This window comes from Anabrus simplex, chromosome 2, assembly GCF_040414725.1.
Source record: "Anabrus simplex isolate iqAnaSimp1 chromosome 2, ASM4041472v1, whole genome shotgun sequence".
NCBI lineage: Eukaryota > Metazoa > Arthropoda > Insecta > Orthoptera > Tettigoniidae > Anabrus > Anabrus simplex.
In genome coordinates, this window is record NC_090266.1 from 919,918,656 (window position 1) to 919,990,744 (window position 72,089).

The window sequence follows — 72,089 nt, forward strand, 5'->3', positions numbered from 1 at the left end:
GCAGTTGCTCCTAAATCGTGACCTATCATTTCCTCAGTTGAACGTCTCCACCCTACGCACCATATTTAATGATTTGGAAAGACAAGAATCATGTCACACTTACCAATAAACTGTTCTATAAATTCCTACATACGAATAATTACACTACACATAGTTAATCTTAACTACACGGTTTATTGAACAATAATAAAGTTCATGAACAAGAAAAATTAGAATAATGTTTCATTTATTAACTCATAAAGTTCAAATAAATTACATGCGAGTGTTTCTATTTACAGCTCTGTTTTCCAATCATCATCACCTCTTGCTTGATATGAGCTAATCTTGTGTTATGACTTCTCATTCTGACAACTGAACCCTCTTCTTCCAAGTAATGTCCACAGACATGCTGATATCTGATGAAACAATCTTAATTACCATATTGTTCTCCTAACGTGGTTATTCATTCTGATTACCTTTTAATGATATGCTAAGTTTCTTAGTTTCCCATGCCAGGCAAAATTCTGGCATCTACTGGCCTAACTATACTGCATTTGGATATTTCAATCATATGTCATAACTTCTGAAAATGACCATCTATAACTGAATTCTAATTATAACCGTTCTTAATTAATTACAACTCTCATTTGAGAATACATGCTCTACTATCAATGTAATAATATTATCCTCTTGAATGCATTCTCTTATTTCGATTCATTGGACAGCTTAATTATAATTATAATTATAACTATGGATATCAATATTGATCATTTTAACATTATACTCCGCATATTACCTTGTGAAATACATCTATGGGATGTTTATTAAGGGTAATTCCTAACATAATAACTTTATTTGCAAACATATGGTTATAGTGTGATCAACTTGGCTTCACATTCACCCATCTTGGTTAGATGTGCCTACATTATATTTATTTACTCCCTCAATGAGATTTCTTTTCATGTCAGTCATTCCTGTACAAGATCCAGTCTTAAACTACATATATTTCACATTTATTCTATCTCTCCTATGCCTTATTCATATCAACTCCCTTCGACGATTTCTTATTTCTTTCAATATATATCACGTAGCTCATTTGATTCAACCGTAATACCTTCTTATCGTAGCCATTCCTCTTAAATATCATAATCTATTCTCTGAGATACATTTTCTACGACGTGTGGTATTCACATAAAACTATCTTCACTTCACTGTATCACATATTAATTCACCATGACGATATCTAACCTCCTCGCATACTATGATATTCCTTCCTGTTTCTGCATTGACAAGAAATACCACATGTCTGCTGCATATCTCTACCTAACCATATTTCCGGGCGAGTTGGCCGTTTTGTTATAGGCGCGCTGCTGTGAGCTTGCATCCGGGAGATAGTGGGTTCGAATCCCACTGTCGGCGGCCCTAAAGATGGTTTTCCGTGGTTTCCCATTTTCACACCAGGCAAATTCTGGGGCTGTACCTTAATTAAGGCCACGGCCGCTTCCTTCCAAATCCTAGGCCTTTCCTATCCCATCGTCGCCATATGACCTATCTGTGTCGGTGCGACGTAAAGCCACCAGCAAAACATTTTAACATGCACGTTAGGTTACTTGACCCATTCGCGATATCCACTTCTCAACATATGATCTTTCTCTACAGTAGTAAACTCTACTCATTCCTGATATCAATAGCAAGATTACCATAGTTATTGCATCATATTGCCGTTTATACACACTGTCGATTATTCCAATCAATGTATATCGATCCTAACATATCTTAATCATGACAGTTAGATTTTGAAGTTACACTTCACTGATTACATCAATATTATAAGTACATACCTCAGGCTATAATTCCCAAACATTATTCAGCATCAATTAAATTGAGAACTGTAATTTAGGAAAACTTAGCTTATCATTCTCCCGTTCGGGACGATTCCTCAGCCATCCAATCTAAGGGTGCTGCGCTCGGCCGATTGGAAACCATAGATCAGCTTGTCTCCCGTGCCACATCAATAGGCTGGATCCTCCGTGTCAAACTCATCTCCAAGACTGCCCACTGCAGATCTAGTTGCACATCATGTCGATCGTCATGCTTGAGCTTAGCTTAACAGAAAACAAATATGAGACGTGAGTGTTCATATCAATATTTCTAGTAATTTGGGTCTATAATTGCTCTTCATTCTCTTGATATCCAATAAGACTGTTTTCAGTTATACTGTATTAGCTTCAATACTGCTTCAGTCTCTATTCTGTTTATATGAAAGATGAATTCGGATAATCTGCTCGTTTTCTGCCGTTTTATTTTCTTCACTTTTCTCCCTTTCTGAAATTATCGTCAGAAATTCACTCGGCAATCTTGGTATCCTGCCGGTAATTGCTACTTTGGTCCTCGTTTGACAACTTGCTTCGTTTACTTAGTCTTTCTTTTCCTTTCACGCAAGAACACTGTTCCTTGATAATAAATATACTACGTTTTTCTGTGCTTTCTATTTCATTCTCTTGTTTGAAGAATATCTATATATATGTACTTTATTTCCTTGCGATTAGCTGCAATTAACGACCTTGTCCTCCACATATCTTTTTCGGCAGTCAGTTATGTTAATAATATATATTTGCTTTTTGTTTTTTAAACAATCTACCTAGTATTTTACGTTAGTTTCCCTCATTGCTTTAGCGATCATGCTCTATTTTTCAAAGTTCGGCCCCCTATCGACTTCCGAATCAATGTTCGCTGAAAAATAAATTTCGTTTCGCGTAATTTATTCCTTTAACTTGCCGACATTTTTAACGTGGCGGAAAATGCAATGGCACACTGTCATCGATGTGTACTCTAAGTTTGCGTTTGCACAACTTGTGCGTTCTAAGACAGCAGCTCAAGTCAAAGACGCATTTAAACATTTTGTTGAACAATCAAAACGCTGACCAAGGCTTCTTCAACCGATCAAGGTAAAGAGTTTTACAAGAAGGATTTTCTTCTTTCCTCAAGTTACTTGGCATTCATCACTACTCTACGTACAGAAATCTCAAGGCAATTGTTGTAGAACTCTTTAATCGTTCACACAAAACAATGATTTGGCGAGAATTTACAGCTCAAGTTTATTATCGTTGAACTGAACCGCTACCTTTACTCGTGTCTACCTACAACGATACACATCATCGCACTAATGGCACAAGGCCACGTCTTGTTACTAAGAATACACCACGCTTAAATGCTATTCATCTTGTAATCAAAACGGCTGATCCGCTCCGCCATCACTTTAAAAAGGTGATTTCGTTCGCATCAGCAAACACAAGTCTATCTCTGCAAAAAGATACACACCTAACTGGAGCACGGAAAATTTTCTAATCAGGGGTGTTAAGCTTACTAATCCAGTTACGTATTTACTGTACTTCGCGATCTCACAGGACAACCTATTCAATGATGATTCTACATTGATTAACTGCAGAAAACAATATATCCTCATCGCTATTTAATCGAACGTGTTATTCGTCGTTGTTCAGGTAAACTGTATGCCAAATGGCTTGGTTTTAATAACAACTTCATGGATTAATGAAGTGGATGTACTTTGAAACTTAAGTTTTTATTCTCTAACCTCTACCTCTCATTTCTTCTACTACATAAGACAAGTTTAAACTTGCACGTCAGAATTACTACTACTTGTTAATTTAGGACATGCCGTAGGTTAGGTTTAATATTAAAAAATCAAACAACACGTGTAATATGTTTCACAAATCGTATATATTTCAGTATATATACATTTTTCTTTCTTCGAGTAAATCTGTTCTGTCCTTTCTTACATAGATTATTTCTACTGTCTTCGCTGTTTAATGCCACCACCCAGTAATAGTTTTCCTTTCATTGCAGTGGCAAAGACAAGTGCTGCTATATTCTCAGCAACTGTAGCATTAGGTGACGACACACGCTGCATAGCTTTACGATACAGATTTTCATCAGCTACACGTCTTAGTTCAGGATTGTTTTGACGATAAACAATATCATGGTCTTTGCAGGCAGCATCTAACATATTAATACCAGGATCACCACGTGCCAAGCGGACGTCAAGTCGAGTTCCAGGCCCACAGTACTGGTAACTAGGGAGATGAAGCTCAAAGGGAAGAAGAGCAATCACCTTATTGGTGTGTCCATGCCCAACATGTTTCCTCACCTTTTTCCCAGCACGTTTCTTCACCTCTTCCTGCGACAGCTTGCTTACTCTTCTGCGAAGACAACTTGTAAGGTTTAGGTCCGTGGTACAGTTTAATGAGTTGACATGAACGGCACTGTCTCACGGAAGGTCTCCTAGCTAAACTCGCTGATTAATAATGCAAACTACACGTTTGAAGCTCTGACGAAACAGGATTTTGTGTCTACTCATGAGGCGCATTATCTCAGTTCTTCTCTACAGAATTGGTAGCTACATTGATCAAGAATGCCTTTGGTAATGCATTCATCTCTTCTTCAGTAAAAGTGTTTAGTTCCTTTTAGCAAGCATAAAACTTTACGATTGCCTTTTCAAGTGCGTTACACTTAGTATCAGATATAAATAACATGACGTCTTTACTCTACAAATGTTTCTTTCACAATGACGTCATTTAGACACTGCAATTTACATATGCTGTTCATCTCCCGGCATGCACTGCAATACAACCAATCAAAGAGTATGTACACATAGCGTGAAGACTGTTTAATTGTTTCTCCACTATGCTCCTTGGGAAGAGATTTAAAGGATGGATATCCTAATTCGTGCATGTCGATAATTTCACATGTTGATGGTAGATACTCACGCAACCAATCTTTTCTTTCACAGCCCTTTAAGAAAACAAGGTCTGCTCTTGACAAATGTGCGTTCATGATCATAGATAGAAAGCCATAAGGTATTCCTTTCTCTTCCCACTGCAGACCTAAATTCTTTCTATCCATTGTGTCTGCTTTTTGTTTTCATCTGTTTGCAAACGGTAAGGGAAAGGTGAAAATATACTAAACTGGTGAGTTTTGGTGCCCACAACACGGTGCAATCCAACACAAATTTGAACACAAATTGGTTGCCGTTCACTTTAAAGACTTGTACATCAACTACTAATGTTCTTGTCATAATGGAATAAAGCGCTCTACTCTCTATCGCAGTATCTCAGAAACTAAAGAAAATATTCACACTTATACCATCTACAAAGACTTAATTTTTCTAGAGAGTGACCTTGATAACGAAAAAGTCTAAACATGAATAACCATGTTGAAGTGACCGCTGCATGTTAAAATAGAATGACCTTAGTATGGCACGTGCTCAGTCCCGTCGGAGACAACTCTGGAACATGTGGACAACTAAGTAGAGATGCGTTTTAACATGGGGAGGAAGAGGAGGGTCGTGTATGAGGTGAAGCAAAATTTGCAAAGCGAAGGCCAGCGTCTCATCCGTCTGAGCCATTCATCCTGACAGGGTAAGGTAGGTAGTGGTATACAATTTCGAATTACTAGATTGGGTGCCCAAAAAAGCCTTCCAATCCTCTCCGCAGTAAGGGCATATAACGCTGTTGATGGTTATTTTTCCGTCGGATGGAGACGTAAAGCACCCCATGTCAATTAGGCCCCTAAAATGATGTCTGTGAAAATAGGCTTGCCCGCGCACACAAGGACATGACGTTATTTCGAGTACAATGGTTTAGAACATGCATTGGCTTACCATTCAGGTTAAAACGTACTTAGGCTTACTACTCGAGTTAAAACGTTCGTAACGTGACGCATGCACTTGAAGCTTCCTCAAGGCGAAGCTGTGGCACCTCCCCTGACAGCAATTTACGGCGACAGGCCAGCTAGCTTAGGTAAGGGGTGTTAGTTTTCATACTTGACTCTCGAAGTCTTCAGCGCCACACACTAGAGACTGCAAGAAAAAATATCAACATCTTAACAGTATAGCCCCTTGCACATCGTCTTGCTAATAAATTAAAACAGTATATCAATTGTAATATAGAAGAATATAGTTTAGTCTTGGCTTTCGGCATGAATACAGTTTTTTCGAGCAATTCATTGATGACACGTGTAGAGTATGTGTTCCGATAGCCGCAGGTTGCCCAGCATGAAGACAGAGTTAAGCGCGAATGGTTGTCTGTGACGGTGGAATGTAGTGAATTTTTGTAGTGTCCCTCTTGGATTATAGGTGAAGGTTTTGCGAGTTCTTTGGCATTATTCATGAATATAACGTGTGTTACACGTCGTTGTAAATATTTTCACTCGTTTATCGTTGATGCACGTACACTCAGTATGCGACGGTAAATACCAGTTAAATTTTGCTGATTAGTTTTGATTATGCATTTTAAGTAGAAAACAAATAGTTATTCCCAGTGTAGTTTTGTGAAAACCATGACTGTACTATCACGAAGCGTCACCGGATGAAACTGTATGTACGTTGTTTAAAATCTGCTATAGATTAAATTATGATGGTGTTGTCACTACCGTGAATATAAATTTGCCAGTATATGCGAGCGTGTGGTTGAAAATATTCTTAAAACATATTTCTCGGGTAGACCTTTGCACGAAAAATGCAGCCTTGTAAAATGGTAATGTTGACTCTAGAGAGTGTAGTGGGGCTACGATTGTTCATATTTTAAAAACATAATCACACTGTGCAGAAAAATACCCTCTGTGGTAGGACGGTAGAATAACACCCATGGTATCACCCGCCTTTCGCAAGCGGCCACTAAAAGGGGCACCAGTGGCTCTTAACTTGGGAGCCTGGGTTTGAGACCACGGGTCCTTAGTCGAATCCTGGCATTGCTTCCTGTTGTAATAGACTGCATTGACAATTTCTTGTACACTGTGGTGAGTTCAATTAATGTACTGATTTCAATAAATGTTATTAAATACTATACATATAGCCTACATTGGCATTTCCCTGCTCAGGTGGTGGTTGTGATTATTGTTTTAAGATGAAGTACAACTAGGCAACTGTCCTGTATTAATACTAATCAGAGATAAAAAATGGAAGGGCTCCGACACTTCAAAAATGAAGGTATCGGTCAAAGAAAGACAAGGGCGTGCCTAGGCTTCGCGAAAATAATACAGTCCCAGTTGAAAAAGAACAATAGTTGACAAAGGGAGGTCAGATACGATAGAGACCGAGCTGGGTAGCTGCAGTCTCTTAAGTGCGGCCACTATCCAGTATTCTGGAGATAGTGGGTTCGAACCCTATTATGGGCAGCTCTGAAGATGGATTTCCCTGGTTTCCCATTTTCAAACCAGGCAAATGCTGAGGCTGTAACTTAATTAAGGCCACGACGGGAGTCCAGTCTTCAATATATCATTCAAGAGGTCACTTCTGTGGAACGAGATGGAAAATAAAGTTGGGACTGGTGACAGGTTACATAAAAATAATTTGACTTGCGGATTGTACGAAGAATCCTTCTGCATTGTCAAATTTAGTTGGTGTCCATAGCAATGAATGAAACGCGCATTAGGGTAGTGTACTTCCAATTTCGCCTGCACACCCCCTGTCCTCCCGCTCATTACGCTGGCTCCGTCATAACTTTGACAAATAAGTTTATGTGGTGTGTCCCTTAATATGGGATTAATTTGCTCTAACAGACACTGACTCGATCCATCCACTGCCCTGTCGGTTGGATTCAGGAACCCCCAAAACCTTTCATGGACGTGACCCTCTAATGCATATCGAAACACAAGTACCACTTGGCATTTGTTTGAAACATCCGATGTTTCATCTGCTTCTATGGCAACGAGTTGGGATTCCCCAATTTCTGAACAAATTTGTTCCCTATACACATTCAACATACAGTCGAGAAGCTCGTTCTGAATGGTCTTTGACGTACCTTTAAATACAGAAGCTTTCACCAGGTGTTCTTTCATAGCAACGTCTATTTCAGCTGTAAAATAAATGAGACCTTTGAAAATTCCAGGATGTAGAGAATTTTCTGTCTCTTCATGGCTACCGAGTGCCTCTTCAAATATACCACAGAATTTTATGCACTGAATAATTCTGCGTAATATGTGCCTATTTTTCCTAACCTGATCATTGTGTTTGTTAATGGATTGGCAATAAGCAGATCCAGTTGAGTCACTATATTAACTTTCCCTAGAACAGCTAATTCCAAGCATGCATTGATATGTTGGTAGGAACTTTCGTGATTTGTAACTTTTTCTAGTGTTTGAGATCTGTTACTGCGGTTTTCGTCCACCTCAGGTCATGTCCGAATAACATGCACGGAAAACACAAAAATGCATTCCATGAATCACGGCCACACAACCACTCGTATTCTGTATACAGCCATGTCTGGAATCTACGTCGATATTCGCGCCCGATATATTGTCCAACTTGTTCTAGTTGTAAATGAGATATTGGTCCACCGAGTGTCCTTATCACCATCTTTTCCGTTAGGGGCAGTTGAGAAAAAGGTCTATTTAAAATATTACAGAATTCATTGTACGTAGACTACAGGTTAATTATACCTGTGTGATAGGCCTATACCTTACGCGACTCTTCATAGGGATTCTATATATCCGCATCACACTAAATATTACGAGATAGGATACTGACTAATTTTATTAGCCCACACAGCTCGTTTATCAGACCGCAGAGGACAGACTTGGAACACGAATTTGAAACGGATGTTCTGCTGGGCGCGATAAGCCTTCGCGCATTTTCGGAATCGTAGCGGGCGGGCTTCGGCAATGACCCATTCTCCCATTCAGTGCATGTTAAAAATGGTTACTTCTACGCATGCGCGAACGAAAATTACCTAAGAAAGAGTCAACAGCTAAGGGCACAGGGCCAGCATTACCAAGTATCACTTTCGCCCTCCACTCGCGTGGGCGCGCTGTTGTACATCACGTCACCCACCGTAAGCCTACTTGACGAATACGGCAGCTCCTATTGGTAGAAACATCTCCCGATTGCTATTGGTCGATTTGAGTTTGACAACTTGGACCACGTGGGACGACCACGTTTTTGACGTTTGTGACATTTTGCTTCACTTTGATTTGTATGCGATTATCTGTTATCTTCGTTTGCGTGTTTGAAGAAAAAGTACAAGATATTTGAGGTAAGCATCCTTACTGTTCTTGTTTTACTAATCTCCTGAGGCCAGAACATGAAAACATACCACACCAAGCCAAATGAATTTCGGATAATTTGAAACATAAGTGCGGCCAGTATCCAGTTTTCGGGAGATAGTAGGTTCGAACCCCACTATCGGCAGCCCTGAAGATGGTTTTCCGTGGTTTCCCATTTTCACACCAGGGAAATGCTGGGGCTGTACCTTAATTAAGGCCACGGCCGCTTCCTTCCCAGTCCTAGCCCTTTCCTGTCCCATCGTCGCCATAAGACACATCTGTGTCGGTGCAACGTAAAGCCAATAGCAAAAAAAATTGAAACATAATCGCCTAGTCCTAAATTTTCGGTTTATTTTATCGTATTGTTTGAATAATGTTTGCGGATATTCCATTCTATTTTTTAAAAAATAAAATCATATTAAAAGGATACTAGGCCGCAGGAGGTTAAGTAAGTTAATAAGTTAATGATTGATAGTTGCTATACCGGGCGAGTTGGCCGTGCGCGTAGAGGCGCGCGGCTGTGAGCTTGCATCCGGGAGATAGTAGGTTCGAATCCCACTATCGGCAGCCCTGAAAATGGTTTTCCGTTGTTTCCCATTTTCACACCAGGCAAATGCTGGGGCTGTACCTTAATTAAGGCCACGACCGCTTCCTTCCAACTCCTAGACCTTTCCTATCCCATCGTCGCCATAAGACCTATCTGTGTCGGTGCGACGTAAAGCCCCTAGCAAAAAAAAATGATTGATAGTTGCTATTATTTTTGGCTGTCACCTTTTTATTACCTACCTTTCTGCATGACCGGGCGAGTTGGCCGTCCGCGTAGAAGCGCGCGGCTGTGAGCTTGCATCCGGGAGATAGTAGGTTCGAATCCCACTATCGGCAGCGCTGAAAATGGTTTTCCGTGGTTTCCCATTTTCACACCGGGCAAATGCTGGGGCTGTACCTTAATTAAGGCCACGGCCGCTTCCTTCCAACTCCTAGGCCTTTCCTATCCCATCGTCGCCATAAGACCTATCTGTGTCGGTGCGACGTAAAGCCCCTAGCCTTTTTGCATGGTGGTTGATATGAGAGTTACATAAGCCTACTTGAAACAGACACCTTAAAATTCAGTTGATGTAATGTTTTATTAGGCCTATGTCTGATAGGCCACTATCGTTTTGATAGTATTGATATTAGCAGTAAAAATATAAACTGATTACAGTGTCCTTAATTATTTTCTTCTATTTCTTTTCATGTCTCAGACCATGCACGAAAAGTGTCAAATCTGTGGAATTTACACAGATAGCGAAGAAGGCCGGCAACAGGGAATCTTATACAGAGAGTAGTTGGACGTTGTGGGGGTCGAACGGTTGCGGCAGCTTCCTCCAAAGCAGCTGAGGAACCGCACTGTGTGTTCAAGGCACTTTCGTCACTCCAGCTATCCATGACCCCTATCAAGGAGGCTGTATAAAGATGCTGCCCACATGTCCACAGCAACCGACTGGGAGGCCTAAGTCCACTGTAACATGATTTGGAAGGAGCAATAGAACACTAGAAGTTCAACATACTCTGTTATAACTTGTTCGTGATAATAACATTCAAATAGTTCAATTGTGCAGTTAATATTTACCTGTCTGATCTATTGCTAACGCCCTGAGGGGAACGAATTGAAATTTATATTCATATTGAAGTTTTACGTAGTATTCGCCGCCTGGCTACTCATTCTTGCCACCCGCCTGACAAACATTTCTGGGGAGAACACTGGTGCTAATGTTATTAATGTTAATTTTACATTCAAATTAAACAATTTCAGTTTATGAATGCTAATGATTGTTTATCAATATATAATTGTATGATAATAATCAAATACTGAAGTGGAAGTGTCGTGTGATATTGTGTGAATGATTTGTGTAAAGAAGTCATAGTTTTGGTTAAGCATCCATTTCTACCAAAGGAGGTTTCACTGAAAATCTCGTATTTTGGAGAAAATTTCTCATCAGAACACAGGAAATATATTATGCCCTCTCCTCTCTTATTTGCAGTTTGTATGCACATCCTCTTACACAAAAGTATGTACTGGTATGTATGCAATGTCCAGGTAACTAAATTAATATTTGTGAATTTTGTGATGTTGGTAACCCATTCATTTGATGTGATGGTAACAGTTATACAAACTTTCCTTATCATAGTACTGGGCGAGTTGGCCGTGCGGTTAGGAGCGCACAGCTGTGAGCTCGCATCCGAAAGATAGTGGGTTCGAACCCCACTGTCGGCAGCCCTGAAAATGGTTTTCTGTGGTTTCCCATTTTCACACCACGCAAATGCTGGTGCTGTACCTTAATTAAGGCCACGGCTGCTTCCTTCCCATTCCTAGGCCTTTCCTGTCAAATCATCGCCATAAAACCTATCTGTGTCGGTGCAACGTAAAGCAACTAGCCTTATCATAGTTGTGCCCCTGTGGGTAGGGGCAGTAGAATAACAGCCACGGCATCCTCTGCCTGCTGTAAGAGACGACTAAAAGGGGTCCCATGTGGGCTCTGCACTTGGGAGCTTGGATAGGCGACCACGGAGCCCTTAATTGTATTTTGGCATTGCTTCCGCTTACTTGTGCCAGGCTCCCCACTTTCATCTATCCTATCTGATCTACCTCGATCACCACCTGTTCTTTTCTGCCCCCGATTGTATTATGTATGGAGGCCTAGGGAGTCTTATTTTCCCTCCATGGCCCTGGTCTTCCTTAGCTGATACCATCATTTTTCCTAGTGTCGGCCCCCTTCCATTTCTTCTCTCCGATTACTAATATATATAGGGAATGGTTGCCTAGTTGTACTTTCTCTTAAAACAATGACCTAGATGTTAGGCCCTTTTAATCAACAAGCATCATCATCTTAAGCAAGGAGATTTGTGGTGAGGGCAAGATGTTTGGTGGCCATGACATATACTAAGAACTGTCCCATCATTTGCCTTACTGCAGGCGAAAGAAAACCATTCTCAGGACAGCCAGTGGTAGGGGAACAGCCCGTTTCTGTGTCCCAAATGCAGAGGTGTAGAAACATGGTGGAACCATAGCCACCCTTCCTCTGCTTGGTTGGCCGGTTGGAGTGCATGCTGTCAGACCACAGATCAGCCTACTCTGCAACCACCAACATAGATTTCTGCCTTCGATATACAGTAGATACAAATGGCACTGTCTGAAGTGAGTTTCCACTGTCTTGAACTGGCATTTCATCTAGGTCACAGCAAAGTCCCTTGCACACCGTAATGTTGTGGAAGTAGCAGCATCTTGTTCATAATACTGTACTAAATTAGCAAAAATTCCTTGGACATAGCTCTTAATAGGTGGAGCTATGTTGTGACTTGGCATGGGAATGTTTTGTGCTGGATCAGCTGCCATATCATTGTATGTAGATCCTGATGCTACATATTTCTGTCAAATTATTGGAACTCCTCTCCTGCGGATGGACTGAAAGGAAGCATTATTTGTACCTCCTGCATGTTGTAAGAGGGAACAATCACAGAATCTGTAAGCGCTCTCTTGTCTTTTAAACCCTCAAATATATTCATGATTCCATCCTTTTCCATGTAGCAGAAAAATTTAGATATATCCTACTGTCACATAAAATAGAACATTTTTTATTGTAAATAGTGTAGATCAATGAATACAAAGGATGCATACAATTTTGAAGCTTGACATTGTTTATCATCTAAATGCAGATGAGTGATTGAATGATATGTTGTGTTTTTCGGTGCAGTATGTAGGAACAGAGTATGTGCTATCATGTCTTGGTTTCTTCAAACACTACTCTGCCAGAGATTTGCCATCCTCTAGTAGATGCAAAAGAAGTACAAATCTCAATATTTCTCAGTGTGTGGCCCTAGGTGCCTCTCTTGACAGACTGAAAGATGTATCATATAGTAAGTTCCTTGGGAAAATAAAAATGGTGTTGCTGAAAACTTTTGCAATGTCAGTGCAACGTTAGACTGCAATAAGAGAGAAAAGTATTATGTTGTACCTTGTCAGTTCCAGTCTTTCTTTCATAAATGAATGATTTTGTATTTGTGTTGTATAGTTTTCTGGCTGATGAATATTAATTGATGATTAACACTGCTGAATGTAATGTCATGAGATTATGATATACTATGATCACTAAAACTTTTGTGCAAATTTCTACACAATTTTATACCTGTAACACTATGGATAGTGGGTAGAATATATAGTAATCGCCACGTAAGGTAATACCCCAGAAAGTAAATATCGCCGCCCGATGCTCTTCTTTTCTCTTTTTTGTAATGGCTGATCACTGCTGCCAACCTTCCTGGTTACATATTAAAATCACCAGACATAACCATAACAAACTAACCTCAATGTAAACACCGATAATGAATGTTTCCCTACCCTAGTAAATGATAAAAGTTAAGATAAAATAAATCAAGATATTCATAATTAAGTCGATTTCCACGCTCAATGAGCTCAATTAAGGAAATAAACACTCTTGCACACTCAGATTAATGTCACATATATCTGTCTTTATTTTGATATACAGTAGGCGAACTTTAACCATATTCTTGAAAAGAGGGGCGTGTTAAACGATGTAATTTATTTAATAAGTCTTTGCAGTGTGATTTTCGAAAGTTCCAGACATCCAATGACTTGCCTTTCTTTTGCGCGAACATTTCCTTCTCTCTTCAATACGGTACCGGTAACCAGTAAGGAGAGAGATTATTGGGCATATTTTCAGCCTGCAGGCTGGTTATATCTTCAAGCTTATCAGGAAACATATAGGTATACTAATGTGCCAAGCTCCGTAAACGGAAATTAGGTCAGCTTTCAAGTTCACTGCGGATTTGAAAATAATAATGTTATAAGTTCTACTGCCAAAATTTCGTCCCGCAAGAGTTACTCGTATTTCATGTACCGGTAGATCTAGACATGAGACTGGCGTATTTGAACACTTTCATCATTTCACACAAACTATGTTATTAAATGCATTATCCGAACATGCCACAATTTTACTTACCTGGTATTAGCCAAATAGATTTATAATCACACAGAAAAAGAAAATATGCTTTAAATATTCTCCCAAATGTATCACTAGTGACTTTAACGGCAATGCGGTGGCAACACGCAATTCACGCTAGAACAGTGATTGAACGTTGCCAACGTGCCAGATTAACGGTAAATGTAAGACGTCGTATCGGCAAGTAGGGTCCCTAAACTGTATGGTTACCGACACTGAAAAAGACCCAACAGCAAGAAAAGTAACTATAAATCGATACCTTAATATTACAGGGGAGAAAGGGTAAGGTTGCACCCTTAGGGTACGTCCTTATACGGAGAGGACTATAGCTCCATAAATCAAAAGAACATGTTTCATTTCAATTTACCTTTGAATCCTACAAACTCCCTCCTTAGCATATGAGTTTCCTTTCATCATTTTGGTTCCTGTGTATGGTTTTCTTTCTTACATTTTATTTATATTTTATTTCCTGCATAAGTGGTATATCTTGATACTATTGACTGTTACAGTTGGCTTAAGTAGTGTTAAAGAGGACTGATGTACGAGGGGATGTTAGTGTCTATTTCTGTCATAGGTCTTAATCTGAGATAAGGATTGCCAATCCCACTCACCTTCTGGTCACTTCCTTCCTCCCTTTGTGAGTTAGCTTCCTTTTCCCTCAGCAGAAACAAACAAAAGCAGCACAGGCAAGGCCAGACACTCCCATCCTTCATGGCTTTGTGAATTAGTCTATCGTAGAGACCGAGGAGATAAAAAGGGAGGAGGGGTATTTATTCTGGTGAAGGAAACTTATTGTTCGCATGAATGGTTTACTGATGAAAGGGATGAAATATTAGGGATAAAATTAGTTTGTGATAATATGAAGGAGGTGGGAATTATAGGAACATATAGGCCTGGAAGAGAGGAAAGAGACATGGAAATATTTGAGAAAATAATAGATTATACTCATAAAAACAATAATGATACGGTAATAATTGGAGGAGATCTAAACTTGCCTGAAGTTGAATGGAATGGAGCTGCAAGTGAAGCCCATGAACAGAAACTGGCAAATAAGTTAATTTGGGAGGGAGGATTTACACAAGTAGTACAAGAACCAACTCGTCTCAATAACTTGCTAGATGTATTCTTGGTTAAACCATGGGAAATTGTTGATAAAACTGAGGTAATTGAAGGAATAGGTGACCATAAGGCTGTAATAATGGATGTAGGACTTCTACCAAAAATGCTTAATAAGAGGGTCACAAAAGACAAGAAATTATACAGAAAAACTAAAGTTGATGAATTTGGGACGTATCTTAAATCACAATTCAGTTGTTGGATAAGTGAAGGGAATAATGTGGATACACTTTGGGCTAAATTTAAAGGAATCATTTGGGAAGGAGAGAAGAGATTTGTACCTGTTAAGAAGGGTAAAATGACCTCAGACCCTGTTTATTACACAAGGGAAATAAGAACATTAAAAAGAAAATGTAGAATAGTAAACAGGAAAATCAAAGAAGGTAGGGAGAGTAGAGAAAGTAGAAAACAGCTAATGAGGGAACTGAATAGAGTGAAAAGGGAAGCAAAAGAGAATTATATGAATGGCATTCTTCAAGAGGGTAATGACCACAAAGGGAAATGGAAAAAGCTGTATTCATATATTAGGAATCAAAAAGGAAAAGGAATCCAAATTCCTACAATGGTGGGAGAAGGGGGTGAACACTATTTAACAGATACTGAGAAAGCAAACCTCTTTAGTAGGGAATTCCGAGATTCAGTAGAAGATTGTCAGGACTTGGAAACCGTAACAGAAGATAGAGAGGGAGAGACACAGAGGGAAACAAGAAGCTTCTCATTCACAAATGAAGATATTTTCGGAGAAATCCAACTGCTTCAGCAAGGAAAAGCAGCAGGAAGTGATCAAATTACTGGGGAGGTATTAAAGACAATGGGGTGGTATATAGTGCCTTATTTAAAATTTCTCTTTGACTATGTCATAAATAATAGTGTGATACCAAAGGAATGGAAGGAATCTATAATAATACCAATTTATAAAGGAAAGGGTGATAAAAGGAAACCAGAGAACTACAGACCAATCAGCCTGACCAGTATAGTTTGTAAAATACTGGAGAGTTTAATAGCAAAGTACATCAGAGGGATATGTGATGATAAAAATTGGTTCATGAGGAGCCAGTATGGATTTAGAAAGAAATTTTCTTGCGAGGCACAACTGGTGGGATTTCAGCAGGACATATCAGATCAGTTAGATTCAGGAGGCCAGTTAGATTGCATAGCCATAGATCTTTCCAAAGCCTTTGATAGAGTGGAACATGGAATATTATTAAAGAAATTGGAGGGAATAGGATTGGATGTAAGGGTTATACGTTGGATAAGAACATTTCTAAATTCAAGGGTTCAGAAAGTCCAAGTAGGAAATAATATATCACAGGAACAGAAAGTCTGGAAGGGAATTGCACAGGGTAGTATAATCGGTCCGTTACTTTTCTTAATATACGCAAATGATTTAGGGAAAAATATAACATTGAAAATAAGATTGTACGCAGATGACATAATTGTTTATAGGGAAATAAATAACATTGAGGATTGTTCAGAATTACAAAGGGACCTTGACAGTATCCAAGAATGGGTTGAAGAAAATAATATGAAAATTAATGGAGGCAAATCAACTGTTACAACATTTACAAACAGGAGCTTTAAAACTGAATTTGAATATACTTTGGATGAGGTAGTTATCCCAAAAGATGGCAAGTGCAAATACTTAGGTGTGAGATTTGAAAGTAATTTGCACTGGAAGGGTCATATTGATGACATTGTTGGGAAAGCATACAGATCATTACATGTCATAATGAGACTACTTAAAGGATGCAACAAAGAATTAAAAGAAAAAAGTTACTTAAGTATGGTTCGTCCATTATTGGAATATGCAAACAGTGTTTGGGATCCTCACCAAGAATACCTAGTAAAAGAACTAGATGGTGTGCAGAGGAAAGCAGCAAGGTTTGTAACAGGGGATTTCAGGAGAAAGAGTAGTGTATCAGAAATGTTAAAGGAAATTGGGTGGGAAACTTTAAGTAAGAGAAGGGAGAAAACTAGACTTATAGGATTATATAGAGCCTATACAGGAGAAGAAGCATGGGGAGATATCCGTGAGAGGCTTCGGTTGGAAAATAATTATATTGGTAGAACTGACCACAAGTACAAAATTAGAAGGAATTTTAGCAGAAGCGATTGGGGTAAATTCTCTTTCATTGGGAAGGGTGTGAAGGAGTGGAACAGTTTACCAGGGGTAGTGTTTGATCCTTTTCCAAAATCTGTACAGATATTCAAGAAGAGAATAAACAACAACAGAGATAATAAATTAAAAGTTACAGGGCATTCGACCAGTGCAGGATATTGTAAATAATAAATGTGTGTGATTAAATTAATTCCATCCCCTGGTCTAAGGAGTTTGGACAGCCCAAGTAGGGGACTGCCTGTAGGGGTGAAGTACAGTGGGGACTTCGAGGGCCCTGGAACCGCTACGGTAGCTGTGAAGGCCCTTCAGGAACTCTGAAAAGTGGTGGCAAAAGGGGCTCTGGTTAAGACGCAGCAGGTCGTTATGCTACTTAGGTTCCAAAATGGGTAAAATATAAATATGTAAATAAATTCAGTGTTAATTTTAATCTTACACCAGTTGTATAGTATTATTAGAAGTAATTTCACATACCGTACTGTATATGAGTTGACTATGTTTGTAAGATATTATAAGTAGAATTTTGTAAACAATATCAATTTATTAAGGATGATATGTGTGTTTGATAGAAAAAATTATTAGCGTAAATTGTATAATATTGTATTCTAGGAAACTTTTCTTCGTCTCCTGTTAATTTAAAATTTTGTGCTTGACAATAATGTATTTTAGTGTACCATTTGCCACCGAGGTAGACACCTCATTAGCAAATAAAGAGATTTTGATTTGATTTTGAATAAAATATAGCTCCATAAATCAAATAATTATAATAAGCAGCACAAGCTGGTAAGCTTCTTTTCTCCAGCAAAAATTATTATTATTAATAATAATAAAGAACAGGCCAACCTCCAGGTGTATTGTTGTTCAGAATGCAGTATATCAGAAAAAGGTAACAGAAAGAAGGAAAGATAGAAAAGGAAATGAAAGAAAAATATAAGAGAAATAAAAAAAGAAAAAATATATTTAATATAATATTTAAGAGTGGAGGGGGACGAGAACCTGGGGACCCTCCGCGTGCTAAAAGATTTAAATCACCCGCCCGGTAATTTTAGTTCAGCCCTGTTTACACTAGAGGCGCTAGTGTGCAATTCCTGGCGTTCTTTGCGCAGCCGTTGCGTACAGAAGTGAAAAATAACGTTGAGAGTCATCTCTTACTCATTCTCTTTGAGCATTACCGGCCAGCGAAGAGCGCGCCGGAGGAAGCAAAATACGTGTATGATGAAAACATTGACGCACTAGGTGCATGCGGTGCCTAATATCAAAAGTGAATGTATCATCATTCATATTGCCAGTACTTGTAAAACCATGCATTATGAGTTACTTAGCTGGAGGGGCACGTGCCCCTCTGCCCTTTAAAGCGAGCCGCTACCGCAATCAAGTGTTCCGAACACGATTTTTATGAATTTTGATTAACGAACATACACTGACTGACAGAGCAAATGCAACACCAAGAAGGAGTGGTCAGAACTTTATGCCAATTGCAGGGTAGACTGACGTCACTGAGGTATGCTCATGATGTGAAATGCGCCGCTGTGCTGCGCACGAAGCGAACGATAAATGGGACACGGCGTTGGCGAATGGCCCACTTCGTACCGTGATTTCTCAGCCGACAGTCATTGTAGAACGTGTTGTCGTGTGCCACAGGACACGTGTATAGCTAAGAATGCCAGGCCGCCGTCAACGGAGGCATTTCCAGCAGACAGACGACTTTACGAGGGGTATGGTGATCGGGCTGAGAAGGGCAGGTTGGTCGCTTCGTCAAATCGCAGCCGATACCCATAGGGAGGTGTCCACGGTGCAGCGCCTGTGGCGAAGATGGTTGGCGCAGGGACATGTGGCACGTGCGAGGGGTCCAGGCGCAGCCCGAGTGACGTCAGCACGCGAGGATCGGCGCATCCGCCGCCAAGCGGTGGCAGCCCCGCACGCCACGTCAACCGCCATTCTTCAGCATGTGCAAGACACCCTGGCTGTTCCAATATCGACCAGAACAATTTCCCGTCGATTGGTTGAAGGAGGCCTGCACTCCCGGCGTCCGCTCAGAAGACTACCATTGACTCCACAGCATAGACGTGCACGCCTGGCATGGTGCCGGGCTAGAGCGACTTGGATGAGGGAATGGCGGAACGTCGTGTTCTCCGATGAGTCACGCTTCTGTTCTGTCAGTGATAGTCACCGCAGACGAGTGTGGCGTCGGCGTGGAGAAAGGTCAAATCCGGCAGTAACTGTGGAGCGCCCTAACGCTAGACAACGCGGCATCATGGTTTGGGGCGCTATTGCGTATGATTGCACGTCACCTCTAGTGCGTATTCAAGGCACGTTAAATGCCCACCGCTACGTGCAGCATGTGCTGCGGCCGGTGGCACTCCCGTACCTTCAGGGGCTGCCCAATGCTGTGTTTCAGCAGGATAATGCCCGCCCACACACTGCTCGCATCTTCCAACAGGCTCTACGAGGTGTACAGATGCTTCCGTGGCCAGCGTACTCTCCGGATCTCTCACCAATCGAACACGTGTGGGATCTCATTGGACGCCGTTTGCAAACTCTGCCCCAACCTCGTACGGACGACCAACTGTGGCAAATGGTTGACAGAGAATGGAGAACCATCCCTCAGGACACCATCCGCACTCTTATTGACTCTGTACCTCGACGTGTTTCTGCGTGCATCGCCGCACGCGGTGGTCCTACATCCTACTGAGTCGATGCCGTGCGCATTGTGTAACCTGCATATCGCTTTGAAATAAACATCAATTATTCATCCGTGCCGTCTCTATTTTTTCCCCAACTTTCATCCCTTTCGAACCACTCCTCCTTGGTGTTGCATTGTCACTGTCAGTCAGTGTATGTTATACCCATTTTGTTGAATAAAGCAAGGATGACACGTCTTTATCACGGTAAGTGCACGGCTAGAAAACAACTGTTCAAATACCCGCCCCTTTCCGCCATTACACAGCTGAAGACAGCAGGGTGCCACGGCGATCGCAGCCGTCCTGTCCACACCGCTTGCAATTCTGACACTCGCTTCTAGAACTTCGAAAGACGTTCATTTACGGCCTTCAGCGTTATAGTACCTCACGGGTATTGAAGCTCACACTTAAATAAAGCGCTAGCACACCCACGAATATTAAAATTAATATAATCTGGCAGGTGAATTCCGGAGCACGTTTACTCGCGTTGTACAGCGCGCGCTACCTAAATAAAGTCAACAAGCCTATGTTACCTGTCTCAGTGCTGAGAGAGGAGCACAACAGCCTGCTCAGCACAAGATGCCCGTGGCAAATAGAGGACTGAGTAGATCTAAAACTATCTCTTAGATCCAGGATAGAAATTCCTGACTTGGCTGGCAATCGAACCCCGGACCTCGCTAACCATAAATCGCGAGGCCAGCCAATAATTAAATAAATTATATCACATGGCCTCGTTCGCTCCTATGAGTATAGCGAGTGTGTTGTGATTTACCTGTAGAGTTAAACGTGGCGAATGTGATATCATTTGAAGTATATTCGCGAGTTTGCCGCTTCATGCTAACTGGAAATGCATGTGCGGTGTAAAACACCACATATTTCAAAAAGTAAAGCTATTATGACATAATGGGGTCGGCCACTTACAATGTAAACCAATGGGAGTCGAAGCTGGCGAGGGCAGACATAGGGTGGATCATGGGAGATTACTGGAAAAAATGAGTGCAACTGGACTAGACAAAAGAGTGACTGAATGGAGGGCTATATTTCTAGAAAACAGATCTCAGAGAATTACAGTACGCAAAGAGGGCAATTCCTCAAGGCAGTATTATTGGACCTTTATAGTTTCCTACATGAATAAATTATATAAGTAAAGAAGTGGAATCAGAGATAAGACTTTTTGCGGATGATGTTATTCTGTATAGAGTAATAAATAAGTTACAAGGTTGTGACCAACTGCAAAATGACCTCGATAATGTTGTGATATGGGCAAAAGGCAATGGTATGATGATAAACGTGCTTAAAAGTCAGGTTGTGAGTTTCATAAATAGGAAAAGTCCTCTCAGTTTTAATTACTGCATTGATGGGGTGAATGTTCCTCATGGGAATCATTGTAAGTCGCCTAGGTGTTAATATAAGGAAAGATCTTCATTGGGGTAATCATATACATGGGGCTGTAAATAAAGGGTACAGATCTCTGCACATGGTTATGAGAGTGTTTAGGGGTTGCAGTAAGGATGTTAAGGAGAGGGTATACAAGTCACTGGTAAGACCCCCAAATAGAGTAGAGTTGCAGTGCATGGGACCCTCACCACGATTACATGATTCAAGAACTGGAAAAAAAGTCCAAAGAAAAGCAGCTCAATTTGTTCTGGGTGATTTCCGAAAAGGAGTAGCATTACAAACTGTTGCAAAGTTTGGTTTGGGAAGACATGGGAGAAAGGAGACGAGCTGCTCGACTAAGTGGTTTGTTCCTAGTTGCCAGTGGAGAGATGGCGTTGAATGACTGTAGTAGGTACAGTGACTCCGCCATGTTTTAGCCAAATGCCCCGTCAGTACATTTAAACGTATGCATTCCGCACAGGGTAAGGCCACACTTTATGCAGTTTCAGCGAGGTACAAGCTACCTATTTTAACTTTAATACCGCCGAAAATATGTTTTCATTAAACACGGGGAATTATTTTGTATTCGTTTCAAAATGAGTGTGCATTTACGTATTTCAAAGGTCTGATATTTGAAGAAAATTACGCTAGGCTGTTGTGCTTATAGATGAAAACCCAGATCCGGAAAGGGTTTGAAAATGAAGTTGGGCTATTGCTTGTCTTTAGCTTTGAAAGTAGCACATTATAAGACGCTCCCAGCAACGACTGACTTGTCCCATGCATTATAATGGTAACAATTATAACAAAATGGGTTCGTAATTTTATGGTGGCCAAGGCAGTAAACATCAGATTCCTGCGTTAATACTCGCCGTATCGAAAACCTGTACATAACGAAAGATGTTTAGAATATAATTTCCGATCTTTTACGTTTTTTTGCGATTTTACCGTGTAGGGAAAAATAACAGATTTTCACGATTTTTTTTTACAAATTTCCAAATATCCCCGAAAATGTAAAAGCTGTACATAAGAAAAGTTAGAGGAAAGGTCACTCCTGATATTTTATGTCTCATTCATTTTCATCGCATGAGCTATGATCTTTATTTATTTATTTATTTATTTATTTATTTATTTATTTATTTATTTATTTATTTATTTATTTATTTATTTATTTATTTATTTATTTATTATTCTGTTTACCCTCCAGGGTTTCCCTCGGACTCAGAGAGGGATTTCACCTCTACCGCCTTAAGGGCAGTGTCATGGAGCGTGAGACTTAGGGCCTTGTGGAGGGATGGGAAGATTGGAAGGGACAGGCAAGGAAGAGGGAAGGAAGGCCGTGGCCTTAAGTTATGTACCATCCCAGCATTTACTTGGAGGAGGGTGGTAAACCACAGAAAACCACTTCGAGGATGGCTGAGGTGCGAATAGGACCCACCTCTACTCAGTTGACCTCCCGAGCCTTAGTGGACCCGGTTCCAACCCATGTACCACTTTTCAAATTTCATGGCATAGCCAGAAATCAAACCCGGTTCTCCGGGGGTCGCAGCTATCACGCTAACCACTACATGAGGTATCATGATGGATATATTCTCGAATTCATGTTTTATGGCTATTCATCTCTTAAAGGACGTGATTATAAATGCCACTTAGCATCAAGTTGAATTTTCCCATACATTATAATGATAACAATAATAGACCGAGTCCGTGGCTGAATGGTCAGCGTACTGCCCTTGGGTTCAGAGAGTCTCGGGTTCGATTCCCGGCCAGGCCGGGTATTTTAATAACATGGGTTGGGGACTGGATGCTTGCGTTTGTCCCAACACTCTCCTTTTCATATTCAGACAACACACCGCACTGCAAACCACCACAGAAACTCGCAATAGTGATTACATCCCTCCATATAGGATTGGCGTCAAGATGGGCATCCGGCCGTTGGACAGGGCCAAATCCACATGCGTGACGCAGGTCGCTCACACAACCCCACAGTTGTGAGAAGAGCGGTAGAAAAAGAAAAACAATTATGAACCGTAATAAAAATGTATTAGCAAAACCGATAGTAACAAATAGAATGTTTAAAATACAACGGATATCTACCAGTACTAACCGAACCGAGGCACGGAATTAGTCGCACATCACGGGGATCGAACCGGCCCGCTGTGGGAACCCTATTGCCCTACTACTACAGTGACTCTATATGTACAGTGTAGCCAAGTCCAGTCCAGCCGCCATGTTTTAGCCAAGTACTCAATCGGCTGGTAGATGAAGGTAAGTGACATTATTATTGTTTCAATAAAGAACAGACTAGTTTAATATTTTAAGATGTTATTTATTTTGCTTATACTTTGTGCATGTAGGCCTATCAGTATTTGTTATATTCAGAGTCTGACTACTTGGTGTAAGACTTCAAAATTTAGATTTATACGTGGTATAAATGTCACAATTATTTAATAGTATAGTCATTGTCTTGAATAATGTATGTAATGATTGTAAAGTTAGCCTTCATTTAAATTAAAAATTAACATTATCGTATTCCAGGTTTTATGTTAACATAATATAAGTTAACTCCTGGTACTAATATAAATAATATACTAATAAATATAATATAATATAATATAATATAATATAATATAATATATTATAATATAATATAATATAATATAATATAATATAATATAATATAATATAATATAATATAATATAATATATAAATATACTAATATACTAATATAAATTATAACGAAAACCTGCTACTCTTTAGTGATAAAACCAAGTAACTGTCATGGTTCGCGGGTAGTTGTGTATAAAGCTCTGTTGATGACGGCTACGGTTTGATCCCCGTAATGAACAATTAAATATTGGTATCACTATACAATATAGTTTGAGAAAATACTACTTGTTGCAAGCGGTGTGGACAGGACGGCTGCGATCGCCATGACACCCTGCTGTCTTCAGCTGTGTAATGGCGGAGAGGGGCGGGTCTTTGAACAGTTGTTTTCTAGCCGTGCACTTACCGTGATAAAGACGTGTCATCCTTGTTTTATACAACAATTTATTAATGTACTTTATTAATTCATGAATTAAAGCTAGTAATAAAACCAAACCATTTAACATACAGTTTATTCCCACGACGTCGAATAACACATTCAATTAAATAGTGATCAGGATATTTTATTTTCTGCAGTTCTTCGATGTAGAATCCTCCTTCAATAGGTTGTCCTCTGAGATCGCGAAGTAAATACGTAACTGGATTAGTAAGCTTAACACTCCTATTTTAAAAATTTCAGTGCTCCGGTTGGGAATGTATCCTTTTGCAAAGATAGACTTGTGTTTGCTGATGCGAACAAAATCACCTTCTTGAAAGCGATAGCGGCGTGGATCAGCGGTTTCAATTACTAGATGAATAGCATCTAAGCGAGGTGTATCATTGTAGGTATTGAAACAGGAACGCCCGTGCTTCAATTTTGCGGGGAGCATGGATAACGCCAAGGCGTGTACGGTTCATGCTTTAGAGAGTTTGAAAGAAGGGTAGTGAAATAAGTTCATATTTAAAGTGGAACTTTCAGTTTATTCAAAAGAAATGCATAGAAATTATATCACCTTTTACAGACGAATAGTTAGAATGCCCTTGAAGATGTGGAGAAGGCGTCGTTCTGTGGCGTCGGCGTCGTCTCCCGTCGCCGGCGTCGGCGTCGTCCTACGTCGTCGAAGTCGTCCCACGTCGTCGGTGTTGACCCGCAGCTGTTGTCAGCCCTTGATGTTGACGGAGACTCCAACCTGGGGCGGTCGTCTGATGATAGTGCAGCGTGGAATAGTTGTTAAGTTTTGTATTCCACGAAATCCTATGAAAGGAGCAGAGAAATGTAGAACTTTCGCACAGAATGTCAATGGAATCTGATACGACACTTCTCTACCACACTGCACTGCGAATTAAGGCGATACACTGTTTGCTGATCGAATGGGTTCCACAGTAAATGGTGTTGGACGCACTTTTGAAAAAAGATGAATTCAAAGTCACAAATCTGTGAGAATAATGCAATAGGCACTATTGAACTTGAAATAATAAGCAATGAAAATAATTTGGAACTTTCTGAGATGCGATAGTTTAGCACTTCACTCAATCTCAAAAGAAAATAAATAAAGTTACTTGGACACAGTCTCTGCACTGTTTGCAATGAGTACATGCAATGTCCTAGCACACACACTCGTAGAAATAAATTAAAGCTTGTGCGAATATACACTGACTGACAGTGACAATGCAACACCAAGGAGGAGTGGTTCGAAAGGGATGAAAGTTGGGAAAAAAACAGAGGCGGCACGGATGAATAATTGATGTTTATTTCAAACCGATATGCAGGTTACACAATGCGCACGGCATCGACTCAGTAGGATGTAGGACCACCGCGAGCGGCGATGCACGCAGAAATACGTCGAGGTACAGAGTCAATAAGAGTGCGGATGGTGTCCTGAGGGATGGTTCTCCATTCTCTGTCAACCATTTGCCACAGTTGGTCGTCCGTACGAGGCTGGGGCAGAGTTTGCAAACGGCGTCCAATGAAATCCCACACGTGTTCGATTGGTGAGAGATCCGGAGAGTACGCTGGCCACGGAAGCATCTGTACACCTCGTAGAGCCTGTTGGGAGATGCGAGCAGTGTGTGGGCGGGCATTATCCTGCTGAAACACAGCATTGGGCAGCCCCTGAAGGTACGGGAGTGCCACCGGCCGCAGCACATGCTGCACGTAGCGGTGGGCATTTAACGTGCCTTGAATACGCACTAGAGGTGACGTGGAATCATACGCAATAGCGCCCCAAACCATGATGCCGCGTTGTCTAGCGGTAGGGCGCTCCACAGTTACTGCCGGATTTGACCTTTCTCCACGCCGACGCCACACTCGTCTGCGGTGACTATCACTGACAGAACAGAAGCGTGACTCATCGGAGAACACGACGTTCCGCCATTCCCTCATCCAAGTCGCTCTAGCCTGGCACCATGCCAGGCGTGCACGTCTATGCTGTGGAGTCAATGGTAGTCTTCTGAGCGGACGCCGGGAGTGCAGGCCTCCTTCAACCAATCGACGGGAAATTGTTCTGGTCGATATTGGAACAGCCAGGGTGTCTTGCACATGCTGAAGAATGGCGGTTGACGTGGCGTGCGGGGCTGCCACCGCTTGGCGGCGGATGCGCCGATCCTCGCGTGCTGACGTCACTCGGGCTGCGCCTGGACCCCTCGCACGTGCCACATGTCCCTGCGCCAACCATCTTCGCCACAGGCGCTGCACCGTGGACACATCCCTATGGGTATCGGCTGCGATTTGACGAAGCGACCAACCTGCCCTTCTCAGCCCGATCACCATACCCCTCGTAAAGTCGTCTGTCTGCTGGAAATGCCTCCTTTGACGGCGGCCTGGCATTCTTAGCTATACACGTGTCCTGTGGCACACGACTACACGTTCTACAATGACTGTCGGCTGAGAAATCACGGTACGAATTGGGCCATTCGCCAACGCCGTGTCCCATTTATCGTTCGCTACGTGCGCAGCACAGCGGCGCATTTCACATCATGAGCATACCTCAGTGACGTCAGTCTACCCTGCAATTGGCATAAAGTTCTGACCACTCCTTCTTGGTGTTGCATTTGCTCTGTCAGTCAGTGTAGAAAGAAACAGCTTATGACAGTCTTATGAAAGAGAACCAAGTTCTGTTTCGGCTTAGTCTTAACGAAAATCACGTAATTTCTCAGAGGTAAGGTTATCACTGAGGCACAACATTATACGTAAATTTAGACAGTCTTTATGAGGGGAATTGACATAGTCCCTCGAAAAGAAATGAAGGTACCGTATTCCACGAATCAGCACTGTCCTTGAAAGGAAATATCGGCACAGATTTTTATGAAAGTAAATATGAGCACAGTTCTGTGAAATGGATTGACACAGTCTTTGAATGAAATGAAGACTGGCACACGTTTATGCAAGGAAATGTTAACACTGTTTTCACGCGGAGTGATTGACACAGTCTTTGAATGAAAATTAGGCACTGTTCTTTACGAAATAAAGAGACACTGTCCATAAAAGCACAGTCTTTATGCCCTAAGTCCTTTAAGCACAGTTTCAAAATGTACAGTCTCTTCAATTACACAATTCACAAACGAAATGAAGTTACACGGCTCGACAGACTGATATTAACAAGAATAAGCTTCCGCTTACACAGGAAGTTAGAGTCCACAGAGAAGGCTTTCAACACTAGTATATCGTACTTTCGAACCCCGGTCCTCAGCCTGACAGAGTAACGAACCGTATCACATAGCGAGGCGACTGGTTCACGACGATGTGCTTGCTCGCACACACACACTGAGACATCCAGTGACACACTGACTCACTCAAGGCTGGCGACTCCCTTTTATTGCCGAAGTTCGGACGGCGTGACTGTAAATGTGAGCATCTTAAAAAAATCATATCTCGGCCATCCTTCCGCCGATTTTAATGAAATTTTGGCTAGCAGCATTTATTGTCCAGGCCTACCAGGTGACGTTCTAGAAATTATGATTTAACTTTCCGATCGTGATGAAATGCCATAGAACAGAAGAAAACTTTCGGTGTGACGTCACTTGGCCTTGGCTGGCACTCTGGAGCAGCGCTTGCTTGCATGCTGTCTCCCACAATGCCTGCTCACTCGGCGCTCGTTTTGAATGCATACAGCCGGGTATTAGCGAGTTCCTCTCAAGAAATACACAAACGCGAATGATCGCAGGGTATTCCCGTTTCAGTATATACAAGTCTAGGTAGCAGATCAATCCAACGATATGAACCTTGTGGTGTAAATTCTCGCCACATCATTGTATTGAGTGTACGATTGAAGCGTTCTACAACACTTGCCGTGCGATTGCTGAACGTAGAGTAGTGTTGAATGCCAAGTAACTTGAGGTAAGAAGAAAAATACTTGTTGTAAAACTCTTTACCTTAACCGGTTTGAAGAAGCCATGGGCAGCGTTTCGATTCTTCAGAAATATGTTTCAATGCGTCTTTGACTTGAGCTGCTATCTTAGAACGCACAGGTTGTGCAAAAGCAAACTTCGAGTACACATCGGTAACAGTAAGTAGATACTTATACCCCTTATTGCTAGAGGCATATGGCATCATTTCTACTAAGTCTGCTTGACAGAGATCATCTTTTCTTCGTGTAATAACGCGTCTGCGACAGTAGGTGCGACGTGCTGGTTGATGTAACTCATATGCGATTTTTACCTTTACAGGTGAGAGCTTATCTTGATGAGCCATTACAAGATAATACCGGCATGTTGTAATTCTCTCTCTGTTTCTAGAATTTCTGATTCGTGACCTGTGTAACCAGCACCTTGCGATGCTCTTAGAAGTTGTAATCGTTCAACGAGTAAGTTTGGGTCATTCCAGTACCTTACGTCTATATACGGCAACAAAGGCTTGTAGATAACGTTAAGACCACATGCAGTCAGAGACAGCTTATAAATAAGCTCACGATACTTGTAAATCTTATTTGCATTTACAGCTTCTGTTCTCTTGTAATTACGTCGTGTTGCGTCAGTAGCAAAAAGTATTGCTTTATATTTTTTAAGATCATCTTGTAAAATTATATCCTTGTCAGGTATTCGTGAGAAAATAATTTCTAAGAGACCTTTAGTAGATTTATAGATAACACCTTTTACGACGAAACTGATGTCATTAATCTTTACATTTTCATTACCAATCCAGGAACAGTCGTCTTCATAGTGAATACCGTGCGTACTGTCAGTTTGTCCTGTAAAGAGTTTTTCTATATAAGGTGAAAAGAGAGATTCATAGGTATCTTGAATAAAAGTTCTAAACTGATTACGATACTCTGGCGTGATCATAACCTCAGACAAAGATGGTAGATCTTGTGTCGATGTAGTAAGTGTTTCAGCAATAACTCTGTAGTTAAAAACTCAACACGCTTAGATGGTATTGTTAAGATCTTCTTCCTTATCCTCTTCTTCCTGATCCTCTTTTTGATCTATATCTTGCTTCTTCTCTTCCTTATCCTGCTTCTCTTCTTCTTTATGCTTTTCTTGTTTATGCTTCTCTTCTTCATGCTTCTCTGTATTATATAATGTTTGCATAGAAGCAAAACTTGAAGTAGACTGCGGCAATTTATTTTAGTGGTGTACCTAGTTGTGTTTCTAAAAATAAATCAGTGTCTGCTTGAATACTTTTAAGCTCTTTAAATTTCCGTCGAATATTGTTTCGAGCATGCATTATATGTTTTGTAATCTCCTTGCTAGATGTTAACATGATGATGGTTTTTGAACAAGTAGTCACTGTAATTCTGTGTTAATGCATATAAAATGATCGATACCCATGCGATATCGTCCATGCTGAACATCACTTTCTTTATCAATAACTAAAAAGCTGTAACGATGTGATGATCAACATGTAGCACACATAAGTTTAAAGTCACCGAATGTCACATCATTGTTAACATGATCGTCATACACATGTCGCATGTTGCGCTCATCTTGCCAAAAAAGCAGAATAACATTTGCGTTGTCGCGTATCAACTGCTTAGGCACACGAGAATAGGTTTGGCATAAATAGGTGCAATCAACATATTTATGTCATCCTCTGCTAAAGAATGCAGGAATAACGTTTTCCTGTTCTGTTGAGACATCGTCAAAGATCATAAGAGCATTAGGAAGCACATCGTCCGGTGATGGTACTTGCTCATGTGAATTAAATTCAAAACATTGTATTCCACCTTTAACCAGATCGTGCATTACAGTTTGTAGAATAGCATATAGCGGTTGATAGAGTGACTTTGCGAAAACGCAAATATTCTCGAAGCGTATACCATTTAAGGAAGTAATAAGTGTAAGTAAAAGATTTGTTTTCCCGCATCCCGATTGGCCTGATGTAATACATCGAACAGTAAAAGGAAACAACATTCCATGATGTTTTTTTGTAGTTTTACTAGAACTAGGTAAGAAATGTGCCACAATGTCACTAACAGGTAGTGTGTCTTGCTGCTTTATAATCTTCATGATAACTGAATAATAAAGTAGGCAATAGTAATATATATATTAAACGAAACAAGAGGTAACAGCTAGTTTATAATTTGCTCTTGACGAGTAAAGTCATGTACAGAATGGTGAAACAGCGATATTCAAACGATATTAAGATATTAAGAACAAAAAAGCAAAAACTGTTGGATGGAAAAATGTTGTAAATGCTGCATAAAAAGCTAAACGAGGGGAATACAATCCACGTGTAGCTATTACTAAGGCACTACGCGCAGCGAGAGCAAGAATGTCTCCAAAAGTGCAAAGCAATGTTTAGTTAACGTGCACGAATTATTCCTGTACCAAAACGAAGAGTGTTTTTTCCTGCGCTGTTTGCTGGACTAGCAGCTTTAGGGTTTTTGCTGGATGGTGCTAGTGCTGTAACAAGAACTGTTAAGACTGTAGAAGAAGAGAAACAACAGTTGAAATAGAGTGAACGTCATAACAAGACGATGGAGGCAATTGCATTACGAGGCAAAGGTGTACACATGAAGCAAGCACCATACATAAAAGGGCTTGGCATCTACATATCTCCAAAAAATCTACTGAATGCACTGCCACATCGAGCTCTGACTAATGAAGAAGTTTGCTAAACAACTAGGAATTCATTATTTTCGAGGTGTGTATATGCGCGATCAACTACCAGCGTGCCCAGGTGAACGTGAAAGTGCCATAATTAACTTAGACAACAGTCGCGGACCTGGAACTCATTACGTTGCCTATGTAAAACATAAATCTAAGGTATGGTGTTTCGATAGGTATGGAGACTTACCTCCTCCATTTGAGCTCATACGTTATTTCGGAAGCAGTGCAGACATTGTTTACAATAAAAACCGCGTGCAAAAATTCAATACACGCATGTGCGGACGATTATGTCTTATGTTCTTATATCAAACCCAGACAGTAGAGGAAGAGCATTAGTGTGCACGTGATGACTAACAGTGAAGGAACGTTTGCTGTACGTGGAGAAGGGCCTGAAACAACCGTCTATTTTAATCCACCGATCGAACTTGTATATCAGCTGCATAGTCTTGGACTAGTATCGTTTGAAAGCTACAATAAAATCTATAATGTGCGTGATAGTGTAAACAAGTTCTAACACGATGAGTATGTGCTAACGCTACCCTCTTATTGATATAAGAGAGAGTTATGAGTTATGAGAGAACTGAAATTCGCAATAAGGTTATGTTTCTAACAAATTTCTTGAACGAGGTAGGCTATTATATTTATATTTAAAAAACGTATGGTAATAGAAAGGTCATTCAAATAAATGTATTTCTAAAACAAGTACTGATCTGTAGGAAGAAGAATTACGGTCTGGAATAATTTACCAAGGGTGTCCCCTACTATATCAACACCAATTAGATATATTTCCAACTTCTTTCAAATCACTTAAGAAGGGACTAGGTAGACAATTGATACATTATCTGCCACTTGTACGACAGCCATAAATTCGGATAATTGGTTATTAATTAAACGCATCAAATATTCCCCACAGAACTGTTATTTTAGAATGCAATCCTATACTACCTATTTCATTACCATACTAGTTCATAGAAAATATTTACATTTTGAATTATCCACATGTTGCTTAACTAAATATAGGATATTTCTAGATAGTATTGGTCTATTACCCAAAGTAAAGTATTCTGTTCGTTATTATTGACAGCTTAGCAATTCAATACGATAATCAAAATGTTATGTTTATGTATCAATTTGAAGTTCTCTGGTAGCATATGCATTTTCGTATAAAGCACTTTAACAGCCAAATCGTTGGCAACGTAAATAGTCTACGTAGTGTGACACTATATCAGTTGATACCTCGTGATCTAATTTTAACAAAAAGAATATAAACTTCATTCGCAGATAAAATGAATAGCTTTACAACGTTTTATGACATCGCCTTTAAAATCCTCAAAAGGTATAGTAGTTGAGACATGTACTAGGATTGTTGACAACACAGAGTTTTGGCCTTATCCTAAAAAAACAGCTCATCAATAGACGGAACACATCCTCGTTATTGACAAATTTATCCTCGAATGTTTTAATGCACTCTAATATATTACTTGTAACTACGAAATAGTCACGATGCATTAAGTACACTTGATATGAATGTAAGTGCATCTGTTGTAATATGAATTACATTCAGGCACGCAATACGATCGGATCGTCCCTATATTTCAATATAGTTTTAAAACCAAAATTTAATAAAAATATCACTACATTAACGTTTCCTAATCACACCAAACCAACGGAAAGAACTAAACAGATTCTTCGCACATGCTCATGTTCACATATGAACAAACCGATTGGGGTGCCATTTCAGCTAATATAGATAGCTGCATTAAGGTCTGATATATTGTAATTGGTCTTGATCAATCAATATACGCGGTCTCTTCAAAGGAGATCCTTAAGCCTTTTAGCAGCTATTTCTTGAAGAATTTCCACCTGTTTTACTGCCTTCTGTAGATTGACTACTAGGAGCGCATCTTCGAGCGAAAGCCAAACAGTCAAAAGTTATGCCTGTGTTTTGCATCCTACTATCACTCCATTTTGAAGATCACTTTCGGTCAACTCTTTCCTCCACTCTCTGCTTACCTTCTCAAAAACAGAATTGAACAGGAGTGGGGAAAGGCCACCCTCCTATCACAGGCCTATTCTTTTCGCAAACGGTTCCGACAGCTCACCCAGGAACTTTACTTGGGAGTTTATATCAGTGAGAGTATCTTACATTAGTGCCAGCGACTTATCATCGACTCCAAATTCTCTGAGAATGTTGAGAAGTGTCTCGCGATCCACTGAATCATATACTTTCTTGAAATAAACGAAAGCCATAATCAATTATTTCTATCTCATTGCCCTAATCCTGATTTGCAATTTAACGATGTTAACTTGTTCTGCACAAGACCGCCCTTTTCTAAACCCTGCCTGGTATCTTCCCAACCATTTGTCAAGGTGGACCTCCACTCTATGCTGAAATGCTTTCGACAATAGCTTGTAGGGAATGGGGACGAGAAAAACACCTCTTTACTTATTGACATCCTCTCTATCGACTTTCTTGTGCAGGGGGTGAATGAGTGTATTTTTCCAATTCTTTGGGATTTCTTCTGTTGCCCATATATGGGCGAAGAGTCTTTCCAGCTGTTTATCCAAGTTTTCACGCGAATACTGGAAGAGGTCCGCCGTGATGAAGTCTTTCCCAGCAGCTCTGTTTTTCCAACTCTCGCGTAGGCTGAGTGGACCTCGAATCAGCCCTCAGGTCGAGAGAAAAATCCCTGACCTGGCCGAGAATCGAACCCGGGGCCTCCGGGCGAGAGGAAGACACGCTACCCCTACACCACGAGGCCGGTAAGCGTAATAGAATACTTCAAGAATATTCTCTAGCAAATTCTACGCTTAGCAACTACAGCATCATCCCTAAGAATATTAAACTGTATCTATTGACACAATTTTGCAAACATAGCTTGTAAAGACTATTTTCAGTACCAGAAACTAGATTGCTACCACGGACTATTTTATGAAAATCAGCCACAACACACACATTATTCATCTTAGAACATCATATCATCAATTATATAACTGTAATTTTTAAGGACACAGTTTTGTCACGTACTGTGAATTATAAAACTTGTGTTAACATTATTGTCCCATATCGGTCCGTTTGACTGTTCATCACAATCATCAAAACTTTGTTTCCAAAGAATTGAATTACAAGTGATAAATTTCATATTTGAGCCTGTATTGTCAAAAAGTATTAACTTGTGAAAATTCTTACAACAAATGTTCCACATTTACGATACCATAAATTGTTTTTGTGATAAGACTACATTAAAATATATTAGTGATGCATGTTTCGTCCCACTTTCTAGACATTTTCAGTCAAAAATAAAATTATGTTAAAGTAAGGTAACGACACGATAAAACCATTAGATGAAAAGTCTATGGATCTTATGGTATATTAAAGGTGGAACACTTGTTGTACAGATCTTCACAAATTAATAAAAGAATTAAATGGAATATGTTTTATCAACACTGCAAATTACTGTGACTGAACTGAGCATCGAACTCGATGTATATATTTTGTGTTTTGGAATTATATTTATCGAATAGGTGCCTGAAGATATCCCAAAAGAAGGGACAAACTACGTTCCACTGTAATACAATTCTATTCTGATAGGTAAATACACTGACTGACAGAGCAAATGCAACACCAAGAAGGAGTGGTCAGAACTGTATGCCAATTGCAGGGTAGACTGACGTCACTGAAGTATGCTCATGATGTGAAATGCGCCGCTGTGCTGCGCACGTAGCGAACGATAAATGGGACATGGCGTTGGCGAATGGCCCACTTCGTACCGTGATTTCTCAGCCGACAGTCATTGTAGAACGTGTTGTCGTGTGCCACAGGACACATGTATAGCTAAGAATGCCAGGCCGCCGTCAACGGAGGCATTTCCAGCAGACAGACGACTTTACGAGGGGTATGGTGATCGGGCTGAGAAGGGCAGGTTGGTCGCTTCGTCAAATCGCAGCCGATACCCATAGGGATGTGTCCACGGTGCAGCGCCTGTGGCGAAGGTGGTTGGCGCAGGGACATGTGGCACGTGCGAGGGGTCCAGGCGCAGCCCGAGTGACGTCAGCACGCGAGGATCGGCGCATCCGCCGCCAAGCGGTGGCAGCCCCGCACGCCACGTCAACCGCCATTCTTCAGCATGTGCAAGACACCCTGGCTGTTCCAATATCGACCAGAACAATTTCCCGTCGATTGGTTGAAGGAGGCCTGCACTCCCGGCGTCCGCTCAGAAGACTACCATTGACTCCACAGCATAGACGTGCACGCCTGGCATGGTGCCGGGCTAGAGCGACTTGGATGAGGGAATGGCGGAACGTCGTGTTCTCCGATGAGTCACGCTTCTGTTCTGTCAGTGATAGTCACCGCAGACGAGTGTGGCGTCGGCGTGGAGAAAGGTCAAATCCGGCAGTAACTGTGGAGCGCCCTACCGCTAGACAACCCGGCATCATGGTTTGGGGCGCTATTGCGTATGATTCCACGTCACCTCTAGTGCGTATTCAAGGCACGCTAAATGCCCACCGCTACGTGCAGCATGTGCTGCGGCCGGTGGCACTCCCGTACCTTCAGGGGCTGCCCAATGCTCTGTTTCAGCAGGATAATGCCCTCCCACACACTGCTCGCATCTCCCAACAGGCTCTACGAGGTGTACAGATGCTTCCGTGGCCAGCGTACTCTCCGGATCTCTCACCAATCGAACACGTGTGGGATCTCATTGGACGCCATTTGCAAACTCTGCCCCAGCCTCGTACGGACGACCAACTGTGGCAAATGGTTGACAGAGAATGGAGAACCATCCCTCAGGACACCATCCGCACTCTTATTGACTCTGTACCTCGACGTGTTTCTGCGTGCATCGCCGCTCGCGGTGGTCCTACATCCTACTGAGTCGATGCCGTGCGCATTGTGTAACCTGCATATCGGTTTGAAATAAACATCAATTATTCATCCGTGCCGTCTCTGTTTTTTCCCCAACTTTCATCCCTTTCGAACCACTCCTCCTTGGTGTTGCATTGTCACTGTCAGTCTGTGTACATATTTTACAGTACTGGAAAGGTGGATTTTCTCTCAAATACATTTGCTACTTTAGGACGTCAAAGGATTGACCATCACCAGGCCTTTGAAATATCGATGTATCACCGAATGGGTAGACCTCATCACCAAACCGGAGGTACCGGTACTCTGTTGTGCTCGTCAATCATGCAATATCCAAACCCTTGCAGAAATGCAGCACAATAAATACATCCTGACACAAGCTATCATAAGAAGCAATATTGAAGGGAAACGTTGACCCAGGCAAGAAAGGTTATTCTGCGTGAAACCTCAGTGATTAGAAAAACGCTATATGGGAAACAGAGGCACTAATTATGAAAAATTATCAGGTGAACGCTAATATTCTGAGACAAGATTGCAACAGAACAGGAATATCTGTCTTAATGTACCTAAGGCTGATACTTCACAATATTTCAGTCTTTTGATTAACATGAAGCAAATTTACAATATCTGCAGGAAGCATCCAGGTGATGAATGCCTTCTGCTTGAAACAAAATGGCAATATTGCAAATACTTTTCAGACATTAACGAAATAAGTGTACATATGTTTCCATGTCTAGAAGTGTACATAGTTTGTCAATAAGTCAATCTTCCTTGGAAGTGATCCTATTTGTGGTGAGTAGGCAAAAATGCCTGTGTAAATACGGTACAGAAAAATATCATTGTTCTAGATCAACTTTAAACTATTGAAGACCAGTGAGGACTTATATTTGTACAGCATAGTTGAACGTCTGAACATTATGAATGATAGAAGACCAAGGATGTCCTATTTTGATTTACGTGCAATTAACTTTTGTGTTTAAAAATTGACTTTTTCTTCATATGGTGCTCAATCCTACTTTGATCATTTAGTGAAATTTAACTCCCATCTCACAACGCAACATTCACTTATTCAGACCATTATCTTTTTTGTGCCACTAAAATCTAAACATTGCACACACACACACACACACACACACATATATACCCCATGGTCACAAGTCAATACTTGAAACAACTGAAAAAAATTAAGGGTGTATGGTAATGCTTGTTGTACATCATCACATTGTTCTTTCAGTTCAATTTTTCGCAAGAACAGATGTCAAATCCTGTCAAAAGATTTGTCATCACTGCTGAAGTTTAGACAAGATTTCGCAAGGTTTGTTCTTAAATGGAAGAAAGGCAAGCAGCAGTGGCCTAACAGTGGGATATATTCCTAAAACGAAACGTGCAATAAAACATAATTGAAATGGGAATAGGACTAATGTGGTTATCTGCAACAAAATTTTATAATTGTTTTCAGTGTACTTACTGACATAACATCATTGAATGAATTAATAATAATACCGAGCTCTATAGCTGAAGTCGCTTAAGTGCGGCCAGTGTCCAGTATTCGGGAGATAGTAGGTTCGAACCCCACTGTCGACAGCCCTGAAAATGGTTTTCCGTGGTATCCCACTTTCACACCAGGCAAATGCTGGTTCTGTACCTTAATTAAGGCCACGGCCGCTTCCTTCCCACTCCTAGCCCTTAGACTTAGCTCTGTCGGTGCGACGTAAAGCAATTAGCAAAAAAAAAAATAATCGTATGGCCTCAGGTACCATGTGCAGACATTTCAATTTGACGCCATCTGCCTGTCTGCTCATCAATTTCGACGTTCTGTTTTACTCTAAGCCTACTAGATGTAAGACCGAGTAAACCGAAACACTCTTGGGCGTCTACGGCTGAGTTTTAATTAATTTTGTCGTGTAAACACCAAATGTGTCATCGGAGATCTTTTACATGCCGACATCGTACGACATGGAGTGCTAAATTGACTTTTTTCCGTCCTTCAAAAATCCGACTACTTCTGCCGGATTTGAGCCCGCTATCTTGGGATCCGGAGGCCGACACTCTACCACTGTTCCACTGAGGCAGCTTTTAAACTGAATTGATCAAACTGAATAAATATGATAGAAATGCGACAGAAACTGTTATCTTATTACATGAAAAAACATTAGGAATACAATAATAATATGCGGAAATAGTCATACATCAAACATTGTTCATAGCATTTACTTATAGGTTACCGTACGGTAATAAACATAAAAGCTATCCACTTCTTTGAGGTATTTTTTGGCAATCTCCCCGTGTGCTGCCAGGTTCTTCATTTCATTGTGGTACTCTTATGGATCCCAATAAATATAGCCAAGGGTGTGCCTCATACATAGCAATTAATAAACACACAACATCTCTCGTCCCTACAGACAAAGCCATTTTTGTTGTTTTGAATCCGAGCAATTCCGACATTCTTGGCGTGCAAATTAATACTCTATTTCCAGCCATCATTTCTGTCAAAGACTTGCAATTCTTTGACCAATATGAACATGTTATAATTCAGTTACAAGTCTTTTGAAGACTGACTAGTAAACATGTGAAGCATTGAAAATGTTTGTGAAGTCTTGAATTTGATAGTATACAAGGAATCAACGAAAATAACATTTATTGAAACCAGAGATGCAGTGCTGGCAATTAGCCGTAAGAAAACGATCACTGGGTCCAGAGAAAGCATGAAAAACATCTAAGACTGGCGAAAGTAGATGAAAATATGCGGAGGCAAAGAATACGGCCAAGAAAGTAGTGGAGGAAGAAAAGAGGAAAAGCTGGGCCTTATTCACACAGAAATTGAGAGATGATATGCAGGGCAGTAATAAATTATTGTATGGTATCTTAAGAAACAAGAAGAGAGATAAAGTAAACACCAAATTTAAGAAGGATCAAGGCGGCATATATTAACAAAGCCAGAAGAATAAGAAATAGATGGAGAGAGTATTTTCAGAAGTTGTTGAACATGAGAACTAAAGACAGTCATTCAAAGGACCAGCAGGATGAAGAAATGGATAAAGAAATTACGACGAATGAAATTGAAATGTCTGTAAGAAAGTGAAGAATGGAAAATCTGCTGGAATAGATGAAATTTCAGTGGAGATGATAAACGCAGCTGGAGCTGTAGACCTGCAGTGAACATATCGAGTTCTCAGGATTGTCTGGGAGAATGAGGAGGACCCTGAGGATTGGCAAAAAGGAATAATCATCCCAATTTTAAAGAAAGGCGAAATTTATGTATTTATGTATTTATTCACGAAGCACAAGATACAGCTACACTGAGCAAATTTCACTTGCACTGTCAACATACTATTTAACAAACGTAAACTTTCATAATAAAATATAACAAACATAACAAAATATAACAAGATCGGGTACACATCCTACTAATAACTGTCCAAATCGAAAACCATGAGAATGTCCATGTTCATAGCCAAGTCGTCGTGGGTCAAGATGGCAGTATAATCCCTTCACATCAACGTATCTTTAAGATACTATTTACACACCTCTCGAATACACTTTTATTTGATGCTATATCAAGCTCTTGTCTCCTATTAATATTGTTAAAGAGTGTTGGGAGGCGGATTAGGAAAGATCGTTGAAGTATTGAGTGCTGAGTTTGGGGAATGTGGAGAAGTTCTTTGGTTCTGGTGGAGCGGGAAGGAACGCGGAGAGAGAAGAGTGAGACAAGATGTTCCGAGCGGTAATGTCCATTTAAGATCTCGTGGAGGAAACTCAGGTCAGCTACCTGTCGCCTGATGTGCAGCGGTGATACATTAATAGCCATTAATACCTGCTGCGTAGACAGATTTCTGAGCTTGGGGTTTCTGTTCCTTACAATTGCAGCAAAGAAGGACACTGCTCTGTCTAACTGCTTAGTATTGGAGGGGGCGGCTGTTGTCCAAATCGGAGAGCAGTAGTTTAAGAGAGGTTGAACGATCGTGAGGAAGAAGTGACGAAGAGCAATGGGTTCAGAAATTTCTGTGAAGCGATAATGCCCAGTAATTTCATAGCCTTGGTTGTATATGTTTCTATATGGGTCTTAAATTGTAATTTTTTATCGAATATTACACCTAGGTCACGCTGTTGCGTAACCACGATGATGGGCTTGTCGAGTAGGTAATATGAAGTTGGTAGAGGAGATTTACGTAGTGTTATGGTCATGTGGCTGCATTTTTGTGGATTGGGGATAAGTTTCCAAGTACGGCACCATTTCGAGAGGGCATTAAGTGAGGACTGTAGCAGAGCTGCATCTGCTGGATTCCTGATCTCCCTAAATATCTTGCAGTCGTCAGCAAAGAGTAGGGTATTTGCTGTTTCGTTGAGTTCACAGACGGCAGATCGTCCATAAACAAAGAAAACAGCAAGGGGCCTTGTGGGACACCGGAGGTGACTGGTAACCATGAGGATGAAGTGCCTGATATTACCACTCTCTGCCAACGGTTATGTAGGAAGCCAGCAAGAAGGGTCAGAAGACTGCCATGTATATTAAATCGTTCGGAGAGTTTATGCAGCAACAGAGTATGGTCTACAGAATCGAAAGCTTTCGAAATGTCTACGTAGCAGATATCCAGCTGTGATTTAGCTGCAATGGCGTGTGATGCAAAGCTATGCAGAGTGGCCAGGTTTGTTAGACAAGAGCCACCTTGCAGAAAACCATGTTGCTTGGTTGAGATATACGGCAAAGTGAATGCGAGGAGACGCTGGTGTATAATTTTTTCAAGGATAAAGGTTAGTGTGGGGAGAATAGAGATCGGTCGGTAAGATGAAACATTAAATTTGTTGCCTGATTTGAGAAGTGGAACAATATTTGCCTGTTTCCAGGTAATAGGAAAATAACCCGCGGCAAAACATCTGTTAAATAATTTAGAGAGAGGGACGCAAAGAGTGCTGGCAGTATTTTTTAGGAAAAGAGGACCTATAGTGTCGGCACCGGTAGCTTTGTTGATACGAAGAGTTTGAAGAAGGTTATGAACTTCACTTGGTGTGGTAGTTATGCTTGATAGGGTTCTGTTTGAAGCTGTACCAACGGGAGGAAGCGGTTGGTTTTGTAAGGGAGGGGAGAAGTTGGAGAAGAAATACCTGTTGAACAGTTCATTGCGATCGGCGCCATCTGCTGTTGCATCGTTGTGGTTCACGCTGACAGGAATCCGCTCCGTCCTTCTCCGTGTGTTGATGAGACTCCAGTAGCGCTTGGGATTGCTGCGGACGTTTTCAGTGACAGTGTCTACGTGTGTTTTGTAGTCTCTTCTGACCATAAACCTCGCGTGGCGGCGGATTTTAACGAAGGTATTGTGAGTGTGTGGGTTAGGAAAGTCTTTCCACAGGCGCCAAGCTCTTTTCTTATTAAATAGTATCAGTCTGGTCTCTTGTGATATCCAGTGTTGATATTTGCTAGTAGTATCCCGTTGTGCAGGTACGAAGTCTTTAATTGCAGCTTGCAGCCAGTCGTACAGCAGGTCAAGAGCCCATTCGATATCAGCTATTTCGAGCAGACTCCAGGAAAGGCATTCCAAAGCACGACACATTGCAGGCCAGTCGGCACGGCGCCAGATGTAGGTAGGGCGGTAGGATGTCCTGCTGTGAGGCTTTGAGGAGGGGTGGGGAAGGAGGAATGTAGCATCGAGGGACTGGTGGTCGCACAGGGAAAGGTTTCTGCCTGGGGTTTATGTTTTAGGTTCTAATGAGGAGAGTATGAAGTCCAGGGTGTTGGGTCCACGGGTTGGGTACATATTAAACTGTTTCAGTCCGAGGTCATTAATAAAACTGTCTATAAAGTATGTGTCACAGTTGTTAGCTGACTGTCCGGTAGTTGGAGAAGAAAGTATTGAAGAATTACAAGGGAATAACTCCGACATCCCACGTTGCTAAAATAGGGGAGAGAATACTGGAAAGTAGGATAAGGTTGAGGGTTGAAAATCAGATACAGGAAAATCAGTTTGGTTTCAGAATGGTAAGGTCAATAATGGAGCCCCTTTTCATTATGAGACAACTAATGGAAAAGCAATGGGAGTATGGGAATGATATGGTGATGACATTCTTGACATTGAGAAGGCATATGACATTATCCCCAGGACTAAAGTTTGGGACAGTCTGGTGCAAAAAGGAATTGGACAGGGATTAACAAAAGTGATCATGGCAGTGTACAAGCAACGTTGTAGTACCGTACAAACACAAGCCTGCAGGACAAGTTGGCTCAAAATCTCTAGTGGGCTGAGACAGGGAAGTGTTCTATCGCCAATCCTGTTTACAATAGTAATAGATGACATCATGCGAACAGCAAATGCAGCATATGGAGGAAGAGGAATGAACATGTTGTTATTTTCTGATGATATTATGATTTGGGGAGAAGAGGACAAGAATATTCAAGAACAGTTGGATGTGGAGAATGGGAAGATCGAAGAATGTGGATTGAAAATAAGTGTATAAAAGAGTAAAACTCGTGTTATGACTACAGGGGAGAAGGAAGGGAAAGGTCAGATTAGACTTGCAGACAAGCCCCTGGAAGTAGTGGAGATGTTCAAATTCCTGGGGAGTGAATTAATGGAGAATGCTCGACTGAATGCTGAAATTAGTAAGAGGATTCAAGCTGGAAGCTGTTTCTATCATAGTGTGAGAAACATGTTATGGGACAAGGATGTGCCAACGGAAGCAAAGGAAACTATGTACAAGATGTACAACTTACGGAGCAGAAACTTGCACAATGACAAAGAAGGATGAGAGTCGAATACAGGCAGCCGAAATGATGTTCTTGAGGAGTATGGTATAGAAGAGACAAAATAAGGAATGAAAAAATCCGGGAAGAAATTGGTGTTAAAGAAATGAATGATAGAATAGAGAAGAGCCGGTTGAGATGGTTTGGGCACATAAAGCGAATGAGTGATGAAGGAATGCCAAAAAAGGTGATGGAAACGCAAGTGCAAGGAAGGAGAGACCGTGGACAACCACGATTGAGATGGAAGGACACTATCCAACGCAGTATTAGAGAAATAAACCTGGACTGGGACACAATGTTGGAGGAGGAGTGGTGGAAAGACCGAAGAAAGTGGAGAGGAACCATATTTGCCCTCCCCGGCTACAGCTGGATAATGGGAAATGATGATGATGGTGACGATGATTATGATGATGATAGCCTTAGACGTTACTGCATCAGAGAATCCAAAGCTGAAACATGTTCACAGTTATAGAACATAAGTTGAAGACGTTTATTCTTCACATCACTAGCTTTAAAATAAGCTGGGAGCTGCATGAACATTAGATCAAACTTTAACACTTCGAACTTACTAAATCAACATATCAATTTTATGCATGCTGTAGTCACTAATTCACAATGATACAATTCAAGATGTTTCAACTCTGGCATCAGCTGGAGGTATTCGATTCCTTCGTCAGTAAGATAACTACTGTGTCCTATGTACAGATGCGTGAGTCTCTCGAAATAAGGAGCATACTTCAGGATATCATTGAGAAACAGAGGTTGGTCGTAAGACAAAACATTAAAGCAGATGAGTTTCAGCTTTTGAAGCTGTGGACAATTACAGGAAATAATAAATAAAATATCTTCACTAGTTACAGTAGCACCATATAGCTCCAGTTCCGTGATATTAGGGAAACAACGCAGTGCAACGAACCTTCACATCAGAAAACGAAACATTTTGAAGTTTTCCAGATCTTTAACACACGAACCAGCTGTTTCCTTACCCCCTACAAACACATCATTCTAAACTTTGTACAACCGGTTAAACAGGACAATACGCACAAGTTATCATCATAACAACGAAGACTCAATGTGTGCAGAGAATCCTGCTTCTTCTTTAAGTAATCCGTAAGATCCTTCCTATTAAATGTCAGATTCTCAGTATCTAGACTTTCTACGTTAGGAAAAATACTGTCGAGGAATTCAAAATCTACAAACGACTCTTCTTCCCAGCTGAGTCTCAGTATCTTGATCTGATTCACAGAACGACCCATTAAAACTTCAGCATTATGACAGATTGAGTCCCAATATATGTAAAGGTCTTCAAGGTTAGTAAATTAATCGCTAATTAGGTGAATTAGATTACTGTTCACAGTGACATCTATTAGGTTGAGAACTCGCAACTGGGGTGAAATTTTCAATGTTTTTATAACATACTCGGTGCTGCTGCTAGACGGCACGTAGGTAACGTTCTTCCATAGACCTTTCTCCCACGACACCTCCTCCCATCAAGTACACACAAATTGAACGGACTTCACTAAGTCCTCATACGAGAAATAGGAGAAAATCTCCACTAGCACATCTCTGGGCAAACCATCCGCACCAGTGTTCATCCTGACCCTGAAAACATATTGAGAGGAGTATTTTGAATATCAAATAGATGTATTTCTAATTACATTTTTGACTACTTCATAATGATTCGTTGGTGACTGGGCACTAAGACTGTCAGAGTTACGAAAAACATGGAATATTATAAACCAATGTTTATCAGAAATATTTTTAAAATTTACAATAGTAGTTAATGGTAAGAGAGAAATAAAAGCAGGGGTTCTCTATTCTGAACATGGGATTACAAAAAAGGTATGATCAGTAATATATCATCATTAGCGGCACATATTTTTCTCAAAGCGCAATATCGCAAAATTTTTCCGAACTTTTACGAATTTGGCTCAAAAACGTGACACTATTTACGTTTAAGCAAAATCGCGAAATAATTTACGAAATTATTTGGAATTACATCATTTGAAGTTAACGACGGAGATTCGAGGCAAGTTGTGGCAATAAAATCCTATAATTGATGCCACAATCGACATTATACCATTAGATATGTATCGAAAGCAAAGATACAGTACATCGATTATCACTAAATTAGCTTCCTGGGAAGCGAGAAATTTATCGTATTCATAATTACAAGTAATGTGACGGTGTATTTCCTCTTCCCTGTTGAAAATCGCTGTTGATCGGTGCGTTTAATTTCCTATTCTTTGTAGAATTTACTAACATGGTTGTGACAGTTTTTGACAGTGAAAGAGAATTTGCATCGGAAGGACTTTACGAGTTTGACAAAACTAAAAAGACACTGATGTGCAAATACTGTAATGTACGAAATGAATGACAGAGAAAGGACACGTGCCCAAAACATATTAGTAATAGAGTTTCACATAAGAAGAATAAGGAAAAGGCGCTAGTAGTAGGGCAGTAGGGGTACCAAACCATGGCATCAGCATTTTTCTAATGAGTCAGCATCCGAGGTCATAGACCCCGGCCAAGGTCATTGACCCCGTGATGCCACAAGCACGTGACCGTGACGTCACGACCAAGTATTCTTGTTTGTAAACAAAGCCACGTGTTTGGCCACGAGCTTTCTGACAGCTGTCAACGTGACAGCTGTCATCTTGACGGATCCTAACCACACTTTTGAGGATAACAGAACATCGCTAACCTCAGTGCTGCTATATTGACGGGGCTAAACCTCACTGTTGCCATCTTAACGATGAAGGGGCGCGGAATTTAAAATCCACGTGCTTTTGACAGCTGTCAAGATGTCAGGTCCTAACCACGTGAATGTAGTTAACGTCAGTTGATGGTAAGAGAGGAGGGGAGAAGTCCTTGTTCGTTTATATACCTGCGTATCGATCAATGTTGAATATCAGTCAGCATTTTTACGATGAGCACATTGGATTGTAGTTCTGGCACCGCGTTTTACACATGCACAGATAATATATACTTTTGTTCACTGCTGTTAACGATTAACCAATAATAATTATTGAATTTTACGATAAAAATTCACTGATAAACAGAGCATGAGCCTATGCGTAAAAACTATCTTCAGAACTGATAACTAGCATTTGCCTGGTATGGAAATGTGAAACCGCGGGAAACCATATTCAGATAAGTATATACCTTTACGGACAACTATCTTCATGGCTGTCACCTCCACACACACACACACACACACACACACACACACACACACACACACACACACACACAGACACACAGATATTTGTACTTGAATACCTAATAAATATTCAATTTTACGATAAAGAAAACACGTCTGAACAGACCAAGTATAAGAACAGACTGTGCAGACGTACTGCACCACTCCTTTGTTCATATCATATGACGTAGTCAGGGGTATCCAGTATGCCACTACATGAATAATGGCTTTTGTAGTGGCTTTACGATACAGATAGATTGTATACCGACGATAGGAGATAAAAATAACCGACTATGTTCTTAATTAAGGTAAGGCGCCTATTATTTGCATGGATGAAACTGAATACAGCACACTATTTCACACGTTGTCGGCATGTTATTATTATTATTTTTGAAGTAATGCTTATTATTTATCGTTGCAACATGGGTTTGGCGACAGCGGGGATTTAAAGACTGTCATCAGTCGGATTCGAACCCCGCTGCATGACCCTAACCACACAATTACAATTGTTATTATTATTATTATTATTATTATTATTATTATTATTATTATTATTATTATTATTATTATGGAAGTAACGCTAACTATTTATCGTTGCGAATTGGGGTTGCTTGTTTAAATTCAGCGCCCACGTGGTTAGGACCTGACAGCTGTCAAAAGCACGTGCAACATTCAAAATATTCCGCGCCTGCACGTGGCTAAGTCCTGTCAAGATGACAGCAGTAAGGTCAGAGTTCATATAAAATTCTACGCCTGCACATGGCTAAGTCCCGTCAAGATAACAGCAGTAAAGATAGTGTCGTTTTATTTTTCAAAATTTCGCTCCACATATCTGTTAAAAGCATGTGATGTGTGGCTAAGTCCGGTTAAGATGCGCACGCATACGAGATGAGCTTACATTCACTTTCACCAGAGTGCGCAACTATTGTTAATCGATGCATGCACATCGACAAATACAAACATTTCAAAATTATCTTATATTTTCTTTTACCAGAGTGCGCAACAATCGTCAGTCGATGTGCATGAATCGACAATCGAAAGTTTCGAGATAAGTTTATATATTCTTTTATCAGAGTGCGCAACATTCTTCATTCAATATGCTTGCATCGACAATCGCAAATTTCGAGATAAGTTTATATTTTCTTTTACCAGAGTGCCCAATAATCGTCCCATAATGCGCGCGCACTGCATGCTGATCTATGCATCCCCCCAAATGCTCAACTATGGTATAATACAACTGCAAGTTGCAGTCTTATTCGCTTGCCTCGTAAGAGGCGGCCGTGCCCTGGCATCTTAACCGGGGCAATATTTTTGTAGAGGACTCACGGCTACGGCGGAAGAGCTCTAGGAAGACAGAGAGAGAGCACATCTCTCACTCACCCATCACTTATTTTTGGTGAGGGGAGCTGGGAAAAGAGGACTACCTCTCTAACCCTTCCCCCGAATTCAACAGAGTATAAAAATTCTCGGAGGTTAGACTTGCACTTTTGCGCGCCTCAGCTCGCGGTTAACTCCCGCCTATGGGGTTAGCCTTGCTCACTTTTTCAAATTCCGCGCCCCTACGCAGTTAAGGTGGCATCAGTGAAGTTTGGTTATGTTAAGATGGCAGCACTGAGGTTAGCGACGTTCACTTGATTAAATTCCGCGCCCATATGGTTAGGACCTATCATCTTGACAGCTGTCAAAAGCACGTGGATTTTAAATTGTGCGCCACTACGTGCATACGGTGGCAACAGTGAGGTTTAGCCCCGTTAAGATGGCATGACTGTGGTTAGCGATGCTTACTTGTCCGGAAAAATGAGGTTAGTGTCCGTCAAGATGACAGCTGTCAAAAAGCACGTGGCCAAGCACGTGCCTTTGCTTACAAACAAGAGCACGTGGTCGTTACGTCACGGTAACGTGGTCATGGCACCATGGGGTCAATGACCAAGGTGCTGACTCAGCAGACAAAATGCTGACGCCATGGTTTGGTACCCCTGTTGCCCTACTACTGGCGCTAACGACGACAGGCATCAGAAGACAAGCTAGTCTCACATACACTAGTTCAGGGGCAAAACGAGCTAAATACGATAAAGACGCATCATTTTATCTACAACTCGAGCATTTATGGAGACAAATATCCCACTGGAAAAAACTGGTCATCCGAAGTTCAGAGAGGTTTTTGTGCAATACTATACAATTTTTCTGAGGAAGAAATTTGAGGTAGTTTTTTTAATAACTTTGTGCGGTTATGCTAGTTTTCTCGTTTATGACATTTAGGCCTAGACCCCTCATATGCTAAAAATTATAAATAATTTAATTAATTCAAATGATGTTAAATAGCCTTCTAATATTAGACCCATTGATTTTTTAAGGTTCTGGAGAATTTCCCACAGGTGGAAGATTGCGGGAAGGTTCTGTACCCGAATCATCAAAGAGGAGAACGAAGGATTAAAAGAAGCTGTGAATGATGAGACTTTCAATTCTTTGAAATGAAACGATTTATAAAAAATGGCAATGCGTGTTTATGGTTCTGATAAAAGTACTTATTTGTGGAAATAGTACAGATCAGAAGTTACTTGTAGGGGGAGTGAAAGTTATTGCAAATGCTAATGTTACAGAATGTTCACAAACAATTATAAGTGTAATTACCAAACTTGAAATTCAGTACCAGAATGTAGTTTCTATAACTTCAGATTCAGCACGTTACATGGGCAAGTGTATAAACACAATTAGAGTCTTAATTTCAGAAGGGTAAGTACACGCGCAGTGTTGGGCTCATAATCTGAATTTGGTGGGCAGTGTGTGAGCTATGGAACTTAGTGCATTGAACGAATGTGTTGTGCAGGCAAAACATATCTTCCTTAATACACGGAAGAGAAAGCATGCATACATTCAATTCTTGAAACAGAAATATGAAGATGAACCCACTAAAGTTAAACTCTTCCCTATTTCTGTGATCACCAGGTGGAACTCATGGTTTAAAAGTGTTGAGTACCTTGGAGAATATCTTCATGATCTAGTAGACTTTGTTGAAACTACTGAAGAGGAGAGTGTTACTGTGAGCTATTTTAAAGCCCTGACAACAAATGAAGTAACAAAAATTCATTACCTAGCGATTTTTCTTGTTGAGCATTGCTCAAAATATTGTAACTTGCTGCTCACATTAGAGAGCTCCAACATGCCGTTAATTCATGTACTTAAATCTAAGTTTAGTGATCTTTCAAAGGGCTTTAAATTACTAGAGGACGCATTTTAGACAACCTCGGATAAACTTTCCAAACTACCACAACAAATGCAGACACAGTTATCATTATTTTGTTTCAATCTGTAGGTAGAGCAAGCCTGAAAAAACTGAACCACTTAATAGAGTTTGACACAGGAATGCTTATCATTTCTTCTCTTGGTAAACGTTTTGATCCAAGAACCATAATGGAAGGTGATTTAGAAAATGATGAAATCTCTCGTCTAATAAAGCAAATTCCCACCCTACGAGAACATTCAACATCAGAATATCTTGAACCATACACAGTGTTTAGGGATCTAGTTGCTAGTTCATGTAGAGCAGATAAAGATATTGATGTAATAGACATTCTTCTTTCCCTGAAATCAGAATATGAGCATTTTGTTATTACCAGCGTAATAATTTATACCCTCTCCGTAAATATTTTGGACTAACTGCATGGTTGTGGAAATTCGTGTTCTTAAAGTGGTTCCCCGCTTCGTTATTTATTAAGTAATTCATGGTCAAAGATACCCTTATTTTCGATACTTAAAAACTGAATCCTTCTCCGGCTGGAAAGGTTATTAAGATGTCATTCTGTCGTGTGAGTCCAGACCGTGCCTTACTGTATTCTCCCGCATTCTTGCGGCGTAGGTATGAACTACCTCACCACTCGCTCCTTCTCCCTCTGGACGCGTGTGCGCACGTTATCGTGGAAGCAGTGAACTGACTGATGGGTAATCGCCATTACGGTTTGGAGAGTGAAGCAAGATGGTAATGTGGCGTGCCTCTCTCACTGGCGATATGAATTGTGGAATTATGGTGGACCCTGACTGAAGTTACCTTGGTAGGTTTCAAGCCCTAGTGAACCTCGAAGGTTCTCTTTTGATTTTCTTCCTCGCCTGGAATTTGTAGTACATTTTAAGGATTTCCTCTACTATACGCGAGTATGGATATTATGCTGGAGCGACCTCACAACTACGGCGGCATGGCAACCTGTAAGTGTTTTTCCAACCCATCTTATACCGTTTCTATGTGGCGAACTGAAAATTCCAAAATGTGAAGTGTGTGCCGGAACACGATGTAGTTTTGCGTCATCTAAAACCTACGTTTTTGCCTTGAGGCATTTGAACTTTATTTCGGGTTATTAAAAGGAACTTACAGTATATGTAAATAACGTTTGTCAACTTGGAACTTGCGTGTACTGTAAATGAACAATTTTGGTTTTCTTATTCTTCGAGATTGTAAATTCAAAACTTAATGTTTGATTATGGTTTTCTAGGCCTAATAAGTAGGTGGTAAACGCAATGTTTACCTGTGTTACTAACCAAGCGAGTTGCTACAAGGGTGTGGGATTTACGTGTGTATTCTGTTTCCGTTCTACTTCATTTCCGTCTTCTTATTTAATTTTTATTATCTATTTGCTTGGTATTTGGGTGGTATTTCAGCGTCCCGTGTTCTCTTGTCTCTTAAGATGTTTTCACCAATTGTTGATTTGCGGCCTGTGATTGGCCCTTTTCCTTGACTGACCTATTGTGTTTTTGTTGCTATGGAATTGAAATGATGTTGATATTGTTGATGAAGATGAATTGATGTCCCGATTACGAATTTTGCTTTGTGGGCGGTTTAACCTGTTTCCCTTTAGTTGATTTTGCATTTTCCTTTCCCTACCTGCATATTTTTCTACCCGGTGTTGCGGATCTTATTATTATTATTACTATTATTTGGGTTTTCTTCTCTTGGGAACTTGATCGTAATTTCCCACCCATCCTTGTAGGAGCTCCTTTGGAAATACATTAAAGAAAGTTTCCGTATCAACAAAATAACTGTTTAATTCAAATTGATTCTGGGTTGAATAAGATGTGTGATAGAACTAAGTACTTGCCAAGGTAATTTATTGGTATTTTCAAGATACCTTAGAGTTGAAGAGGCGTTTCAGAATTCTATGTAGTCTGGTTAATTTTCTTATTCCTTAATAAATTAATTAATTAGTTTTTTCTTTTATGAGCGGTCGACCGTAGGTTTTTCTGATCTTTGAGCAGTAAATTTTTAAAATTTAATTTTCCAGCGAGCATATACCTTTATTAATTTGTAAGTTACTTAATGTTTGTCATTAAATCTGTCTTTGTTTCCAAGTAAGTGTTGGTGCTTTTTTAGAAAGGGTAATTTTGAAACGACCAGGTGTACATTTTATCCACCCCTATGGTGTCATCGGTTTATTAAATGGTGAGTGTTTGTTCCTTTTTTCCTTTCATTAGTTTTGGTCTCGCACGTTTCCATGAGTCTGATCTGTGCCATGGGTGCATGGTCAGAGCATTTGTGCTGTCACTTGGGGGTGATTGTGTTATTAATTGCTCTAAGTGCTACATTGTGGAAACTGCACTGAAAGACTTATGGATCCCAGTCCGTAATGTTGATAGTGAGAGGGCATTCTCAACGTATTGTAATGTAATGTCTGACAGGAGAACAGCTCTGACTCCCAGTAATATGGAACTCATGCTATCTCTGTCTTTTTCAGACTGCTGTGTAAATTATATACTTAGGCTAGGCCCTATTTGTTAAAGTGACAGCAGATTCGATTCTTTCCAATTTCCCTGCTTTGATATAATGTATGTGTTCTAAGCAGAAGGATAACTCATGTGTCTATATATTTATGCAAAATACGTTGTTATACTGCAAATTTGCTATCAACTAATTTATTGGTTTACCTTTTATTGCTGAAAAGTGGAAATATAATTTAGTGAAACTAATGATGAAATAAAAAGCAGCTAAGAATATATCGAAATAACTGTTAAAAATGACGAAATTAGGCAAAAATATTCAACACAATCAGGTGCCCCTAATCATCACACTAAAAAGCAAGTTCGTACTTTAACATAACTTGATATGTTAACAGCCACAGGGGCTGAGTATGTACGCTTGAACTTCAGCATTGAGGCAAAAATGCTCCATCACTGACGTGCAAGCATTTTACTTAGTGGCAATATTGTTTTATGAAAGCAATGGCATACAGATTTTGTTCATGCTTAAGTCCTCTGGATGTAAACAAGTAATTTGTCTTCATTGGTGGTGAAGTTAGGGCTCAAGGCCCTCTCTCACACTTAACCACAACGTTAAAATTATGTTACACAAGTATTAAAATATTAAAGCAAATCATGGAAAAAATTAAATAATATATTAGGCTAGTTCTAATAGCAAATATGGTGACAGTAATAACATAAAAATTACAGAAAGTACAACATGACAATATAAATGAAGATAACAATTACGGAAATAAAACAGTAACAAAAGAAGGAAATACAGTAAAAGACTATAACCAGAAAATATATTTCTAATTTTAGGAAAATACGCTCATTCATGTGCCCATTCACACTTCACTCATCATACAATTTTGGTGGAAGAACTCAGCATGTCAATACGGCAGTCCAAATGAATTCTCCTACGGCATGCAGAAGGGAGGTTATTCCATATCCTAGCGGCAGATTCTGAAATTAATTTTTATCATCAAACTTGGGATGAAACTAATTTTGCTTCCTTAGAATGAAAGGAATTTTGCTGATGTGCCATAGGCTTTCTATAATAATACAGTATGAAGTAAATTATTCAGGACTAAATGGAGATGTTTGCTGTCTGGATCAATATATCACGGGATTAATTAATATATCTCAAGTACACGATACAGGATTCAATATAGGACTCATTGAAGTCGTTCACTTAGGATCAGAGCACATGATGTAAATGTACTTTAAGAAATAAATACACTACGTCAAAAAGTTTAAACTCAGCTAAAGAAAACTCCAGTTCCTGTTGTTTAACAGGCAGCAGATTAGTGTTATTTTAAACGACATATTTTAAATCAGAATACAAACACAAACATCCATTATACTCAAACTGGCACACGATAAAGCAATTAAGCTTGAAATAATTGGAAAACCCTGTATATTAGAGTTAAACTATTCAAATCCTGTGCTCATCTATGTTCCCCCTTTAGCTCCCATTACTCTTCGACAAGTATGTGGCATTCTGGTTAATTTTTCCAACATTTTCATGGTTATAGTACCCGATGTTTGCGAATGGATTGCCAGGGATCTTCACATTTCTTGACAGAAGACTGTCTTGCATTGTGGACGAGTTCATCGGACAGCAACTCTATGGGGGAGGTAGCCAGATCATTACTTGCAGAGCTCCCCAAAATTCTTTGCACACCTTTGATGTGTGTCTCAGGTCACTGTTCTGCTGCAGAAGAAATCTTCTTCCAACAACTTAAGCTCCAGATTGCACTGCCCTGCTCAACAGAATGTGTGATATTCCTCCTTTCTCAAGATACCTTGAACTCTGACCTAGGGTGTCACCATATTGTTGTTGAACCACCCATAACGTTAGCACACCTCTTGCGACACGATAAAGTTACCACACCTCTTGCTTCAGAGTTTGTGTTCCGCAATTTTCTAGCGTCCTTCCTCCTAAACCACGACACATGACGATTTGACACAAATGAAATCCAGACGAGGCACCCATGGTCGTAACTGTATGTTGACCATGTCATGTCATGCAACAAGTCACGTATGAGCTATGAACAGCATATACAAGAGTTGAAGTTGTGTCCCAATTTTGGGATGAAATTAAATCTGAAGAAGACTGATTACCTGGGGTGTGATATCCAAATTGATGGCAAGAAAACGGTGTGTTGGACTAAACTTTATAACGTGACCCAATTCAAACACCTAGCGCTTTCCATCACCTCAGACTGCAGTACGATTCCCGATGTTAAGGCAAAAGGCGGTGCCCCATAAATGAAATGGTGTCAGGTTACCGGAGTCCTGTAAGATAAGGAAATTAAATTAATCCTAAAGTCTACTGCACAGTAGTCAGGCAGCTGGGCCTTTATGGAGCTGGATGCTGGCCTTCAACATCAAACCATGAACACACTTCTGTCGCGTATTTCCAAACAATTCATTGCAACAGTTGTTACACGACCAGGGACAAATCAGCAAAATTGCAACAGAATATTTCAAGCATACTTACCGTAACAGTCCCAAAAACAAGTCGCGTTAAAATGTGGAATCGATGTAGGCCCAGAGGCAGCCTGATTAGCAACATCTAAGTTCAATGTACTGATCGAAGTAACACGACCATGTTCAAGGAAACAAACTTGAATTAAATGAAGGAAATGTAAAATGTTACAAATAATATTAACTCCCACAACAAATAAAGAAAACTTAACTCAAATTAAAATGAATGTAAAACAAGAAAATCTTCGTTAAGATGAAAACAACATAAATAATTTCACATATGGGTACCCGTTAAACTAACCATCAATTACAATAACATTTCAACTCATTTATTAATTTGGTATATAACCAATTAATCAGGGAAAGAAATTATTAAAATAATTATTCGGTGATTTTCGGAAAACTTGACTGCAGTCCTTGAGCAGAATGCAGTTTCTTTATGAACTCTCTTTAGTTACTAGGAAGGATAAACCAGAGACGATGCTTCACAGTAATAAGTTCCGCAAAGGACGAAACGTCAGAAGTGAAAATAATCAGAATAAGTTAATCAAGTGACAGGACGAAGTTAATACTCGCAAGAAATGATCATTAAATAGCAAATGCTTGAAGCGCGAGTCCACCGAGATTCGTTCAACACGAATAGGCAACCAACCTCCATTACCAAGACAACCCACACAACAAATCAATCGACGAACGTCAAAAATTAAACTACAACAGAGCAAACGGACGTAAAATGTCATGATTAACCAGGGTACACGTGCACTAACAGTTCAAGAAATGCAGCCATGAAAACGAGGTCACATAACAAGGACAGAAAATGGCTGCCTTAAACAACTTAGTCAAAAGAAACTGTTTTCAACTCATTAAACTTACGTTACAGCTCGGTGATATTTTAGTAGATAAAACAATAATTAAGAAAGTAGTAACTTAAACCACAATTTACATAAACACAGGAAAGCCTTTCTTAAATACCACGTAAATCAATTATACTTGACATAATGACTTCTACAATATGTAACTTTTAACATATAATTTGTAAAGCTTAAGCAATTTTGAATAGGTCAGAAGACCTAAACATTTGTCAAATGTAATCAGATGTGTACACCGAAAAACCCCAAACATACGGGGTGACCTGGAACGCAATTACATTACTGCTTAAAAATAATTTTCTTAAGATCGGAGTAAAATACATATCACCAGGAGCAAATATACAGTAGGTGCACATATAGCGAACGATTCAGCAATCGCACATTCTATTCTTACTGTTAACCCTGACCACGATGTCACTCAATGACTCATAAAACTTGTCAACTTCATCCTCATCTGCACCCTCATTTGGTGAATACATTGAGACAATTCTCTTTCTAAACCCTCCAACTGACAAATCTGCCCACATCATTCGCTTATTTACGTGCCTAACAGAAAATATGTTATGTGTAATGGTATTCCTGATAAACAGCCCTACTCCATACTCTGCCCTTCCCTTTCTAACACCCGTCAGGTACACTTTAAAATCTCCTATCTCTTCCTCGTTATCTTCCCTTACCCGTACATCAATTACTCCTAACACATCCAGATGTATCCTCTTTGCTGACTCAACCAGTTCTACTTTATTTCTTCCATAAGCCCCATTAATATTGATAGCTTCCCATAGAATTCCATTTCGTACGCCAAGTTGTTTCCAAGGAGTCCCTGGCCTGTCAAATGCGAGTGGAACTCCGTTACTCCCATAGGTCCGAGGCCTGCTTAAAATGTTCTGAGCTCGTTAAATTCATGAAGCAGGATGTTACCCTACTTACACATAGTCCAAGTGAGGTTCTCTCCTCTAACTGGTTATGGACCACGGTGGATTGTATAGTCCTAGCCGCCTGAGCGCAAGGAGGGCCATGACTCAGAATATGTCCGAGATGCCCACTCCCATTCAATAGCAACTGGTGTCCCGACTCTCAGGACCACTTACCGGGCCACTCAGCCGTTGCCCATGGTTCACAAACTAGGACGTGGCTTCAGTAACCCACACCATGAATCATTTGTCTCCAAGTTGTGGAAAAAGTTCTAACACACCCATTCAATTTCAGATCAGTATCACGTGAACAATCCAAGGAAAAATAACAGCAGCATCTCAAGACCGGTAAATATCCTTGTCCGCAAGGAGGCATCCTACGAGCACACCTACAACTCTTCACCACAAGCTTCGAGACGCCACTGGAGTTGCTCTAAATACCCAAACTGTGCATACTAGACTTGATTATGTGAGCAGATAAAGCGGACAGTTCGATGGCCACCGCCACCGCAGGGCTCCTAGGGACCCGCTCCACCGCCACCGCACTGGGGGGCCTCCCAGGGGCCTCCTCCACAGCTCCCAGGGGCCTCTTCCAGTGCTGCCAACTTAACCCTACTAGCGCGATATTTGAAATGGTAAACAAAGCCACGTGCTTTTTGACAAACAACAACGCATCGCTAACCTCACTGCTGCCATCTTGACAGGCATAAACCTCAGTGCTGCCAACTTAACCTTACTAGCGCGAGATTTGAATCGGTAAACAAATCCACGTGCTTTTTAACAGCCACGTGTTTTTGACAGACAACAACGCATCGCTAACATCAGTGCTGCTATCTTGACGGGCCTAAACCTCAGTGCTGCCAACTTAACCATACTAGCGCGAGATTTGAATCGGTAAACAAATCCACGTGCTTTTTTAACAGCTGTCATACGCCATCTTTAATCAAGAGAGCACTGTGCTGCCCTCTTTAGCTGCATATCTTTGAAATGCGGATAAATTGAAAAATGCTTTTTGAGAGCAGCCATCTTTAATCGACAGAGCACCGTGCTGCACTCTTTAGTTGAAATGTGGTGGCAGGCAATTCCACGTGACAGCAGCCATCTTCAATCAAGAGAGCACCGTGCTACCCTCTTTAGCTACATACCTTTGTAATGTGGTGGCAGCAATTTGAAAAATTCCACGAGGTCTTGTTTAGAAACAAACTCACGTGCTTTTTTAACAGCTGTCCTGCGCCATCTTGCATCACAAACCTCAGTGCTGCACTCTTTAGCTACATACCTTTGAAATGTGGTGGCAGCCTTGGCAAACAAAGCCACGTGCTTTTTTGACAGCTGTCATCTTGACGCACCCTAAACTCACTTTGAAGGACAATAGAGCGTCACTAACCTCACTGTTGCCATCTTGACGGCGCTAAACCTCAAGGCTGCCACCTTATGCACGTCGTAGCGCGGAATTCAAAATCCAACAACAGAACATCGCTAACCTCACTGTTGCCATCTTTACGGCGCTAAACCTCAAGGCTGCCACCTTATGCATGTCGTAGCGCGGAATTTAAAATCCAACAAAAGAACATCGCTAACCTCACTGCTGCTGTTGCTACCTTGGTTATACGTTTTGTGTTAGTTTACTGTTAATCGCTAAGCTGTTCGCATCATCGAAGTAGAGAGTAACAAGTGTCAAGTAGATTTAAAGAAGAATCTGTTAGCAGAAGATAAAAGTCCGTCATGGAAAAACCTATTTCTAGGTATATTTGCAAAGAGTGCGGAAAAGCGTTTTCCCGAAGCTATCACAAGAGACGTCATGAGATATCATGTAGGACCATTTTTCAATGCAAACATTTTAGAAGTGAGTTCAAGAACGCATACAACGCTCAACGTCATGAAGCCGCGTGTAATGTAGCTTCATCGAGAACAAAATACAAAGAGCTCAACCGTATTCTATTCAAGCGAACACTGATTTATTTTTAAAAATTACTCCTCTGCGAGAGATTTTTAATTCTCCCTTGTTGTCTAGGCCTGCTACAAGTTCTGTTACTAAGCACAAACTTCAAGATAAAGAGAGGCATGGTCATAATTATGATAATAAGGATAATGATGTTTATCAAAACAGAAGAAGAAGGAAATCTTAATGTTTCATTGCCATTAGAGCTTGATGATTTTACTTCATTTTCTAAGCCTAATACGCGTTCTGTCGCAGTGCAAACATCTCAAGAAGAGATGCAAGATAAAGAAGAAGAAAATTTCAACGCTTCATTGCTATCGAAACAAGTTAAGTTTGTACCTAGAAACGCTACTGCAGAGGCACGTATTACATCAAAACAAGTCCCTACACATCAACTGTCTGCATATAAACTCAAAGTTCACAACAAGCCTCTGTTACCCTATGTAGATATAAGATACTGTAAAGATCCCAACGTACTCGTAAAACGTTTATAACTGCTAAGAGCCTATCATGATGCTGGTACAAAGCAGATATTTTTGAAATAGAGCATGAATTACGTCGTGTAGGTATTATTAAGTAATAGCTCTCTCTCGACAGTACAACAGCTTAAACGCCTTCCTACAATCCCATCGCTTACCCTCACCTAAGTCATCCTTCTGTAGTATATAGTCGATCGGGTAGCTATGTTCGTATAGATTATTTTCCAACATTCTCCCTTCCTTAGGGTTTTAACTCCACCTCTAGTTGTAGAGCCGGTCTCAAGCCTGGATAAAGAGAGAAGAGGCACCCCAGCCCATTAGACCTTTAGCCCTTTTGCCCATTAGCCCTTTAGACCATTTGCCCATAGGCCCTTTAGCCTATTAGCCCTTTAGCCCTACAAGGAATGTGCGGTAATATAATCTTCTTAGAACAAAGGTATCCCCTGACATGTTATAAACACATGTTGTATCGAGTACAGTGTCCTATTTTAGTCTTGATCACTTATTTAATGTTCTGAACACTTCAGTCAATGTTCCAATCACATGATGAAGTTAACGACATCGAGTGCAGTGTTCGATTCTAGTCTTGTTATGTTTCAATCACTTCTTTTGTGATTTGCAAGTCTAAACATGCAAAATAATTTTATCGCTGCACAATCATGCCTTCGTGATGCAGGTTTAAACTTGTTCGATAGAGCTATGCCTTGACATAAGTGGAGGCCTTAACAGCTTATGTATATCCGCTATAGTTTAAAGATAGCTGCTGCCAAGAAAAAGCACGTAGAATGTTTCAAATTACCCACCACCACATTTCAAAGGTATGAGGTCTAGTGCTTAAAGATACCTGCACGATGCTCCGTTGACTAAAGATGAGAGCTGTAAAAAAAATGCACATGGAATTTTACAAACAAGAGCACGTTGAATTTCAAATTGCTCTCCACCGTAAGCATAACAGCAGCCGCCATCTTGCGCAGTAGCCTCTAAGCTAGCTTTCTTCATAAGAGTAGCCGCTATCTTGTGCGTGCACCCCTAGGCTGTCTCATAAGGAGCTGTGTATAGCTCCCATTTTGTGTCCGTCATCTTGCGCAAGCATCCCTAGGGAGTCTCAAGCCATCTTGTGCAAGCACCCTTAAGCTGTCTCACAAGAAGCTATGTATAGCCGCCATCTTGTAGAATTAGATAGCCGTCAATGCCAAAGGGTCTAAGTAGGAACCGAACCGTTGATCTCATCATTAAACTATCTTCCTATGCTATCATGTTTCTAATGCTGCGAAAGTAGGTATTGGGCAGAAAATTTTTGTCCGTTTTGCTCTACGATGCACCGTTTTCGAGATATTTAACATTTTGCATTTAAGCCCCAAATTTAATGAATCGAACCACCACGGCACGTTATACTCTCTCTCATGTTACAAAAACTTGCTTCAATAAAAGCTAAAACAGAGCAAATGCCAAAGGGCCTAAATAGGAACCGATCCGTTGATCTCATCATTAGACTATGTTTTTCTTATGCTACCATGTTCCTGATACTGCGAACCTAGATATTAGGCAGAAAAATTTTGTCCGTTTTGCTCTACGATGCACCGTTTTCGAGATATTTAACATTTTGCATTTAAGCCCCAAATTTAATGATTCGAACCAGCACGGCACGTTATACTCTCTACCATAGCTAGACCTGATCATGTTACAAAAACTTGCTTCAATACGAGCTAAAACAGAGCAAATGCCAAAGGGCCTAAGTAGGAACCGAACCGTTGATCTCAACATTAGACTATGTTTTTCTTATGCTATCATGTTCCTCATACTGCGAACCTACGTATTAGGCGGAAAAAATTAGTCCGTTTTGCTCTACGATGCAGCGTTTTCGAGATATTTAACATTTTGCATTTAAGCCCCAAATTTAATGAATCGAACTAGCACGGCACGTTAGCCTCTAAGCTAGCTTTCTTCATAAGAGAAGCGGCCATCTTGTACAAGCGCCCTTAAGGTGTCTCATAAGGAGCCATCTAGAACTGCCATCTTGTGTCCGCCATCTTGCGCAAGCATCCTTAGGGAGTCTCAAGCCATCTTGTGCAAGCACCCTTAAGCCGTCTTATAAGAGCAACCACCACCTTGCGCAAGCGCCCTTAAGGCGTCTCATAAGGAGCCATGTATAGCCGCCATCTTGCGCAAGCATCCCAAGGGGTCTCATAAGAACCTATGTATAGAAGCCATCTTGCGTAAGCACCCTTAAGGAGTCGTGTATAGCCACCATCTTGTGCAATTAGCGTCGAGAAGTTTTTTAAATTATCCGCCACCATATTTCAAAGGTATGTAGCTAAGGAGTGCAGCACTGAAGTTTGTGATGCAAAATGGTGGATGACAGCTGTCAAAAAAAAAGCACGTGATTTTGTTTCTAAACAAAAGGACGTGGAATTTTCCAAATTGCCGCCACCACATTTCAAAGGTATGTAGCTAAATAGGGCAGCACGGTGCTCTCTTGTTTAAATATGGCGGATGACAGCTAACGGAACTTTTCAAACTGCCCGCTACTACGTGCTTAAGGTAGTAGACAATAAAGAGGGCAGCACGATGTTCTGTTGATTAAAGATGGCGGAAGACAGCTGACGAAATTGCTCGCAAGATAGTAGCACGGTGCTCTGTTGATTAAAGATGGCGGATGACAGCTGTAAAAAAACGTGGGTTTTGTTTCCAAACAAGAGCACGTGGAATTTTTCAAATTGCCGCCACCACATTTCAAAGGTATGTAGCTAACGAGTGCAGCACTGAGGTTTGTGATGCAAGATGGCGGATGACAGCTGTCAAAAAAGCACGTGAGTTTGTTTCTAAACAAGAGCACGTGGAATTTTTCAAATTGCCGCCACCACATTTCAAAGGTATGTAGCTAAAGAGGGCAGCACGTTGCTCTCTTGATTAAAGATGGCTGCTGTCACGTGGAATTGCCTGCCACCACATTTCAACTAAAGAGTGCAGCACGGTGCTCTGTCGATTAAAGATGGCTGCTGTCAAAAAGCATTTTACAAATTATCCGCCACCGCATTTCAATGATATGTAGCTAAAGAGGGCAGCACAGTGCTCTGTTGATTAAAGATGGTTAAGTTGGCAGCACAGGAAGAGGCACCTGGGAGCCGAACTGTACACTTTATCTACTGATGTGGAACTTTATTCAGATCTCCTCCACTTTAATGACATCACAGGGTCGCTTGCGTTACATAGGCTCTAGCACATTAGTCTTGTACACAAGGTCAATGGTCCAGAATGATGTTCACTAATGACATGCGAATGGGTTTGCACCCTGTTGACAACTCTGCACATACCCAGGACAAGAGCGGAACGTTACAATTAATCATTCTAGGTAGAATGCCATCATGAGCTTGGAGGTTCAACATTATTCTGGTAAAGTATCATGTTCGGCCACTGTTCACCACTGGTTCACATTCAAGGAAACTTGATTGCCAGCGGCGTTTTACTCTACAAAATGATAACGCTAGTCGACATCGTGCAGCTGCTATGAATAGATACCTGGAGGGACGTGGACTCTTCAGATTGGACTGAGCAATATCTTCCCCGAACGTGAAATGAATAGCGCTTACGTGGATCTTCTTACAAGAGCTATTCCTGTCAACTTTCTTCACTAACAATTCAGGCTCTGAAAAATTCTGCCATCAAGGAGAAGAAACTGTTTGCCAAAACAAGTGCTGAATCACTTCATGCATTCAATATTTCATGGAGGAACAACATCTTATCTACTCACGTGACTCTTTTGTGAACGGCCTTTAATTTGTATTCTATCGGAGGACGTTCCTTAATTTGTTTGGTATGATGCGTATGATGCCACTAGATGGTTTATGTAAACAGCAGTGTGGGTCTAAGCATGCCCCGAAGTTAGTGTGTGAGTGAGAGCGTCACAAAATGGAAGTCAACAAGCATGAGCAATCGTCGCCATAAGACCTATCTGTGTCGGTGCGACTTAAAGCAGCTAGCAAAAAAAAAAAGCATGAGCAACGATCGTATATTAAAATAGCAGTTCTCCGCGGCAGAAATGCCCGCCAATGCCATGCAGAGCTGCAGGAAGCATTATGTGTGCATGCCATGTGATATAGAACAGCCGCGAGGTGGGTGGAGACGTTCAAATGGGGTACAGTATCAACTGCAGATTTGCCCCACTGCTGGCAACGCGCAGTGAAAACTTTGGGTGATTATTTCGAAGGTCTGTAACCGGTGGAGACCCGTCCTTTATATGTAGTCTTGTGTATTTGCTGTCTATACATTATGAAACAATGTTTATCAATGGCCTGTGTTCTGTTACTTTCCTACGAGAATCTCCTGAAGTCAGAATTTGACTCCAGGCACGATGCATAAGTACATGCCCTATATTTACACAGTTGTCGTAAGGCGACGTCACTACGACTGCTGTACATGTGGAAGAACCAATTAGAATCTACATCAGTAAGCCCCAGTGAACACAGGAAATTGATGCATACAAAACTATTTTCTCGTTTCACAGAAGCAAGAAGACTGAAGCGGAATGTATGCGATGAAAATATTTCAGCTGTCAAAAAAGCTCGTGGATTTGTTTACCGATTCAAATCTCGCGCTAGTAGGGTTAAGTTGGCACCACTGACGTTTATGCCCGTCAAGATGGCAGCAGTGAGGTCAGCGATGCGTTGTTGTCTGTCAAAAAGCACGTGGCTGTCAAAAAAGCACGTATCTTATATCTACATAGGGTAACAGAGGCTTGTTGTGAACTTTGAGTCTATATGCAGACAGTTGATGTGTAGGGACTTGTTTTGATGTAATACGTGTCTCGGCAGTAGCGTTTCTAGGTACAAACTTAACTTGTTTCGATAGCAATGAAGCGTTGAAATTTTCTTGACTCCAGGCACGATGCATAAGTTCAAGCCCTATATTTACGCAGTTGTCGTAAGGCGACGTCACTACGACTGCTGTACATGTGGAAGAACCAATTAGAATCTACATCAGTAAGCCCCAGTGAACACAGGAAATTGATGCATACAAAACTATTTTCTCGTTTTACAGAAGACTGAAGCGGAATGTATGCGATGAAAACCTTTCAAGCGAGATTTCAATGGAGCAAAATAACTTCAGCGCATGTGCTAGTTGGTTGAGTCATTTTTTAAAAAGTGCAGAATAAAAAGTATAAAAGTTATGAAATTGGTATCCCGTATCTATCTCCATGAATAAGACAAAATATAAAATAGCAAAGAAAATTGTAGAAGCAGCTACAGAGCAACTTTTAGTCTACACCTCTTCTATATATAGTACTGATCAGACTGGATTCGTGCGCGAAATGAAAGCGAAGAGGACTCTATCGTTTGTTGGTGAGAAACATACAGAAACAGTTGTTCAATCAGTTAGCGCACTCACCCATTCATACGCTATTATGTCTACAATTGTTATGGCCGGTAATCTTTTCCCGAAATTATTCATTGTACTACGGGAGGCAACTGGAAATTTCGGTCTGAGAGATACTAAAGAAATGTTTCTTGCCAGAAATATAATTATAACAGCCACAAAATCAGGGAAAACGGGGAAAAAGGAATTAAAGTATTGCTTTCTTCGATTTGCGGAAGAGAAGTATTTGCTACTGCTAGATTCCTGACCTACTTATAGTCATAAGGGCTGTCTTGAAGATATTCCTCCCGGCAAAAGTATAGAAACTCTCCAGGTTCCTCCCGGCACTACAGGGAAAATACAGCCCTCGGACAAGTATTTCTTCCTGCAATGAAAGGCTTCGTATCGCCGCTTAACAGACATTGTGCCGACTTGTCAAGATTTTCCGTTTGATGTTTATCAGAGAAATAGCATACAGAAAATGCAGGTCTTCATTCATTCCTTCCCCACTGATCAAGGACATGATTCAACATTCGTGGTTCCCAAACAATTATACAAAGGAGAGACCTCCCAATTTCGAAGTGCCCGCGAAATATTGCCTTCAAACAGGTAAAGAAAACTGAAGGACAATGTGGCTTCAAAGTGCATATTCGTTGTGCATGGTGCCAAAAATATTTTTGGCTTTATCATGCGATTAACGCACCTCATTTATGTTTCACATTCGTTCCGTAAAAATAAAGTGACCTTGGCGCGTGGCAACCTGCCAGTTCGTTCTCTCTCTCTCTCCCTCTCTCCAGCATAACTGCAACTTCACTCCCCTGTGCGCCGCGCGAGCTAGCAAGAAGCAAGTGCTGTACAGTAAGCTGCGTTGTCACATGGATTTTGTATCAAGATTTTGAAATATTCCAGTTCGACAGTTCGAAATGGCAGCTAAATTTTTGTACACCACTATTTTATGGGTCTCCTCATGGTCTCTGGGAAATTACATTGTCGATTTCAAAATGGCAGTATGGACAGTTCACTTGTGAGATCAAACTTTAACACTGCTAACTTATTAAATCTACGTATCAATTTTATGCATTCAGTACTCAGTAATTCGCACCCACACAAGTCAAAATGTATCAACTCTGGCATCAGCTAGGAGATGTTTGATATCTTCATCAATGAGATAATAATTAACGTGCATGCATAGATGAGTGAGTCTCTTGAAATGTGTGAAGCCCAAAACAGCAAGGATAGAAGTGGGCGAGTTTCAGCTTTTGAAGCTGTGGAAAATTACGGGCAATAATAGATAAAATGTCTTTACTAGCTTTAGTACGAACAGCTACCTACAGCTCTGAGATATTACGAAAACAACAAAGTACTGAGGAACAAACACTCATGTCAGAAGAGCGAATTGTCACTTGTGAAATATTCTGAAAGTTTTCCAGTTCATTACAAGACAAATGATGTACATTACGACACACCTTGCACAAAGACAACTTTCCCAAACTTGTACACACTGATAAACAAGGCAATGCACACAGGTCGTCAGTATCTAGACTTTCTACATTAGGAAAAATACAGTCAAGGAATTAAAATCTATAAATGACTCTTCTGCCCAGCTGTGTCTCATTGGACGACCCATTAGAACTTTATCGTTATCGCAAATTGAGTCCCAAAACATGTTAAGGTTTTCAAGGTTAGGACATAAATCCTCTATCTGTTGGATGAGATTACTGTCTTGTTAGGGAGTAACGCGCTTAAATCCTTCCCCAGAAAACTATTTTGAACTGGTAATCGCCGTAGAAATTTATGTCATTCAAAGCACCTAGATGTGCGATTTCTCCTGTACTACAATGTGATTTTAGAGATACTCGTCTCACATTAGTTATATTTCTGATTGTGGACTCATAGCAAACACCTAGGATTCTTGCATATTTGTATTAATTGAACTGGCTGTTCCATACGCCTTCTGCCGAGTGCTGCGATCTTGCGCTAGCTATCCAAACAGGTCGCCCCTCCTACGACTCTTCGACCAATGGGAGCACGGCCACATCGCTCGAGAGCCAGCATGGCCATGATGTGAGTTGACTTTGCATGACGAAGCCATGGCGTGTGGATGTTTTTGGTGGTCTCTCCAGATGCCAGCATTCTATTGGGATATAGACCCTGGATGAGGGCCTTGAATCGTGGGTTTTAAACCCTATTTTCATTTGGCATCGTCCTACTATGATAAGGTTTCTATTTAATGGTGACCTGGGAAAACCAATTCATTTGTAAGTATTCGACGATCTGATTCATCATGGCTGAGCATTTGATTTGCCCACGTAAGTGCTTCAAACTTATCTTCTGTGATCATGAAACTGAAAATTCGTTTGGGAAATTAACCACAAGAAAATACGTGTGATAGTGTTTTGGAATAAACTGTCTTGCTTGGCGGCTATTGAGTGTTTAATAATATTTTAAAGGTAGTAACTGATTGTCTTGAGATGTATTTAATAAATCTGGCAAATTGATGGACATGTTATTTCTTCGAAATAGGAAATATGTTAATTTTCTATTATTTTCCACCAGTCAAAGTCTATAATTGATGATGTAAATTTAAATCATGTTTTCTCATACTGTGGTTTAAAGAAACTACGTGAGGTTCCGCAGGGGCATTAACATCCTAGTTCCCTTTAATTTACTTGGTCTTTTAAACACTCCTTCAACTCTGTTTTCTTTTCTAGCAATTTGCTGCTCTGGGTGGGTTTGATTTTCAGTTGTTTATTTCATGTTTCTGACCTTTGTTGTGGTCTTTGTCCGTGATTGGTTGTTTTGCTTGTTGGCTTGCGTGTGTATTCGTTGCTATGGCAATGATTGTTTTTTATGTGGATGTGGCCCTGTGATTTTCGCAAGTTGGTTGTGTAACTTATCACTGTTCATAAATTTGGCTCCTGTGAAACATTTCCCAGTTCTTTTCAATCTCTCATATGTATATGTTTTCTGTTTTACCTATGTGTTTTCCAGTAACTTGGAAATTATTTGAGCCCCTGTAATTAATTTGTTGGACTAGAATTCAATGCTCTTACGAGTGCTCACTTTTCAAAAATTTTCACTGGAATGTTGTTTAGTTATGGTTAATCCCAAGGTTTAAAACCTTTAATTTTCATTTATTTAAGTAGGTAAGTCTAGTAGACGGGCCCGTGTTTTTCAGCTATTAACTTATTGTTTTCTATTCACTTAATTCATTTATTGTTTTCTTAAATGGGGCGATGTTCATTTTGTGTTTTCATGATTAATTTTTTCTCCTTCTTGGTTTAAAATTTTATTTTGATTGAAACATGAGTTTCCTTTCATAATTTTGCATAATTCCACGCTGAAGCAAGTAAACTTTCTCCACTTCCTCTGGGTTATTAATGGGCCTATTGATTGGTAAGTACCAGTTTTGTGTTTGTTCTCACCTTTGTGGTTGGTTTTTCTAACGTTGTCTTTTTCCTTGTTACTTTCCCACCGGCTTAGAGGTGGTAACCGGCCGGCGCATTTGTTGCTAGCCGTCAGTGTAGTGGTAACTACTGCGGTGGCGGATTAGTTAGTGGTAGCCGAGCTTTGATTTAATTGTTTTTCTTGGGCTCGCTGCTAACCACAGTCTTCCTCTTTTCCTAAACGTTCTTGAAATGGCGTTGGATGGCTAAGTTGTGAGAGAAAAATTATGAACTCCAATTGTTTCATGTTTATCCATCATGTCACGAATCGTTTTATTTTCATATCATTTGAGGAAATCTGAGCTCTTGTACGAGCTGTGGATACGAGGGCTGGAGTCAGCAGGCACTGCAACTGAATGTGTAGCTCGCTTATCATCTCATCTCCAGGTTCCAAGTGATCTATCTAAGGTAGAGATAAACTACCCAGGTGAGTCCTTACTTGAAATTAAGAATTATGTCGAAGAAATTGAAGCTTTCAGAATTGAATTTAAAGAGGTAATGCCTACTAAGGCCCAAATAGACCGGCTCAAGTCTAAATCGTTTCATTATTGTGGCCGGATTCAAGACTTTTTGACAATTAAACCTGCAGCTGAATATATCAGTGAATTAACACGTCTGTTATATCTCGCATCTAGTGTCTCTGCAGAGTTAAATCTGATGTTAGCATGCAGAGAAATGGAAAATTTATCTGTGGTTGATAAAAGAAATTGCTCTTGCCCTGATCCTAATAAGCTTCCTAACCAAATCGTTTCCAACTCTTGTGAACTAGGGTCTGTTGCGCTGCCACTTCTGTGTTGGAAGTCCTTACTTCTAGATTAAATACTTCTCCCACCATTATTCCCTTACGAAACTATTCTGCGAGGTTAAAATTTTCTCTGTGAATTCTATTGACGAATGCCTTCGGTTCCTGAGATTCCTAGAAGAAATGAAAGAGTCTGCAAGTGTATATTCAGTTGATGATTTAGGGATGTATGGAGCCCTGTTCTCTCATTGTGAGGGTGTTCTAAGAAGAGAGATGTCGGAGGCTATGTCTCAGAAACGTAATATCAACGAATTTCATGATCTGATACTTGAAAAGTTTATTCCCTCTTTAGGCCTTCAGAGTTTGGTACCACAGCGCGGTTTCAGGACGTAGTTTTGGCATGAAAATTTGTTAACATATATTGTTGATTTAAAATTATTTTTCAAGGTATTCAGAATTTCGGTTCCTGAAGGAGAAATGATAGCTCGTATCCTGAAAGGGATATCCCCTACCTATCATTCCTACCTTTCCCTCGTGAAGTGTCCCACTAATCTCACCGTATTAGAGGCTGCGTGTTCGTTCGCAGAGGATGAGAAGCACGGCGACGCGTCAAGACTTGTACACCTACCTCCTCCCTCTACTAATCCTAATTGTTTTGTTTCCTCTAACACTGCCTACGGTGTGAACCTTAAAAAATGTTATGGATGTGGTTCGGTTGAGCACCTCAGAAATTCCTGCCCATCAAGGACCCGTAATACTGATATTTGTTGTTACATATGTGGTTCCAGGCAATATACTAAAACTTTCTGCCCTAACCCCTTCCACAGACGTGACAAATGACTGGAACATAGTGATAAAACTACTAAATTCGAAATTCTGAGAATTCAGGTGATTTGGTTGAAATAATTTGCCCTCTTGAATGTAACAAAATATACGGTAATGTGCCATATCATATATGCCATAAATAGTAAAGGAGGTAATATGTGTAATATACTGCATTTAATACACGAAGGGACTTCTGGTGCAATAAGGAAGTTGCGTAATGCAAAATCTCAGCGCGTGGCATCAGAAGTAACTTGTTATCTTCTATAGTAACAGCGAGCAGCTCGGGTATTTTATATGAGTCTGTCGGAGAATTTACGAGAATGATTGAGAGCGGCCGATTCAAAAGAGAAAAATCACAGCCCTGGAAGCGAAATTGTGGAATGAAGGGATATACAGAACTAATGAAGTCAGAATTACCAACTTCGAGGTTTACAGTACTGCACTATTCTTGATTTAATTAGACAATCTGTTATAAAGCCATACTCCACGTTTTATTATATGAAATAGAAGTAAGTTATACATTAAAAATTACCTGTAGACAGTTACAGTACTTAATTCTGAACTAATAAAGTAATAAATATATTTCTATTGAGTCAGCGTCTTTACCGAGCAAACGGCTGAGCTATGGCGTCATCACATCAGTGAAAATCCCCGATGATATTACTAATACCGGAAGTTTGGTGAACGCAGTAGCTTCAGGAGATGGGACGCTCATTCTGCTTTAACGTTGCAAACCGCGCGAGTCGGTGTTTCTTATATTAAGCCAGTGTTATATGGTAGCAACATTAACAGTGGCCATATTATCAACCAAGTAGACATACTTAGTGTGAAAGCTAAAACGTTATTTTATGAGAATAGGCATTACATAAAGGCAAGTGATATAATGTAATTACGAAAGTGTATTGTACAGTTAACAAAGCAATTACCTTTGCTGTATATAAGATCACGTATGGTGTTGCAGTATGCCAGAGTGTGGTTTTGGCACGGGATTGTCAATAACTAAGACGATATTTATTATCGATATCTCCAAGCCCGTGTATGTAGTTTGCATTCGTATAGTGCAAATACTGTGATCGGTACGCGTTCGGTATCGCGAAGAACGTGTGCGAATCGTCGTTTATCGTTTCGGTACAACTTAATGGTGTGTGCGGAGTACCATATCTCAAAGACGATGGAAGAAGAAAAGCCCAGCAGTGTATTATGTAACGCCTTGCAGTGTGTTGCAATAATAGCGTAATTTACGCAGACGTAGCAGCCTGGGACCAAGAAGAATGCTGAGACGACACCGGTTAAGTTTATCTTAACAGTTATAAGCATGCTTAGATAGAAGAATTAGGCTAATTCGATCCTATTGTAGTTTAAATGTAAATGTCAGTCCTTTTGTGGCTGGGCTATGGTTTCTTTCCGTAAAGTAATGTCATGTTCCAGGGAAGATGCATGTTTGAACCCTGATGTTCGTTTATTATTTTATTTCTTTTTATTACATGGGAAAGAGGGAAATGGCAGGTGTAGATGAGAAAATATGTATGCCAAGAGGTAACTGTGTATTCCAATTTTTGTAATAAGATGTAGCCTCTTTCATTAAGAAGGCTACATAGCCTAAAGCTTGTTTGAGAATAAATTTCAGCAGGGAAAAGTTTTTTCTAATGCATGTAGCATGTTTACAGGAGTGCATGGCAGATGGAACCAGCGTAAAAGTACACCGTTGAACTACGAGAAAAAGGCAAGATTAGCCTGAAACTCTATACAATGTGTGTTAATACAGGACGAAGGTGTCTGGTAATGAATAAAGGGGGAAATATAATGGTGTTAACTGCGTGGTGAGAGAGAGGCTTCATTTGCCTTGAGTGTTCATTAATACTATGAGAGTCGAACTCTTGGACTCCGAAGTGTTAAGCCAGATGTGCCGTGTGTCATATGTAGTAGCCGTGTTAAACTGAGATGTGTATTTAAGGCCATATGAATGTGTATTGAGAAGCCTGAAGTTGAGTTCGAGGCCTATTGTTTGTTTAATGAACAGTTAAGTGATTTGTAGCTTTAATATGTGTTCCCCGGTATTAGAATCTCTCAGGCAGGAATTACAAATCTAATTAGTTAGTGTCTTCTCTTGCGAGGCAGGATGTCTCATAGCTGGAGTAGTAGAAGTGTCAGTTGATTTATGATACGGCATGTTAGGTGAACGATCAACACATGTGTAGCTGAGCCAAGAGTTCTGAGTTTTTTATATGAAGGAGTTTAGCATCTTATTACTTGTATTTCAGATAACGGATACACAGATATTTTGTTTATTTTATTTGCATGAATTTTACAGGTTTCTTTGAAGTGTTTTGATGATATTGATTTGAGTTACATGTATTTTTGCTTATTATGTCATTGTCATCGTTGATAAAGAATTGTTCTTAAATATGAGTCCGGAGCTCACTTTATTGGGAAGTAGGCTTTCGAGCCATCCAAATTGTAACAGAACGATCTGTTAGTTAACTCAGTGTAGATATAATTTAGGGACCCTGGAACATTTATTTGTTGATAAGTGTTGTACATATTATTTTTATTATGGATCGGATTTAGCATAACTTTATTCTGTCGCGGTATGCCCTATAAACGTTATTTGAATAATATCCGTCAGCGTTGACTCGATGCGAAGTGTGTAATTCTTCACCAGGTTTTATTTTTTTAATATTTGTATATTAACGCGGGACATTGCCCGTCTTTTTGTAACATGTATTAATTTTTGTGTTAAATATGTGCACGGCACATACTGGAATTTTGGCATTTATTTGAGCCATATTTCTTGATCGTTTTTCATATTAATTTGTTGATTTTTGGAGTTTCAATAATGTTTTATTAGATAATAAATCTCTCTTACCCCTTATTTTGAATTTTATTTCGGAATTATGTTACTGTACCCCGTTCACATACATATGGTATAATTTATCCTGAGATATTTGATTCATTTTATCCCTGATCATATTTTTACGAACCGAACACGCAGCTCTCCGATGGTGCCGGAAGACTGTATTTTAGGCGGGAACGGTACATAATTACCTTGGCTTCCGTATGTGCGGCTAGTTATCATTTTGTTCGGGTAAGCTCCATAGCCACGATAGCGTATTGTTGTCGCCCATTATCATTGCTATGTCCGGATATTGTTATTCAGGGACGGAGTAGTATATTATTTAAATTTATATTGTTAATCCTGAATGTGCAATTTAATTGGAAGTAGGCAGACGTTATATATTTTTGTGAAGGCTATTATATGGGTGTTGAAAACACAAATAGTGAAAAAACGTAGTACCTATTTTGAGCCAATAGAATTATGCTCTTCGCACACATAGCTAGTTGTTATATAGGCTTTTATAGGATGTTGGTATTCGAAATTTTCGGAATGTCCGTGATGGATACCTTAGCTTAAATACTCATAAATTTAGATAAGCAGAGATAATTTCGAATGGGCATATGATAGATGATGAAGTCTGAAATTCTTACTCGATACCCACACGGAGTCATGTGAACAGGCAACCTAACGTAGTAGACAATTGAGTCTAAGGTC